The 69,354-nt window shown below is 48.0% G+C and overlaps 4 protein-coding genes across 12 annotated transcripts in view; 3 read left to right on the forward strand and 1 right to left on the reverse strand.

The window, feature by feature from the left end:
• Nucleotides 1-3,834: 3,834 nt before the first annotated feature.
• Nucleotides 3,835-26,926, forward strand: PAQR6 (progestin and adipoQ receptor family member 6). 3 transcript variants are annotated; one of them, XM_083592045.1, is made up of 8 exons: nt 3,835-4,108; nt 13,717-13,876; nt 14,996-15,123; nt 15,635-15,840; nt 15,975-16,101; nt 19,266-19,362; nt 19,911-20,055; nt 21,096-26,926. In XM_083592045.1, the coding sequence occupies exons 2-8, from the start codon at nt 13,826-13,828 to the stop codon at nt 21,365-21,367; spliced, it is 1,026 nt and encodes a 341-aa protein (XP_083448171.1). In that variant the 5' UTR covers nt 3,835-4,108; nt 13,717-13,825; the 3' UTR covers nt 21,368-26,926. The 3 variants fall into 3 exon arrangements, with proteins under 3 accessions (XP_083448171.1, XP_083448173.1, XP_083448172.1); XM_083592047.1 differs by lacking the exon at nt 3,835-4,108 and adding an exon at nt 4,178-4,354; XM_083592046.1 differs by lacking the exon at nt 3,835-4,108 and adding an exon at nt 5,174-5,635.
• A 4,018-nt stretch (nt 26,927-30,944) lies between these two features.
• LOC310750965 (intelectin-1-like) lies at nt 30,945-43,193 on the forward strand. The gene is made up of 8 exons (XM_083589398.1): nt 30,945-31,087; nt 32,980-33,052; nt 34,866-35,021; nt 36,092-36,339; nt 36,889-37,047; nt 38,254-38,374; nt 40,209-40,312; nt 42,768-43,193. The coding sequence occupies exons 1-8, from the start codon at nt 30,980-30,982 to the stop codon at nt 42,918-42,920; spliced, it is 1,122 nt and encodes a 373-aa protein (XP_083445524.1). The 5' UTR covers nt 30,945-30,979; the 3' UTR covers nt 42,921-43,193.
• Nucleotides 43,194-45,828: 2,635 nt separating this feature from the next.
• On the forward strand, nt 45,829-60,125 carry NUDT17 (nudix hydrolase 17). The gene is made up of 9 exons (XM_083589419.1): nt 45,829-45,939; nt 46,091-46,220; nt 54,530-54,652; nt 55,329-55,512; nt 56,908-56,933; nt 57,290-57,382; nt 58,069-58,167; nt 59,252-59,388; nt 59,534-60,125. Exons 1-9 carry the CDS (start codon nt 45,932-45,934, stop codon nt 59,694-59,696), a joined length of 963 nt encoding a protein of 320 aa, XP_083445545.1. The 5' UTR covers nt 45,829-45,931; the 3' UTR covers nt 59,697-60,125.
• Nucleotides 60,126-60,665: 540 nt separating this feature from the next.
• The window catches only part of PIAS3 (protein inhibitor of activated STAT 3), a 35,563-nt gene continuing 26,874 nt past the window's right edge, over nt 60,666-69,354 (reverse strand). For 4 of the 7 annotated variants that reach the window (XM_083589373.1, XM_083589370.1, XM_083589371.1 and 1 more), the window contains 4 exons: nt 68,624-68,754; nt 67,612-67,683; nt 66,904-66,941; nt 64,151-65,376 (listed from right to left, as the gene is read on the reverse strand). In XM_083589373.1, coding sequence (XP_083445499.1) covers nt 65,098-65,376; nt 66,904-66,941; nt 67,612-67,683; nt 68,624-68,754 — 520 coding nt within the window. In that variant the 3' untranslated portion in view covers nt 64,151-65,097. Of the gene's footprint in view, nt 65,377-66,903; nt 66,942-67,611; nt 67,684-68,623; nt 68,755-69,354 lie in introns of all 7 variants that reach the window. The other 3 variants (XM_083589376.1, XM_083589372.1, XM_083589375.1) reach the window with 1 other exon arrangement.

Raw genomic sequence — 69,354 nt, forward strand, 5'->3', positions numbered from 1 at the left:
GGCTTTAAAAGAGGATTGAACTTCATGGAGGAAAGGGCTATTGATGGCTCCCAGCCATAATGGTTATGCTGTGCCTCCACAGACAGAGGAAGCAGTGCTTCTGAATACCAGTTGCTAGAAGCCTGAGGAAGGGTGATGGCTCTTGTGCTTGGGTCCTGCTTGGGGGTTTCCCTTTGGGGTATCTGCGTGGCTACTTGAGAGGAGGATGCTAGACTAGGTGGGACATTGGCCTGACCCAGCAGGTTCTTATGTTCTTATGGCTTCCAACTCTTCCCTGTATTCTGGTTTGCTGGTGTCTCTCTTGAGCAGGCATCCCCAACCTTCAGCCCTCCAGATGTTTTGGACTACAATTCCCATCATCCCTGACCACTGGTTCTGTTAGCTAGGGATCATGGGAGTCGTAGGTGAAAACATCTGGAGGGCCGCAGGTTGGGGATGCCTGCTCTTGAGCCTTCATGTTGTCTGAGTTATAGGGGATGTGATGGGGGCAAAGGTGGGCGGGGGAACCCCTTGATTTCCTCCCACCTCTCCCTCTACAAAGAGAGTTGTTCTTTTTCCAGTTGATTCTGAAACGAACAGGGCATACCCAAGAGAGTTTGCCCACGCCCATCTTTAAAAAAGAGGTTCTCGTGAGTCCAGATCGCCCATCCATAGGAAGGCTGCTTGTGGCATCTGCCCGATTCTCTGATCTGGACTGGCCTCCTTGCCATCTGGGGATGGATCCTGCCCCAACCCTATAGTATAGGTTATAGTATAGTGAGGTTACAGGGAACCATGCAGAGGGCCTTCTCGGTAGTGGCGCCTGCCCTTTGGAATGCCCTCCCAGCAGATGTCAAGGCAATAAGCAACTATTTTACTTTTAAAAGACACCTGAAGGCGGCCCTGTTTTTAACGTCTGGTGCTGTATTGTTTTTAATATTCAGTTGGAAGCTGCCCAGAGTGGCTGGGGAAACCCAGCCAGATGGGCGGGGTATAAATAATAAATTGTTATTATATTGTTGTTGTTGTAGGGGTGGACAGGACTTTAAATCCCTGAAAATGTGGATGTGCAACAAAATTAAGTTTCCACCAAAGTGGAACTCCCAAAGTGGGGCTTAAAAACAAACCACTCCTCTAAGGCATGCTGTGTCCCTTTGCAAGATGCAACTTCCTCTTTAAGGCATGGGGGTGTGCCAAGTTACTGCATAGCTGTCAACTTACAGATTTGAAAATAAGGGACCAGCAGCCTTGAAAATAAGGGACCTGCAGCCTCACCTGTTCCAGGCACTCCAGTATGAGTCCTCCTGCAGTCTGGTCAAACTCATGCTGGTAGCTTCGAGAACACTGTCCAACCCACTTTGTAACCAGGGGTTCAACTGAATAGAATATGAATCACATGCACCACAAGGCCTATGCAGCCTCAACTTAAGATGGCTCCCCGGCCTGGCTTTGCACTGCAAAGTTTGCAGCAGCACGTGCAACAAAATGGCGTCCAGCATTCAAAAACCCCCTCAGCTTGCATTAACTAGCCACACACAAGGCATGCAAGCTCCACCCCCCAATCATTCTTAGACTTATTATTGGGTGAGCAACACAGCCAAGCAACACAGTTGGAGCCTCCCTCCGCCCTGGCCGGCAGGGAGGGAGGGAGAGGAGCTGCTTCCTTTGAATTTTAAGGGACATCATTTAAGGGACATCTATCAATAAGGGACAGCAGCGGGACATGGCGCTGGAATAAGGGACTGTCCCTTCAAATAAGGGACACTTGACAGCTATGAGTTACTGTGATGTCCAGATGGCCTTCTGCACTCTTGAGCATGTGCAGCCTGTGTTGCTTTTGAGGGGCAGATCATGCTTACTCGAAACATGTTTGAGTGTAACTGAAATGGACCTGCAACTTTAATTTGGGAAGTTTTAGCAGAGATTTGGGAAACTTCTCTAGCACTTAGGTTTGCTGAGCTCAACCAAGACCAGGTCTGGAGCCCGGTGGTGCTTCCAAGTTAGGCATGACTTGAACACTATTTCAGTGGGACTTGGCCCTAGCTAACACCTGCTAGATCATAGGGGTTTTTTGTGCCGTTGTGCTAATTCTTGCTGTGTACGTTACTCTGGCTTTGCAACCTCTTCAGTTGGCCCAACCTTGGCCAGCTTAATTCCCTCCAGATGTTTTGGACTACAACTCACATCAGTCTCAGCCAGCACTATGCCTGTCACTTGGAAGAAGGGGAATATGTCGGGTGGCTTCTCTCCCATAAGCTCTGCTGGTTGCACTTCAAGAACATGGGAGGAGCCTGGCTGCTGGGTCAACCCAATGGGATCTCATCTAGTCCAGAATCCTGTTCTCACAGTGGCCAACCAGGTGCCCCTTCTGGGAACCCCACAAGCAGGACCAGAGCCCTCCCTCCCTCATGTATTCAGAAGCATTTCCTGCCTTCAGCTGTGGAGGCAGAACTGAGCCGCCGCTAGTAGCCATCCTTAGCCTTCTCCCTGAACTTGCCTGATCCTCCTTTAAAGCCTTCTAGGCAGCTGACCATTACTGTGGCAGAGAGTTCCACAGGTTACGTGCTGTGTGAAGAATTCCTTTTATCCATCCTTAATTTTCCAACATTCTTATTCACTGGATGTCCTCGAACTGTGGTCATAAGAGGGGCAAAAATAATAATTATCAACCTTCTCCATGACATCCATTATTTTATAAACTTCTATCATGTTGCCTCTTCTTTGCCTTTTCTCTAAATTTAAAAGTCCCAACACTTGGGTCGCTTTTTCCCTCTTGCAAGATTTTGCTCCGAAGCTGGTCTGAAGCCTGCCTTTTTACAATGAGCTCTCTCAGCGCTGAGCTCCACATCTTGCTGCGATGCCCTTAAATCACTTACTTAGCCTCTGTGCCCACTGCAGAACGCCACAGCCGTCTCCCCAGTCAACTGACCCAGATCGCACAACAATAGCAGAAAGAGGCTTTTGTGTTACCTTTTTTGTCAAAAACATCTTCCAACCTCCTTCGAAGGGAGCTGGTTGTGAATTCTGGGTCAGGGCTACGTTCCACAGACATTTTGTTCAGTGTGCAGTTTTTTAAAAAGGGAATTCTTCTCCCGCCCCTTTAAAAATCCTTAATTGCCCCTATGGCAAAAATGTGAAGCCAGTCTCACCCTTCACCCTAAGTCCCTGAGATGGGTTGCAATATTAGAACACACATAAAAAATGGTTCAAAACAACTTGTTGGCATCCATGTGCCTCAATAGATAGAGTGCACCTCCAGGGGTGAAGTCAAACCTCTCCATTAGCAGCACCAAAATGAGGGTGCAAGCCTGGGCACTGTGCGTGGTGGTCCAGGACTGCCTAGATGACAGACCGCCCCCCCCAGCCTTGCCTATGTGGTCCAAAGGAAAGCAGAGCAGTACTCCCAGGTACCCCCACTGCACTGGCTAGGAGTAATAATAATAGTTGCTATTTTTAATTACAATTTCAGTTATTTAATATGAGACATTTTGGATTGGAGAGTTCCAGTCCTCAGTTAACGCCCGCCTTATTTCACTGGAAATTGTCTCTCAAAATTCAAAAATCTGGAAGCAGAAATTTTGGGTCACTTCAGAAAGTGCAAAAAGGCTCTCAGCTTGACACCTGGCTTTGCTCCGGCTGTGTAACTCTGGGACCTCCCGAAATGCGCTCCCCCCACCCAACCTAACCCCAAAAACGAATGTCCTCAAGGAACCTGCTGTGGCTCGCATCTCCCCCCACCCCTCCACACTCCAGCTGCAGATCCCCTGTTTAAAAAGACACGTTAGGTTTCTGCCTTGAAGGAGGGAGGAATAATGAGGGCTCTTTTATTGCATTTCTGGCTCCTGATGGTGGTGGCTTCTGCGAAGAGAGAGAGGCCCATTTCTTCCCCTTCCGCCCATAAACTCCAGCCAACGGGGAGGGCGGCCTGGCACTCCGCCACCAGAACTGGCAAGGAATGTAGCTTAGGGAAGAAGACGGCGGGGGGAGTAAAAACTAAGGGGGGAAAAACAGAAACACACTGAGCTCGCTTGGAGCCCGGGCTGCAGGCCCCGCAACTCAGACAAGATGGAGTGCTGGTAGCGGTGCATTGGGGGGGTCTGCCCCGCAGGGTCCGTCCTCTCTGGAGCAGGTAACTGCTTGCAAGCTGGCAGCCTCCTCGGCCTCCTTGCCTGCCTTTCATTCTTCTTGCCTGGGCGGTGGTTTCCTTCCTTCCTTCCTGCTGTGCCAGCTGTTGAGTTATTTTTTTAAAAAACTAACTTTTGAGCTTGCCTTGGTCAAAAGTTTTTCAGGATGCAGCTGAAAATCTTTCCGGGCGCATCGATGTGCCTGGTCCTCACAGCCTTGGCGCTCTGCACCCAGTGGATCTCAGCCTGAGGTTGGATGGCTGTCTATCAGGGATTTATTAGCTGTGATTGCAGGGGGTTGGGCTAGATGATCCTTGGGGTCCCTTTCTTCTCTACAATTCTATGATTCTGGCCTTAAGGTCTTGGCGTAGCCAGCCATTATCTCAGGAAGCGGGACTTTAGCAGGCAGAGTTGAGAAAAAGGAGGAGGAGATCAAGCCACCTGCTCTGCACCAGCCTGGTCCTGCGTCCATTCCTTAGCAGAGAGCCTCAGTTTACCCAGCTCTAAAATGGGCATAAATTTGAAGATGGTGTCAGTTTTTGGGAGGAGAGGGAGATTTTTTTTCTCTACAAATCAGTGCAGCTGTGCCCTGCTCAGGAGAGAGGAAACCTACATCCCCATAATGTCTTGCCCACAGCTGCTAAGCTTTCAATATCCCTTTTAGGTGGACTAATGAAATTAGAAATAGGACTTAACTGTGCCCTTTTTGACTGCTGGTACCGAATTTGGATTTCTCTGAGCTTTTTTGGTGCATTAGCTGTGTACCCCTGGTGTGCTTCCTCTAGCATTAAAATTTCAAAACTAGTGTGTGTTGTTCTGGTCATCCCATCAGATGGGATGGGGTTGGAGCAGTTCCCCTGCATGGAGAGTCTAAGGCTATTGGGGGCTTTTTAGATGGGGAGGGGGAAAGATAACTGGGGGTGGAGGAGTGGACGGCATGACAGAAATTTATAAATCAACGGTGTGATTGATCTCTGTGACTGATCCACAATTTCAGACAACTGCATAGTTAAATGTGATGTTAGCGGTGGGGGTTTTAAAAGTGAGGAGGGGGTGGACAACTCACGGGGGAGCAGATAACTGTTCATAGTTATCAGCCACGAGAGCCAGGGGTGGGGAAGTGACTAGGACCTGGAAGACCAGGGTTCAAATCCCCACTCAGCCACGAAGCTCAACGGGCGACCATGGACCAGCCACTATTCCTCTCGGCCTCACCTCGCAGGGTTGTTGTGGGGATTAAATTGAGAAAGGGAAGAAAAATATGGGCTACAAAGGCAATAAAAATGAATGATAGGGAAATGGAATCTCCATGTTCATCCCTGAAGGCCAGATGCTGAGGACAAATGATATGGGGTGGTACGTCATCCCTATGCCCTGCTTGGGAACTGCCAGAATCAGCCTTCACTCCTTATCTCATAAAGAAGAGGAAAGTGAGGGTTGGAGTCAAAAATCAGATTTTCTAGGCATGAGAAACCAGTGTGTATGGAGAACGCCAGTGCCATCACTCAGGAGGGACTTGGGGTCAACTCAAGGTAAGCATCTGATGGAAATATCCACATTGGATGTTTGTGGGTTTGTGTTCTGTTCTGCGCAGCCATTAGGCTTCCTTTGTCTTTCCTCAACATGGACTAGAAACTTGGGGTGGGGGGACGACTTGCTTCCAGCTCAGCATGGCAGCAATGAAAAGCACTGTGGTAAGCAAAACTGTTGACTTGCCTTTACTGTTGAAAAAGAGGTCCTTGTGTCTCCCACCCAAATGCCAGCTAGCAGCATCGGCGATCCCCAGGAGAAGCTGGGAGGGATTTGGGGCTGCGGACCAGCTGTTGAGGACCGCTGGGTATTTCATATACTTGTGCCTGTGTGTGTTTGTATGACATGAGAACATGGAATTTGTGACAGCTATAAAAGCAGATTTGCGCAGGGTGTTGGATTTAGGTGACCCTTGGATGATTGAAACCTGGGAGTGGGGGGGGGGTCGTAGGTGGCTTTAGGAGAGGATTAGACACATTTGTGGAGGAAAGGGCCAGTGCTTTTTTCCTGGGGGTGTGCAGGGGTACGCACACCCCTAAACGTTTTGTGAATCTTTGTACTTTTGTTCATTTACTGTACAGTGGTACCTCAGGTTACAAACACTTCAGGTTACTGACTCTGCTAACCTGGAAGCAGTACGTCGGGTTAAGAACTTTACCTCAGGATGACAATAAATCATGCGGCAGCAGCGGAGACTCCATTAGCTAAAGTGGTACCTCAGGTTAAGAAGTTTCAGGTTAAGAACGGACCTCCAGAACGAATTAAGTTCTTAACCTGAGGTACCACTGTAATTACTTCTAAATTTGCATCTAACACACACACACGAAGCCTCATACCCAGTGGACTTCTAAGAAACCAAATAGCTTCCTCTGCCATCTTGATTCAAAATGACATCCAGTTTTATCCAACCTTGCAACCTTGGCATTATCAACACAATGCTCTAACCAACTATCTTATGTTTCTGTTTAAATGACAGTACAGGTGGTACCTCGGGTTACAGACGCTTCAGGTTACAGACTCCGCTAACCCAGAAATAGTACCTCAGGTTAAGAACTTTGCTTCAGGATGAGAACAGAAATTGTGTGGTGGCAGTGGGAGGCCCCATTAGCTAAAGTGGTACCTCAGGTTAAGAACAGTTTCAGGTTAAGAATGGACCTCCAGAACGAATAAGGTTTGTAACCAGAGATACCACTGTATTTATTTTTCCCAATTTGAACTATAAAATGGTGATTTTCTTTAGTCAAAATGAGAGTACCCCTAAACATTTTTAAGGGGAAAAAAGCACTGGAGAGGGCTATCAACGGCTGCCAGCCACAGTGGCTGTGCTCTGCTTCCACAGTTGGAGGCAGAAATGCTTTTTGAAGCCTGGGAGCTGCAGGAGGGGAGAGGACTCTTGTACCTGGGTCCCGCTTGTGAGTTTCCTACAAGCATCTTGTTAGCTGCTGTGAGAAAAGGATGCTGCATTAGCTGGGCCATTGGCCTGATCCAGCAGGCTCTTCTTATGAATGCAGAATTTGGAGCCCGCAGCATCATTTGCAATGATTACCTTGGAGGAAGGGGATTTGTTTTGTTCTTCAAAGGAAGGCGGGTGGCTTCAATTAGCTAATGTCTGCTAAGTGCTTTTGAATATGGAAAATCTTTTAAGCGCTAAAAAAGCTTTTGCTGCCTGAGAAAGCCGGCTTTATTATATTTTTCAAGGTTGTTTTTTTTTAATTGCCAAATACCTCCTTAAAACCTTGCCTGTGGCAGATGTGTGTGTTGGGTAAATCCAGGAGAAAAATGAAGCTCATTGTTGGGTTTCAAAGCAACTGATGTTTTCCACAGGAGTGTTAGGGCTTGGGGATAATTTTGTTGGGGTTCTTTAAGTGCATGGCTCCATTGGATGTGATGTGTGGAGAGGGGAGGGGTCCTTGAGCAGTACTAGTGGGGACTATTTATTTAACAAAAATTATATACTTCTGGTTTGTAAAGCGGGGGGAATCAACAGTAGGTAAACAGAAATAAAGCACATGCCACTTCTACATGTCTGGCTGGGCTTTGCCTAAACCAGTGTTTCCCAAACTTGGGTCCCCAGCTGCTTTTGGACTATTTAGTAAGTTTAAATATTTTACTTACAAACTCCAAAGGTCACATTCATACGCTATTCCATGCAGCAACAATAAGAACACAGGTAGAAAGTTATTGGGTTGCAAAATACCAATAAATACTTCTGAGCATGTGGTCTGGGCTTGAAGCGGTCAAGCTCATACATGTTGCCTGGTGAGCTTCACATAGTACAAGAAAGTAAACAAAGGAAGCTTCACTTCCTTCTTCAATGGAGGTGAAGCGGTATGACCTGAGTCTAGGAATACAGTTCCATGGTCTTAACCCCTTCATGCATTAACTAGCCCTAAGCTTTCTAGTTATATTTGACTGCAATAACCCACAGCGAAGAGCTCCAAAAGGACCTCCCCAAAGTGGGTGAATGGTAAATGATGTTCACTGTGAAGTGATGCATGTTGTGGCAAAAATAATAATCTTAATTTCACCTATGCGCTCATGGGGTTTGAACTGATGGGGACTGACCAGGAACGAGACCTTGGGGTCATAGTGGACAGCTCAGTGAAGATGTTGACCCAATGTGCCGCGGCTGCAGAAAAGGCAGATTCCATGCTAGGGATCATTAGAAAAAGAACTGAAAGCAAAACTTGCCAGTATCATAATGCCGTTATAGAAATCTATGGTGTGACCGCATTTGGAATATTGTGTCCAGTTCTGGCCTCCTCACCTCAAAAAGGATCTTGTAAAGTTGGAAAAAGGTTCAGAAATGGCCAAGCAAAATGATTGAGGGGATGAAGCGACTCCCTTCTTGTGAGGAATGGTTGCAGCCTTTGGGACTTTGTAGTATAGAGAAAAGGCGAGCAGGAGGTGACATGGTAGAAGTTTATAGAATTATGCTTGGCATGGAGAAAGAGGATAGAAAAAAAGGTTTTCTCCCTCTCTCATAACAATAGAATTTGTGGAAATCCAATGAACTGGAACATTGGAAGATTCAGAACAGAGAAAATAGTTAAACTATGGAACTCCCTGCCACAGGAGGCAGCGACAGCTACCAGCTTGGATGGCTTTAAGAGAGGACTGGACAAATTCATGGCTGTCCTCCACAGTCAGAGGCAGGAGTGCTTCTGAATCCCAGTTGCTGGAAACCACAGGAAAGGAAAGTCCTCTTGTGCCCAAATCCTGCTAGACAGGCATCTAGTTGGCCACTGTGAGAACAGGATGCTGGACTACATGAGCCACTGCCCTGATCCAGCAGGGATCTCCTTATGTTCATTTTCCCTGCTGCTCCCAGCTCCCAAACCCATCACGCCTTCGAGACCGCGCTTCAAAAAAATATTGCTAGACCGATGGAAAGGGTGATTTTATCTCCCAAGAATTCAGCCTTGGCTTGGGTCTTTTTCAGCAAGAAGGGAGCCCAGTGCTGGTTGGCACACACTGGACAGAAAGCAGGAAGGGAGAGAGGCAGGGCCAGGGTGGAAGAGGAGGAGTGTTTGGGATGATGGGGTGACGGGGAAGCACAACTGGTGATTTTTATTGGATACAACATTTTGCCAAACTGGAAAAACGGATAATGAGATGTGGGGGAGGGAACCTCTTCTGACCTTTGAGCTTTGGGTGCCCTCCCATCTTTCCGGCGGGTTTTTCTTCAGAATCTTTTTTGTCTGGGTTGGTTACAAAGAAGTAATTAATCTTTTATTTCCATCCCTGCCGAAAGCCTTCATCGTTTTGCCTTGACTCCTCTGTGGTCAACCATGTGACTCAGAGGGCCTTCAGCTGTCAATGGTGGCCTTGTGCGAAGGAACAAAAGAGAACTTGATTTCTAGTTTGGGGGAAAACGGGGGGGGGGAGAGTTTCTTCCCCCACCCCTGTGAATGAAAGGTCTCCTTGGTTGAAAGGAAAAAGATTCTGGAGGGAGAACTGGGGGACAACTCCGTGTCCCACTCCTCTCCCCCCCTCTCATTGTCAAAATAGAGATGGTCAGCGCTTTACATGGACCAGAACTGTGGAACTCCTTGCCTCATGAGGTTGGTTGCGTCCTTCTCTTGCTGTTCTTTGCTGGCTCAAGCTTTAAAAAAAAAAAAAAACAACAACCAGCAGGCTTTTGTTTTAGCAGATGCCTATTGTTTTTCTGTCTGATTTTTCTGTTTTATCACTTGGTCCAATTTTTGAGGGAGGCCTGTAAGGGGATGGCAAGGGAGAGGGCCTTTTTAGGTGCCCCTCCCCATCTGTGGAATGCTTTCCCATAACCCTCCAACATTTCTCCGATGAAAATAGGGACGTCCCATTCCATAATGATAATTTTACTATTTATACCCCACACATCTTATTGGGTTGCCCCAGCAATCTGGGCAGCTTCCAAAATATATAAAAACACAATAGAACATTAAACCTTTTTTTTTTTAAAAAACACAACCTTCCCTATACAGGATTGCCTTCAGATGGCTCGGGGGTTGGATAACTCCATACCCTCCAACATTTCTCCGATGAAAATAGGGACGTCCTAAGGAAAAGCGGGACATTCTGGGATCCAGTCAGAAACTGGGACAGCTTCTCTAAATCAGGGACATCCCTGGAAAATAGGGACACTTGGAGGGTCTGCTCTCTGCTAGCAAGGTAAGCCTTGGGCCTTCACTGGCATTTTTTCAGAGCCAGATAAAAAACTTTCTCTCCCCCCTGCCAGATTTTTGGTAGACTCCAATGATGATGCTTTTAGGCAGAGCCACACATTGGAAAGTGCATGATTTCCCCCAGAGAATCCTGGGAACTGTAGTTCCCCTCACAGACCTACAATTCTTAGTACCCTCAACAAACTTCAGTTCCCATAATTATTTGGGATTTCAATGTATGCTGTGACTCTGTGTCCTATGCTGTTTGTGTGTGGCCAAACCTTCCTGCTGCTATTATGGCAGATGAAAAGAGTGATGTTTTGTATATATTTTTCTGAACTGCATGTGTGAATGTGTCAGCATTATAATGCATTTATGTTCATGTTTTTAAACACACTGTAAGTCACTAGGAGGCCTTTGTGCAACAACTCAAGTACTATGACTAAATAATCATCTGATGAGCCTATCTCTGTTTTATCACATCTTGTGGTTTTATGGTGTGTTCTTGCATGATGCATCTGGCTTCAGTTATTTATTTCCAATATTTCTCCGCCTCCCCATAACTCTGAGCTTCTCCAGGGGGGCACACACATGACAGAGTTTAAAACACAACACGGTATAAATGCATTTCCTGTCTAAATTGCGCCGCAGCAGAGTTAAAAGCAGTAAAACCAACCAATTCCATGCCGTTAGGGTGTCAAAATTGAAGCTCACACACAGAATTGGGCCTGGAAATGGTCCAGAAGCTGTTTTGTAGCTGGTGTGTTCGGACCAGGACATCCTGCCCCTGTCAACAACCCTGTTTTGGATGCTACCCCCTTCTGCACCCAATAGATCACTGCAGTCTGCCAGAGAGTCTCTCTTGCAAGTTCCAAACTTCTAGGGTGGCTACCCCTGTCCTGTGGAACAGCACCCCACACTTTCAGGAAACAGTCAAAGATATTGCTGTTCTGGCATATTTTCCCAGCTGGATAAATGGGTCTTTACCAGAAGTGTCCACCTGTTAGAGTTTTAGTCTTGCTATTGTTATCAGTTGGGGTGGGGAGGTAGGCTGTACGCTGAGACCCTGCTAACCCCTGGATCCAGCAAGAGTCAAAAATTAAGCCAAGTAGCTCCTGGGTGAGGCAATTGGCTGGATGATGGGTCATTAAAGGGAGCAAAAGGAAAGAGCTTCTGTGTGAGATGGCAAATCCCTCAACTCACAGAGGTTAGAAAGGCATAGCGAGAGTTGAAAGTTGGGGTGATGTGTGCTGGGGGGAAAGCAGCAAACTGGGAGGCAAAGCAATGTTTGGTTTTTGTTTGAATCCAAGGCAGTAGCTATGGGAGAAACAAGCTCCTTTTGGGGGGTGATAATACTGTGAACCCCTCCATTGTAGGCTCAGGTTGCATGTATGTGTAAATAAACTACCGTATTTTTCGCTCTATAAGACGCACCAGACCACAAGACGCACCTAGTTTTTGGAGGAGGAAAACAAGGGAAAAAATATTCTGAATCTCAGAAGCCAGAACAGCAAGAGGGATCGCTGCACAGTGAAAGCAGCAATCCCTCTTGCTGTTCTGGCTTCTGGTATAGCTGCGCAGCCTGCATTCGCTTCATAAGACGCACACACATTTCCCCTTACTTTTTAGGAGGGAAAAAGTGAGTCTTATAGAGCAAAAAATACGGTATATAGCATAAAGACACCACAGTCTCTGCTGTGCCTCATTACCAAAAGGAATCAACACGAAGCTGCCTGGAACCCCTGAAATCTTGCCCTGCCCAGAGATTGGGGTGGAGTGCAACACTGCAAATGTATTTGCTGGTTGTTGTTGGGGTTTTTTTTGTTTTTGTTTTTTGCATTAACTGTTTTAATTATTCTATGTGTAAATCATCTTGGGACAGTGGTTTAGAGAGTGTGCTGTAGTGCAGTTAAGAGTTATGAGAAATCTCCCACTCTGCCAAGCATCCCTTTCTTTGGATGGACAGAAAAATAGACGAAGGCTTTTCAGAGTGTGACCTTGGAGACCAGAGTTTGAATGCTCCGTCAACCACTGGGTGACCTCTGTTTCTGCATGTGTGTGATCTGCAGCGGTCGCACAATAAAGGAGAAACAGATCCAGTGCGACTTGAAAAGTTTTATGAAGCTTAGAAAATGATGAGTTAAGGACTCTGTTGTGGGGCATTGCGACCTAACACATGAACACACACTTCAGAAGCTTCTGGCCATTGTGCTGAATGGCAGACAAAGACTGACACACCCGGAAGCAAACCCTGACCAAAATATCTCTAGACAAATTGTTTGCAAGGGAGAGACATATATCAGTCTTCCTGTTCTGTGAATCAGGAAACCCTCAGAGAACCCTTCCATGACCTCGTAAACAACTATTCCCCTGGGTTCGCCTTTCTGGCGTTTGCTGGCTGGGGGGTCGTGTTGCTGGCCTGCCTTACTGGGCTGTTTTAGAGCTTGCAGCAAGATAATGCCTAAGAAGTAGTTTTGAAGCTCTCCCAGGTGCTGAATTGCCAGAAAATAGGAACAGCTGGAAGGCCTCTAGGTGCTCCCCTGGCAGAGTGGGTTTGGCAGTCCCTGGAGCTGGAAGGGAAGGGGGTCCCACAGCCTTCTGGAATCACCCCCCCCATTCTGAGGTGCATCAGGCTGCTGCCATTTTTGCATTCAGATTGACAGGTCTGGACACAATTCTCTGCCCCTTGATGGCAGCGGCACTTTATATAAGCTGTTCACCAGTGAAAGGGACTCCCTCGGAAGGCGGTGGACTCTGCTTCATTGGAGGTTTTTAAACAGAGGGTGGATGGCTACCTGTCAGGGATCCTTTAGCTGTGCAATGCAGGGGGTTGGACTGGATTACCCTTGGGGGTCCCTCCCAACCCTACAATTCTAATGATTCAATATCTGCTTCTGCTCCCTGTTTTATTTGTGACTGTTTATTAATTTTATGATGTCGATTTGTTTTGTTTTATTTATTGATTTATCAACAACTTCTTAATATACTTAAAAGACCACTGTAGACAGTTAAAATTATTGGCAGGGATACAAGGACACTTGTAATGTGAAATGAATTTTGGTACTATGATTATATAATAGATGAGTAATGGTAAAAGATGCAGGGGGGAAAAGAAAAAAAGGGTTTTTTAAAATGGAACCCGTGGAGGGAGGGGAGGAGGTCCGAAGGTTCAAAAGAACCTTTTTATTTTTATGTTGGGGAAGGTTAAAGTTATTGTGTATAAATATATGTTTTATTTATTTTTTGTTAAAGTTGATTGCGAGGTTATTGCTTGCCACCCTTAGAGCTAGGAGGACCTCAATAGTACAAACTCTGTAGCTCCATGTTTGGTGACAGCAACTCCTGGGTGAATTTTCACGTCTCTCTTTCTCTGTCTCTGTCTCTCCTGTATACGTATATCCCCCGGACCCATCCTCCTTTTTCCTTTGTCATTTTAGGACACAAATGTTGACCCCCTTCCCCATCCACTTGGCAAAATCTCTCCCCACAAGCAGAGTTGCCTTTAAAAACACATCTCCAAGAGAATCCCGTGCGCTGTGACTGGAAATGCTTACAATAAAGCTGCCTCAGATCTTCAGGGTCCACCAAGTACCTCGTGTGAGTAAATTATCCTTCCAGTGTTTACGATGTAGGGGCCATCTCCCCCCCCCAACCCAATCCCACTACGCATGGTTCTGTTCAGGAGGGTCTCTTAAAATCAACACACCTTGGCAGCTAACCAGTCAAGGAAACTGCACCGGTTGAATTTATACCACAGGGTGGTCCTCTGTTTGAAGGCTGGCTGTTCCAAGTCACGCTTAAAAGAGCATGAACTCTCTAATCATTTTCACGTTACATGCGAATGCAGCCTAACAAGTTGAAAGCCTCCTGTTTGGATCGTTTCTCTGCTCATAGACTCTGGGAATGGGATGGAAGGTTGTTATTGCCTGGGGGTGTTTTGTTAAAATTTGAAATAGGGAAGATGTAAAATGAGTGTCTCTGGGGCCAGTGGGGCCCATTTGGAATTTGGAGAGTGTGCCGTGGGCGCCAGCCACAAAATGGCTGCTCTGTGGGAGTGGCATAGCACAAAATGGCTGCCGTGGGGCCGTAGCATTATGGCTGCTACACATGAATGAGCAGAAAGAGAGACAGGAGGACAGCAACATGGTGTGGCTGTGCCCTCCTGTCAGCGGGGAGAAAGACTCCTACAGCAGTCACTGCCACCTTCACTCTTAGAGATAAGCTCTTTGTCCCTCTCCTCTCTTCAGAACGGAAAGGCGCCCAAGGAAATGTGAGCATATATAAGGGGACATGTTCAGTGCAGGGGAGGCTGAGCAAACAGAAGCAGTTGTAGATTTTTGAGGAGATATCTACTGAAACCTTTTGTGGGTGCCAAAGGGGGTCCTGGGGGGTCACACTGGTGCCTGGGGGTGCTGCATGGTGACCCTTGATGGTTTAACACAGGAACCTTTGACCTCCCAAATGCTGCTGAACTACAGCTCCCATCACCCCTCCACATTGACCATGCTTGCTAGGCCCGATGGGAGTTGTAGTTCAGCAACATCTGGAGGGCCAAAGGTTCCCTACCTCTGAACTGAAGTTAAGGAGAGCCTGTTGCCGCAGGTGGAGTTGTAGTGATGGGACACTTCAATAAAGCTTTTGATGCAGGCCTCACTTCTGCTAAATTTCTGTCTTGGCAACTCAAAAGTGTCTCATTGGGCAAATCCTGTCCTATAGATCTTCTGGGAAGATGGGATCATCTCTGGCTACCGTCACCCCAAAAGCTCTGCCTTGGATTGCGTCCTCAGCTCTTTTCAGCTGAACAACGAAACCATCAACATTTGGACACATTTTTTGCCAACGTGGTAAGTCTGCAGCGTCTTTCAGCCGCGTTCTGTGTAGAGTTACTTATCTCCTTGGCTTGGGGGGGGGGTGTCACATAACTCCATACCTTCCAACATTTCTCTGATGAAAATAGGGACATCCTAAGGAAAAGCAGGACATTCTGGGATCAAATCAGAAACCAGAACGGCTTTTGTAAATCCAGGACTGTCCCTGGAAAACAGGGACGCTTGGAGGGTCTGTAAATGACTTTGAAAAGCTGGTACCACAGGATCAAGTTCATCAATTTTGTTGAACCGATTAAATAGTTTCACTTGGATTTTGAATAAAGCATGCAGTTTAATTGTTCCTGTTTCGGATTTCATTGTGTTGTTACCTTCCTTACTGGGTTGTGCAAACTACTATTCTGAACAATGCTTTTTAGATAAGGTCACTGGGGATGTGTTTATGGAACCAAGGGGACTCTGGGCTGGAAAGGTTTGGGAACCGCTGTCCCGTTGTCCTTCTCCTGGATGCGTCTTTTGCCTCCTGTAGGTATTTTCTGTGGCGCTTCCTGATGCTCTCCTACAGCCTGGACTTCTGGCGCGACACCTACAGCTGGCCTTTCCTGGCCTACATGGTGCTGGTGTGCCTCTACCCCTTCACCTCCAGCTGTGCCCACACGTTCAGCACCATGTCCACCCATGCCAGGCACATCTGCTACTTCTTGGACTACGGAGCGCTCAGCCTCTACAGTTTGGGTGAGGCAGCCTTCAAGTCGCTGGTGGGAGGGAGTTCCGTAGGTTAACTGTGTGCTGCATTTAGAAGGACTCCCTTTAATCTGTCTTGAATTTTCCAACAGAGGTTGCGCAAGTTTCTTCTCTGTTTATTATAGGCTGCGCTATCACATACGGAGCCTACGCAATGCCTGACGTCTGGGTAGACGGCCCTTTGCACCACTGCTTTGTCCCCCTGGCGGCCCTGAATTCCTTTATCTGCACCAGCCTGTCTTGTTACTCCCGGTAAGTAAGGCCAGTGCTTTTATTTTATTTTTTTAAGGAAAAAGAAGGAGCCGTTCCTCACCATGAAGTTTGTACTGTTATTGCCACACTTTTAACATTTTTGGGGGTGGGGGTGGGGAGAAGGTGCTGTTATTGCATAGCCTTGGGTGCCCCCAAAGAAAAAAAAGCACTGGGTAAGGCTTTTGTGCCGTGCCAAGGTCAGAGCTGAAATGAAAACAGTGTATCTTGCACAGATGTGAAGTTGTGGCATATCAGATTTCAAAAAAGGCTGCATTTTGGAGCTCAGTTTATTTTAAAGATCTGGACATTGCCAGCAAGGCAACCATGGGCCAACTATGGCTCCAGATCCAGCGCTTTCTATAATTCAGAACCTTGTCAAAAATCAAACAGGGAGTGAGACTATGCAGTTGATGTTTGCTAGCAAATATGAGTTGAAAAGCGGCATTCTTTCCCCAAAACCACTTCAGCTCAAACCAAGAACTTTGTTAAATCATCCTCGCAGGATGTCTGTATATTCACCTGCCACCAGATCATTAAGTCACCTTCAGCCGCAAATAGTTTTGTATGTAGATTTAAAAACACAGAAGTTATCGGTTATATGACAGGAGGGATTTGTGGGCAGGTGGGGGACGGAGAAGAGAACAAGGGGAAATGTCCTGCCCTATCACCAACCATATACCTGGGATGGGGGGGGTCCCTTTGCTGTTAAAATGGCAAAAGAAAGAAAGAAAGAATGCAAAATAAATAAAAAATAAATCACCAGGCGAAAGAAGCCTGGGGCAAGGGTCCTTCACTAAGGTGGTCATTACAAGTCCATGGCCTCATATCTGAGCTGCAGAAGCGCAACCCACCCACCCTGATTTCAAGTGAGGGTGGAGTTCTGGGACTGAAAGTGCTGGGGTTAGCGTTCCTCCAGCGAGTCTGTGGCTGAGAGGGCCTTTTGGCTCACACAATTGCAGGGGGTTGGACTAGATGACCGCTGGGTTTCTTCCAAATCTACAATTCAGTGGCTCTATGACCGCTGAAGTCCCAGTGCATTTGGCAGCACTTATCCTGTGCAAGCGCACTGAGGTTTATGGAAGACTCCTACACACGTCTGCTCAGAAGTGAGCCCCATTGACTTCAATGGGGTTTACTTCTAGGTTAAGTGGCAGCCTAAGTCGTCCTGGCCCTGAGTTTGCTGCGTGGCTGCAGGCCTCCATTTTCTTAATCAATGCCTATCTTCAGAATGTAGATTAATAATAATAATAATAATAATAATAATAACAACAACAACAACAACTACACCTCTCAAGGAGCCCCAGGTAGCAAACAGATACACAATTTAAAAAACAAAGCCAAAGCTTTCTAAAACAGATCAAGATGTTCTTAAAGCAATTACAATATGAAACCATTACAAGCAATTACATTTGAAAACATCCTTCTGCCTGCTGATCTTGAGGTTGCTAGGAGCAGTATCTTTCAGCCACCAAGTGTCAAGGCAAACAGGAATGCTTTCACATTCCTCCTGCAAGTTAATATTTATTCATTCATTGTTTCTGAAGGCAGCCCTGTTTTGAGAAGCTTTTATTAATGTATGTATGTATGTATGTATGTATGTATGTATGTATGTTTTTATTTCCTTCCTTCCTTCCTTCCTTCCCACAGAACTCAAGGTGGCTTTCATGGTTCTCCCTCTCATTAAATCTCCACAACAACTACCCTGTGAGGTGGGCTAGGCTGAGAGTGAGTGACTGTCCCAAGACCACTCAATTAACTTCATGGCGGAGTGGGGGATTTGAACCCTGGTTTCCCAGATCCTGGTCCAACACTCCAGCCACTACGCCACACTGAGTGATGGAGACAGACACATCGTGCTGGGAAGGACATTCCGCACCTGGGGAACTCAGACGGGTAGCTGGGGGGGGGCAGGCGGGCACAGTGGCTTGGGTGCCTGCAGGCTCCACACTGACTGAAACGGCAGCGTGGGACTTGCTGGGACTCCTGTGGAGGCTCCGCGCAGCATGCTCTGCTCTGGTTTGCCCCGCCCCGTAGGCAGCTTGCTCCACCCCCATGGGCGGCTTGCCCTGCCCCCAGATGCAGGGTGCGTGTGCCGCCCTGGGCGCCTGAGCAGCTAGCTACGTCGCTGGGGGAACTACCACTGAAAAGTCCCCCGTCATGAGGTCAGTGCCAACTGGGCAGCTGCCCTCTTACAAATACCTAAGTACAGACACTCCTTTACCCTGGCCAGATTTAACGTTCTGCCCTCTGCCCTGCTGCTAGGCAGATACGAGGGCAAACCATATGAGTCACGTGTTTGCCCATGTGGCTCATCGGAAGTGGAAACAAGTCTGCATGTATTGCTGCACTGTAGTTACTACGAGGATCTACGCCTGACCTTTATTGCCCCAGTTCTACAAAAGCTTAAAAATGAACCAGAACTCCAACGTATGAGAGCCTTGGTAGAAGATAAGGTTCCTGAAATTACGATCAATGTTGCCAAATTCTGTGTAGCCGCTATTAGGCGCAGGAAACAAGAGCTTTCCAATGCCAATATGCAGGCGAAGGTAAATACTTAATTTTATTTATGCTGTCTAATTTGAAATTGCTGTTATGGCCTAATCTGTATTGAAATTGTCCTTTGTTTTTTCCGGTGTTATGCTTTGCTGACTAGCTGTACGAGTTAATCTGGTCTGTGACCGTTTAATAAAATTTGATTTGAAGGTTGTTGTAGATGAAGTGCCAGGGGGCTGTTTTAAGGCCCAATCTAGATGTTCCGTTTCAAGCCAGAGATTCAAAACTGCTGATAATAATAATAATAAATTATTTATACCCTGCCCATCTGGCTGGGTTTCCCCAGCCACTCTGGGAGGCTTCCAACAAAATATTAAAATACAGTGGTCTGTTAAACATTAAAAGCTTCCCTAAACAGGGCTGCCTTCAAATGTCTTCGAAATGTCAGATAATTGTTTATTTCCTTGACATCTGATGAGAGGGCGTTCCACAGGGCGGGCGCCACTACCGAGAAGGCCCTCTGCCTGGTTCCCAGTAACTTGGCTTCTCGCAGTGAGGGAACCGCCTGAAGCGCTACTCCACCCTACCCTGACTTTTTTTTCTCCATAGGCTGTTTTCACCACCTTTTAATTGGAACTTTCCCTCCCCCTCCCGTTGTTCTCCTGGTCTAGATTCCTGGAACTGGAGTGTCCTTCTTTGTGCAAGATCTTGAGGACTACAGCCTTCGCTTACCCTTTCCTCTTCGACAACATTCCATTGTTCTACAGGGTAGGATGGCGGTGGGGGCAATGTGACCCTAGGGGTGGGGTGCTCTGCTGGGAGAGGTTTGTCAATGGCTGCTAACCACAAGGGCTAGGCTCTGCCCTCCCAGTCAGAGGCAATAATGCATCTGAACATGCAGGTGCTGGAACCGCAGGTGGGGAGAGTGTGGCTCTTATGCTCAGCTCCTGTTTGCTGGGTTCCCTGGTTGGCCACTGTGAGAACAGGATGCTGGACTAGAAGGGCCATTGGCCTGATCCTGCAGGGCTGTTCTTACGTTCATATATTTTTTTACTTTGGCCTCTAAGGACTGAATGTGCAGTTTCCCCTACCTTCGCAATCGCATACCAATAATCCAGATTAGTCCCAATAGTTTTTGGGGTGAGCCTCCCCACACCCAAGTCTTGCTATGCCATGCAGATGCAAATTCTTGCCTTCATTTCTTTCCTCATAGTGCCACAGGAAGCAGGTGGCTTCACTCTTTGGCATGGTGTCACTGTTCCTCCCCTCCAGGGCCACCCTTCCTGGCTGACTCATGACACTTCCTTACCTTTCAGCTTTTGTTCTGCTTTGGTGAAGACTGCGCCTGGAATGACTCCGTCCCTGGTTACTTCTACCACCTTCTTTTCGCAGCCCTCACTGGCTTCCTCTTCGCTTCCCACCTGCCAGAGCGCCTGGCCCCTGGGCGCTTCGATTACATTGGTAAGAGAAGGGGGGGTGGGGTGGGCCAGGGTGGAGATAATTGAATCCCTGCAATGGGGTTGCTCTGTCCCAGCTCCTGCCAACCTAGCAGTTCGAAAGCATGCCAGTGCAAATAGATAAATAGGTACCACTGCAGCAGGAAGATAAATGACATTTCCGTGCGCTCTGGTTTTTGTCACAGTGTCTGGTTGTGCCAGAAGCGGTTTAGTCCTGCTGGCCACATGACTCGGAAAGCTGTCTGTGGACAAACACCGGTTCCCTCGGCCTGAAAGCGAGATGAGCGCCGCAACCCCATAGTCACCTTTGACTGGACTTAACTGTCCAGGGGTCCTTTACCTTTACCTTAATCAAGTCCAAAGTCAGAAGCAGGAAATGTTTCTGAATACCACTTGCCAGAAACCACAGGAGGAGAGTGTGCTCTTGGGCTTGATCGATAAAGGCATCTGGTTGGCCACTGTGAGAACAGACTGGATGGGCCATTGGCTTTATCCAGCCCCGGCTCTTCTTCCTCCCCAAGGAGGACCTTAAGGTCCACAAATGACAACATTTTGGAGGTCCCAGGTCGCAAAGTGGTTAGATTGGTCTCAACTAGGACAGGGCCTTTTCAGTACTGGCCCCAATTTGGTGCAACAAGAGACTAGGGCACTGCGGGACTTGATATCTTTCCACAGGGCCTGCAAGACAGAGCTGTTCCGCCTGGCCTTTGGTTTGGACTCAGTTTGACCCTTATGTCTCTCTCCCCTTATGGTCTTGATTTATTGGCTACTTTTAAAATGAGACTGCATTTTAAATTGCATTTTAACCTGTATTTCCCCCCCCCCCACTATTATGTTTTTACTGTGATTTTATTGGTGTTAGCCGCCCTGAGCCTGGCTCTGGCCGGGGAGGGCAAGGTATAAATAAAATTATTATTATTATTATTATTATTATTATTATTATTATTATTATTATTATTATTATGTTACAACCATTTTCTCTCTCTTGAGCTTCTCTTATCGCCCCATCTCTTCTCTCTCCCACCTCCCTTCCTCCCGCCACAGGACACAGCCACCAGCTCTTCCACATCTGTGCTGTCGTGGGCACCCATTTCCAACTGGAATCTGTTTTATGGGACTTGCATTCGCGCCGGGCCTGGCTGAGCGCTCATGCCCCGGCGGCCACCTTCACCCAGACTTTTGCCATCCTCGGAGCTGCCCTCCTGGGCAACCTCGCACTCGTGGCTGCCTTCACCATGGCCCTCCTCCGGTCCTCCGGCACGACACTGATTCTGCAGAGCAACGTCCCCGAGGTGGAGCGGCCCAAGGAGCAGTGATGGAGCCCTCTCTGGCGGTGCTCTGTGGCTTTGGTTTCTCTGAGGGACCTTCGTTCCACCTCCCTCGGGCGGCAACTCCTTTGGGAGCCCCTGGGGTGAGCGTTTTCTCCACTGTCGCACTTTATACCTCAGTGTTCTGTGTTCCGGAGGAATGTGGCGCCTGCGTCAGAAGGGGGGGGGGGACCCTTTGAATGTTCCTCCTAGGTTTGAGCACTTTAAACATTTGGTTGGGACTCGACTGTTCGTGGGTGTGCAGCACAGAGACCCACAACTGAATGCCTCCCCCCACAGTATGTCAGAGAAGTGGACTTGGGTTTCTGCCGGGACGGCCATTGCTGGCTCTCTCTCCTCCTACACAGAGCCTGATTTCCACTTTCCATTCAGCTCTGCTTCCAGGGGTGCTAAATTCTAAATATCTGGGCACCGCGTCCTTTCTCTTCATATGTTCTCCTCAGGAGAGTTGCTGTTGCACTGAGAGTCCCGCTCATGGGCTTCCTGTTGTGGGCATCTGGTCAGCCATTTTGAGAACAGGATGCTGGGCTAGAATGGGCCTTCAGCCTGATCCAGCTCCAGGCATATCCTCTGATGTTCTTACATAACTCTTGTCTCCAACGATGGCAAGCAGATACCTCCAGGGAGAGGGTGAAGGCACCCTGTATTCTGAGGGAGGCTTCCTCTGAACATGGAGCCTAGACCTGCTCTGTATCCATTTTTCTCTCCCCCTTTTAAACCACCCACACTTCACCACACCTTGGGGCAACAAATTCCATCCATTAATCCTGCATCGTACAAGGAAGGCCCTCCTTTCTATTTGTCGACCGCCAACCCATTTTTCTTGAGGGACTTCCCTCACGCTTCTTGCATTCTGTCTCAGATTCTCCAGCTGTGGCTGGGACACAGACTAGATGAGAAGATCCCTTCCGATTCTACGATCCTGTGATTCTCATGTGACACAAGAGGGTGGAGGCATCCCCTGTGGGCCAAAACCCCAGAAAGAGAGGACTCTCTCCACACTTGGCGCAAGAGAATAGCACCGCCCACAAAAGAACTAAGCGTGTGTGCCTTTCTTTTGGATTGCACAGCTTATTTGTTGCACGAAAACCCAAATGGCATCTCTCCCCACCCCAAGTTGCACTCATTAATTGTTAACCAATTATTGGGAAGTTCCCCAATAATGAAGAGAGGAGATTCTGAGTGAGTGCAACTACCATAGTTGGGTGCCATTGTGAGGGTTTTTTTACGCAAGAAGGCCCCAGCCTAAATCCGTTTGCTGTAAGAAAGGAGAGCAACAGCAGGATGAGAATTCTCTGTGCCTCCTGTAAGCAAGATTAGACAAAGAACGGGCTCAGATTGCAAAAGATGGTTGGATGCTGGGATGATCCATAAAGGTGCACAACTGCGATGGATTAAGCCGGCGGTTCCCAAACATTTTTGGTCCATTCCCCCTTGGTTCCATAAACTCATCCCCCGATGGCCCCCCTCATTAAAAACATCCTTCGGAATAGCAGTTTGCACAGCCCACGAAGGAAGTTCATAACACAATAAAAATCAAAGCAGCAGCAGCTATTAATTGCATATTTATTCAAAATCCAGTTGAAACTATTTATGTAGTTCATTTAATTCAACAACAACAAAATCATCATCATCATCATTTAATTTATATCCCGCCCAGCCATTCTGGGCGGCTTACAGCATATATAATCAAACAGAATAATCAAACAGAATATACTATACAGGCAACAAACAAACCAATAAATCAATAGAAACCAATAATAACAACAATAATAGCAACTATAGTAAACAGTTTACAGTTATACCCAAATTAAAATAACTGCCAACCCCAACTAAACATTTCCAGTGAGACCAGCTTTTCACAGTCTTATAGTCATTTACACCTCCAGCACCCTCTTCCACTCGCTTGTTTCTTAGCCCCCCAAGTAATCCCCCTACCCACAAAGGGGGTGTACCATCCACTTTGGGAACCATTGTCCAAGGCACCTGTTTTGCAACTAGTGGGTTGGGATGACCTACAGACTTAGTTGGGTTGCACTAGCAAAACAGCAAGCAGGCAGAAGATTGAGGGGAAAGCTGCAATATACAAATACTTTTAAAAATACTAATAATTAAGAAGTGGGGTCTCCCAATGTATGTCTGGGCTAAAAATGGGTTCTGGGTCTGAGAAGGTTGGAGACTGCTGAACTCAAAGTATTGTGGACTCTCCATCGCTAGAGATCTTCAAGCGCAAGTTGAGGAAATATTTGGCTGAGTGGCGTTGACATGGACCTGATTCACGAGGCAAGATGGGTAGCTGGATGAGGCCAAGAGCCACTTCCGTTCCTGTCTTTCCAGGCTGCCCATCAGTAGGGATGAAAGATGGAGATGTTGCCAAGACCAGCAGAATCTGAAGGCCACAGTGCTTAGCTTGTGGCTGGTCTAGGATCACGACTAGAGGAAAGTAGTCTCTGCAAACTCATTCCTTTCACTACAGAAACCCCAAGATGTCCCATATTTTGTACGAGGAATGAGATCCAAACCAAGGAAACCCCAGACTTGCAAATCTGAGGATGTAGAATTGCAGATCCTTAGCTGTCCTAGCAAGCTTATAAGGAACACAACCCTGGTGGGACATTGTGTCTGGACATTCCCAGACCTGATAGGAAATTCTGTCCAGATGTTCCCAGAAAAATGAAAGTCCAAAGGATGTAGTGGGCGATATACTTTTGAGCGTTTGAGGCTGTTTTTAGTGTGTTCTTGAAGAGGGTGGAGCCTGGAGAAGGCCGGTGGCTCATTAGCTGATGGTGCTAATTGTTTGACTGTTAATTATCAGAGCCGGATTGGCTGAGAGGCATGAGGGTCCTGATAATGGAGATGGAGTTTTAATACGGTTTCCTGGAGGTGTTTTTACGAAGGATCTAGCGTTGGAGCATATAGTTGTGGTATCCAATATGGAAAGTGGGGCCCTGTCTTCACTTAGCTTGTTCCTTGCATTACGCCCAGTTCAACCAACCTGGGCGATGGACATTTGCAGGCTGAACTTGAGTGACCGTGAACTGGATTTTCTAGATTGATCAGAATCAGCATTTGTGGCTTTGGGCTGGTAGTGGTAGAAATTGTCCAAAGCCTTCCATTATCTACTTTGCTGCTAACTAACAACTACCGTATTTTTCGCTCCATAAGACGCACCAGACCATAAGACGCACCTAGTTTTTAGAGGAGGAAAACAAGAAGAAAAAAAATATTCTGAATTCCAGAAGCCAGAACAGCAAGAGGGATTGCCGCTTTTGCTGCGATCCCTCTTGCTGTTCTGGCTTCTGGGATAGCTGCGCAGCCTGCATTCACTCCATAAGACGCACACACATTTCCCCTTTTTAGGAGGGAAAAAGTGCGTCTTATAGAGCGAAAAATACGGTAAGTAGCATGCAAACTCAACAAGCACAGTTTTTGTGGATCGCAGCAGGCAGGGGTGAAAGCCACAGGAATAGAGAGAATTGCTTTTGTGTTCAGGTCCTGTTTGCCAATTTCCCCACAAGCATCTGGTTGGCCACTGTGAGAACAGGATGCTGCACTGAAGGAGCCTGGACTAGATGATCCTTGGGGTCCCTTCCGACTCTACAATTCTATGATTCTATGGCTAGATGGGCCTGATCCAGCAAGCTCTTGTTATGCTCTTATGTTGCCTTAACAGCAATGCCACTGCTAATGGTGTAGAGCAGTTCTGTGGTTGGGAGAGAAGCCAGGCAGAGGAAGAGATCTCTTTCTAGAACTCTCTGTGCCTCCTTGAGTGATAAGCAGAGAGCAACTCTTTAATTGTGATAAGTGAGGCCTTCTCTTTTATTCTGTAAAACAAACTACCCAAATCAGACAGAGATAAGAGCGCAACCCTGCTCCTCTGGGTTTTAGGACCTCGGAAAGAAAGTTCATTGAACCCTTGTAAGTTCAATGGCAACCAAAAAAGGCCAGTAACAGATTACTCTTGGTCACCTCTCTTTCCCAGCAGCGGCAGAGCAAGCCAATCGGACGCCTGGGGTGAGCCGGGGCAGGATGCTCCGTGGGGCCTCCAGAGTCTGTCTGCCTCTTCCCACTCAGCCGCCCTACAGCTGGGGGGGAGGCAGCGGGCGGACCATTTGGGGCAGCACGGAGCCTGCAGGTGCCCAAGCAACCACATCACTCCCAGGAGAGATGCGTTGCTTGGGCGTGCTGCCGGCTCCGTGGTGAATGCCACCCAGGATACCGCCCCCACCTTACCCCCTTCCTCCGCCCCAGCTTCCCAGAGATGTCCAGTTACTACTTGCTTGAATATTGCATTAAGGAATGATCAAAACAGGCTCCAGCCCTTACGAGGAGCACCAGATTGAGACCTTTAGAGGCCCTGAGCACTGAAAAGGTGCTGCCACTACGTAATTCAAAATAAAAATGGCATGGGGGAGGACTATATAACTCTTGGGGTCCCTTCTAACTCTACAATTCTTCTGGTTGTTTTGTGTGCGTGAGAGTGCTTTGCTGGTGCCTGATTGTGCCTACACTGTTTACTAGGGAGCTGAGGTCAGTGGGCCTTACTTCTGAGTAAACATGCAGAGCTTTGCGCTGTTAATGTCTCAGTAGGAGGGGGAGGCCCAGGAACAACTGGACTAAAAGGGCTCTACTTTTGGGCAGCCACACTCACCCTTTTTAAAAAAGAACAGTTCTGTTTATGTTTACAACATTAGTCATTGTTCTTGCTTTCTGTTTTTCACAAAGCTTTTCATAGACACTGCTGCTTTGGTGGGTTAACATTTAAATGTCCCCCACCTTCTTTTTGTATTAACATTAAAAACACATATATGTTTGCTTTGGAGGGGGTGGTCTGTTGTACTGGGCAGAGTGCAAGTAGGGAGGGAAAGCTTAATTATTATTATTTGTTCTTGAAGAGGCTTCAAATTGCTCTTCTGGGTGTTCTTTTCTGCTCCTAGACTGTGTCTGAGGGCTGCCATTCCTGTGCCTTTAGATGCATGCAATGGACAGAAATTCACCAGGTGCATCACCTGTTGGATTTCAGCCTGCTGTGCAAGGGAAAAGTGCCTGAGGGTTGCCACCCTTATTCCTGGCAAAGTTCCTGTGCCTTAGATGCATGCAGCAGACAGAAATTCTGCCAGTCATGAAAGAGGAGAGGTGGGGAGAAATAGCAATTTTTTAAAAAATGTTTCCTTTGAGGATAGGAGATGTCCCGAAACCTTAGTCTTCGCTGACATGTGCCTTTTACTGTGTTTTGAATGTGTTTTGAAATATTTTATTGACCTCTCCTTTTTCACGTAACCTTAACAAATCTGTGCTTGCTGCTAGGAAAATCCTGAATTCCGCAGAAACGAGAGATGCCAAAATTACATATTTATTCCCTGTCCAAGAGAAACCACTTTTTATGGAAAAGCTGTATAAAATGTTTTGCTACCTTAACTGAATGATGCTGTCTCTTGGTTTTCTGTTTTGTTTTTTTTAAATAATAATAATAATACCTGTATTTGAAATAAAACAGCTTTAATTCAAAACTGGAATGACAGAACAATAAACTCTGAAACCAACAATGCCCTGCTTGTCTGCTGTTCTGTGATTAAGATATTTAGGTGCTTCCAAGATGGAGCATAATACTACAAACAAGTAAATCAGATATTACAAACAGATGACAACTGGTTTGGTTTTTTAACAGACTGGCTTTCCCCTAGAAAGGGTAAATACAAATTAAAATAGCGGGGGGGGGGGGGTGTCAGCTGGCATTTTGATGCCAACATTGCAGATCCTACTGTTCCCACCAATGCTGCATGCACCTCAATTTCCAAGCAGTGATACCTGTGTGTGCAGCAAAAAATAGGGGGGGGGGAAGGCTTTAATAGTGTCCCTGAAAATCTGCCTGAATCAATCTAGTTCTCGGAAAACCGAGGAGGTTTTTTCAAATACAACTATACCTTGTATTCTCAGACACAGAGCTCTTGGCCTTCTTTTAACACCATGTTTGGAAAACTGAGGTGCTGAAGGGCACCAAGAGGTCTCAGCTGTCACAGGGGGGGACTATTTAAACTCTTCCAATGTTCAAAAACAAACAAAACAAAACAAAACAAAACAAAACAAAACAAAACTCCCATTGTACTAGGCGCATTTTGCATCAGGGGATTTCATTGGCGCGAGCAGTTTCTGGGCTCTGGGTGCAGTACTGAGCCTAAGATTTCAGATTAAAACTGCAGAATAGAAGGGAAGGAGGACCTTTTTCTGCCTCCCCTCTTCCAACTACTTTCTGAAGACTGGAGAAGAGACCCTCTTAAGAATACTAGGGGGGTGGGCAGGGGAATGACTAGACCATGTGAATAACGAACATAACATTTTAGCCGCAGTTCGTTCATTTTCATCTTTGCATTCTTGTTATAAAAAAGCGCACCTAGACATTCTGTGGTTGTGCCCATAACCTAGGCTTAAGGTGCCATTTAGCTCCTAGCTTTCATATCTCAGTTTCTAACACTGAACTCTTCCATCTATGATCTATTATCCACGAACACTTGTACATAAAAGGGGTTCTGTCTAGCTCTGGAGCTTGTTGGTTCCAGAGTTTTGAATGCTATTGGGCTTGACATGGGGCTGGCTAACCACCCCGTTCAGGGGCCTGATCTGCCCACCCCCCACCCCAAGCAAACGTCACACTGCTTTCAAAATAAAGCAAGACACAGCCTGTCTCCTTTTTAAGGTGGAACGGAAATATCCTAACAGGGACCCCATGGGGATGCAAATGTATACAGGCATTTCTTTCCCACCCTTTTCACCAAGGAGCTCAAGGTGACATACATGGTTCTCCTCCCCACACTGATTTAATCCCCACAACAACCCTGTGAGGTAGGTTAGGCTGAGAGGCAGCAACTGAGCTTCATGGTCAAGTGGGCATTCGAACCCTTGTCTCCCAGGTACTAGTCTGACTCTTAAGCACTAAAGGTAAAAAAGGAAAAGGACCCCTGGACAGTTAAGTCCAGTCAAAGGCGACTCTGGGGTTGCGGCGCTCATCTCGCTTTCAGGCCAAGGGAGCCAGCGTTTGTCCCCAGACAGCTTTCTGGGTCATGTGACCAGCATGACTAAACCGCTTCTGGTGCAATAGAATGCTGTGACGGAAACCAGAGCGCACGGAAACCCCGTTTACCTTCCCTCCGCAGCGGTACCTATTTATCTACTTGCACTGGTGTGCTTTTGAACTGCTAGGTAAGCAGGAGCTGGGACGGAGCAACAGGAGCTCACCCCGTTGTGCGGATTCGAACCACCAACCTTCTGATCAGCAAGCCCAAGAGGCTCAGTGGTTTAGATCACAGTGCCACCCACTACACCTAACTGGCTTACAACAGCTCTGGGGCAAGTGACATTGAAGCTGAGTCCAAAAGGGGTTGCAGGTACCATGGATGGGCAGGGCCTGCGAGGCACTTGAAAGCCCCATCAGCTGGTTGTCGGGCCTTCAAAGCACAGCAGAGGGCTCTCTGCAAACATCCATCTGCTTAGTTTGGCTGCAGTCTTCATGATTAGTTCAGGACTCCCATGCAAAGGAAGTTGCCTGCACATGTGATATTTTAAATGTACCAGATGCTCTTTGCATAATCCATCAAACCACATGACACTCAGAACAACCTATTCATTAAAATCTAGTCAAGGCTGGCTTTTGTGAACCTGTCACTTCATGCCTTTTACACAACCACCAATGCTCTCAGTAACTACCCTTCAACATACCCAGAAAGGGGTTGTATTTTTTGTGGGTTTTTTGCACCCTTTATTACCTTGATTTATGAACTCTTCTATTTTAGAACCAGGATCTGATCAGGAATTCTATCTTTAAATAAATAAATGAGTATTTGACTTGGGTCCCCCCCCCCGCAGAAAAGCACTGTAATATATATTTTAGTGATCCAATATGCAAATACTTTTTCTCCTAACCTAACCAAAGGTTTTATCTTGTTTGGATTTCATTTTCCTCATTATCCTGGCACTGTTTCCATGTTGCACAATATGCAAATACATTTACGTCTGCAGAGGACTCCCCCCCCCTTTTGCCACAGCAATGTTGTTCATTGAATGTGCGCATGGGGCTACAGCAGAGCTCTCCGAACTTTTCATGTTGGCAACACACTTTTTAGACATGCATCAATTTCACGACACAGTAATTCAGTTTTACTAGCAAACCGGAGGTTAAGCTAACCCCTTGTAAGAGATACAGACGCATACATAAACTACATTGGCAAAATGTACGGGGACACAGTTACACACCACAACTGGCACACAGCAAGCAGAGTTTGGAAAGCTCTGGGATATCAGGTCCCTGACATTTCCACACTTAATGTAAAGCTGTAGATAAAAGAGTACAGGCCACTAAGTGATGGAAGTAGGAAATGCAGGGGATAATATTGCGCCCAAACCCAGCCTGCTGCAGGTCTGTTTCACACTGAATAGAGTTGCAATATAGCTACTGGAACAAGTTACTGGACAGATAGCTGGATGCCTGGGCCATTTGTACCTCATTGTCAGCTAGCTCCTTGGCACTCAAACAGTGTGGCTGCTGGCTCACCCCAAGAACAACTGTCTCTGGATTAGGTGTTCTTGGTGGGCATAGGCACCAACCCCCAGGGGCTGAGGCAGTTTCAGCCCTCCCCCACTCCATGTATTTTTTTGAGCCCCTCAATTGTGCCAGGCCACCTCAATCTTCTGGAGAAGTTGTAGCCTCTGCTGGTGGGGATTTTCTTATAGTGAAAGAGGGAAGACTGCAGGGGTTAAGTAGTTTTGCACAATCCTGTTTTAGAGCGGCAGGTTCCAAGCTTTTCTGAGCTTCCACCCCACTGCATAGATTTATACCCAGTGGCCCCCCTACCCTAACTCTATAAAAAGAAAAAAAAAATTTTTCCTTCCAGTAGCACCTTAAAGACCAACTAAGTTAGTTCTTGGTATGAGCTTTCGTGTGCATGCACACTTCTTCAGATACGAAAGCTCATACCAAGAACTAACTTAGTTGGTCTTTAAGGTGCTACTGGAAGGAAAAAAATTTTTTTGTTTTGACTATGGCAGACCAACACGGCTACCTATCTGTAACTGGATCTATAAAAAGAGTTAGCGGTTTGGAAAACCCACTAAGAAAGTTTAATTCAACAAAATTAATGAACTTGATTTAGTGAGACCAGCCTTTCAGAATCTGAGAGTCGTTTACACCTCCAGCACCACCCCGGCTAGCAAAAAACCCTAAACCTCTTAGTAGTGTGTGTAGGAAGATACTTGGGTCAGCTTCTGCTTTATAATGTCTGACAAAGTTCCCCCAAAGACAGGGCTACAGCTGAACACATAGCAGGAGGCCAGTGATATCCTTTTGGAGGTTTCTAGGTGCAATTTTAATTTCAGTGATATGCGACTCTGGAATGCAAGGCATCCAGTAACTTTCACTTCTGTACCTTCTGTTGCAAAAAGTCTTGACTTCCCACCCAACTAGAAAGCCAGGCTTGCAGGGGATGCCCCATGTCTGAAAATGAAGTCTTTTCCCGGAAACATTGCTGAAACCGTGAAACCCTTCACCTGCTGCTTGGCAAACTCACCTTGCTCTTTGTACAAACAATTCTGGAGTCTGATAGTTCCTTGATGTTATCCCCCTGGCTGTTGACTTTTGTCAGCAAGCTGCTAATAAAAGGCAGAACAGAGGCGACGTCTGCGCATCAGAAGACCAGAACGTCGACATCTCCTAACCAGGTGAGCCGGCAATTTTCCTTCAAAGCACAATAGTGTGATAGAATATGAAGGGAACAAGTCACACTCCCTTTGAACACAGAGAACCCACCACTGTAGAGCAGTAGGATTCAGCGGTCGCTGTGTTGATATCAGTTTTGGACAAACTTGAAGACCCAAAGGGAGGCAAGAGGGTTGTGGTGTATCAGTGACTGGTCTCTTTGCATTGCACATTGCGGCAAATAGCAGCTGCGGGTGGGTGATGTTCCTGGCTGCTGGTAACAAGAATAACAGTGGTGGTCCTGGTTGGTGGGGTGGGGTGTTACTACTACTAGGTTGTTATCAGTGCTTCCGACTGGTACTGTTGCACGATACCCCAACCTTCAAGTGGTGCAAGATCCCGTGGGTTACAGGGAATGAGGCACAGCAGAGACTACGGTGTCTTTAGGATATATGGTTTATGTACAACCTGAGCCTACAATGGAGGGAATCACAGCATCAGCACCACCGAAGGGGCTTGTTTCTCCCATAGCTGCAGCCTGGATTCAAGCAGAAATCAAACATTGTGATCTCTCTCTCTCTGCCTTTTCCAGCCAGCAACTTTCCCCAGCCTTCTTATCACACATCACAGCCAGCTCTCAGCTCTGGCTTTTGTCCTTCTAGCTAGGAGGAGCTGAAGGAGGGTCCCCACCCATTTGCCTCTGGCAAAGGGCCCCTCTCCTTTCCTGCAGGTTATCAGGTAACGCTGCGTCTGGCCCCAGGCTAGGATCCGCACCTGTGGGCAGAATATTCAGAGCAGAAGTCCTTTGGTCTTGCAGTTATGGCTGTGATCCTGGAAGAGCGGACATTCAACGCTGCTCAACTTCAGTCATGGAAAACTTCAGATGGTCTCAAATGCAGGAGCCAGATTACTGATTTGGGTTCCCATTAGATCTTATATATCCCATTGTTTCAAAACAGCAGCACTGGTTGCCTGTTCATTCCCGGACCCAAGTCAAGGTGCTCATGTTAGCACTCAAAGCCCTAAAGGACTCGGCCCCAAATATCTGAAAGACTGTCTCCTTCCCTGCAGACGCTCCAGGAGGTGGTGTGGTTAAGATCAGCGGGGGGGGGGGGGGGTTCCTCTTGGTAGTTCCTTTGCCCTCAGATGCTCAGGGGGGCGGGTGGCCCAAGGAGAGAGGGCTTTCTCTGTGGTGGCCCCTAAGTTGTGGAAGTCCCTGCAAAAGCGCATCTGGCACCTTCATCCTACAGCTTTCGGAGGATGCTGAAGACGCACCACTTTGCCCTGGCTTTTGACGCTTGAGGGATATATTATTAGGACCCACCTTATTTTTATGGTTGTAAACTGTTTTTTAATTGTTTTTAATATTGTTTTTAATGCTGTAACCCACCATGGGACCTTAGGGTGAAGGAAGGGGAATGAATGAATGAATGAATGTTGGTGTGGATGGGCCGTGGATAGTTCAGTCGGTAGAGCAGGAGACTCTTGATCTCAGGGTTGTGAGTTCAAGGCCCACGGTGGGCAAAAGATTCCTCATTGCAGGGGGTTGGACTAGATGACCCTCTTGGTCCCTTCCAACTCTACAATTCTAAAGCAAGTGATGAATCATGTTGATTGTGGGGCACTGGATTAAGAGAGACAAATTGTTCAGTCCTTTGATTAAGACCACTGCTTTTTTTTTCTGGGGGGATGCATAACTTTAAACATTTTGTGAATCTTTGTACTTTTGTCCATTTACTGTATTTCTTTTTTCCGATTTGAACTATAAAATGGTGATTTTCTTGAGTCAAAATGAGAGTACCCCTAAACATTTTTAATCTTTTTTTGGGGGGGAAGCACTGATTAAGGCTCACCAGTTCCTAGGGGTGAGCCACCCCTGTCATTGACTCACCAGCCCTCTCATTTTCACCCACAGAAAGAGCCCACCATGAAGCGATTTGCTCTCCTCCTTTTACTCTTGGCTGACCTCCCAAAGGGGGACCTGTGTGGTAAGTATATGCTGGTGCCTGGGGCGGGGGGGAGAGACTGTGCCAGGATGTTGTGCTTTTCTTTGGTCTTTTTTTGGGGGGGCAAGGGGCCTTTCCATACACATTTGGCAAATCTTGGGGCAAACTCTTGGAACCGTTGTGTTGGAAGGGCACCTCCAAAGGACATCTAGCCAAGCCCCCTGCCAATGAAGGAGATGCACGCCTGCAGCACCCAGTGATAAGTACCTATCCAGCCTCCGCTTAAAAGCCGCTAGTGATTGAAGAGTCTCTCACCTTCCAGGACTCTGTGTTCCACGGCTGAACACCTTGTGCCATCAGGAAGTTCTCCCTGCTATTGAGTGAATATCCTATTTCTCATAAATCCAAACTGCTGGTTTCAGCCCTCGCCTCCGGAGGAACATAAATCAGATCTGCTCTCTGTGAGGGCCCTTCAGATGTTTGAAGGCGGTGATTGTATCTTAAGAACACAACAAACATCTCCTGGTCAGGCGGCCAACCACCCATCTAGTCCAGCATCCTGTTCTCACAGGGGCCAAACAATTGCCGGTGGGAAGCCTGCAATCAGGATCCGAATGCAAGAGCCCCCTCCCCTCCTGTGGCTTCCAGCAACTGCTAGTAGCTATTGATAGTCTCTTCCTCCTCCTCCATGAATTTGCCCAATCCTCTTTAAAAACCATCCAAGCTGGTGGCCACCACTGCCCCCTGTGGTAGGGAGTTCCATAGTTTAACTATGTACTACGTGAAGAAGCCCTTTTGTTTTTCCATCCTGACTCTTCCAATATTCCATTTCATTAGATGTCCCCCGGGTTCTAGTGTCAGGAGAGCGGGGGTGTGTGTGTGTGTGTGTGTGTCTCAGCCTTTGGTCTCTTCTCCAGATTGAACAAAGCTTCTTAAACCTTTTCTCACAGGATTGGTTTCCCAGGCCCTTGACTGCCCCCATTTCCAGTTTGTTCATATCCCTTCCTGACAACCAGAACTGGAAACAGTATTCAGGTGAAATCTGACCAAAGTAGAACCAGTGCTGTTGGGTTTTGGTTTTTTTTTAAGGGTACTCACGGGTACACAGTACTGGCACCTCTTTTTTGTTGTTAAAAAGTGTGGCACTTACTATAACAACTTCATGGTGAGTAAGGTAAAGGTAAAGGGACTCCTGACCGTTAGGTCCAGTCACGGACGACTCTGGGATTGCGGCGTTCATCTTGCTTTATTGGCCGAGGGAATACAGCTTCCAGGTCATGTGGCCAGCATGACTAAGCCACTTCTGGCGAACCAGAGCAGCGCATGGAAACGCCATTTACCTTCCCGCCGGAGCGGTACCTATTTATCAACTTGCACTTTGTGCTTTCGAACTGCTAGGTGGGCAGGAGCAGGGACCGAGCAACAGGAGCTTCCTCCTGTCGTGGGGATTCAAACTGCCAACCTTCTGACCTATTTTTTCCAGGAAAAAAAGTACTGACCATTACTTCTCACATTCTGGACACTATACTTCTTTTGATACAACCTAGAATTGCACTGGCCCATTTTGCTGCCATACTACACTGCTGGCTCATGTTTTGCTTATCCATTAAAAACCTGGGTGCCTTTTCCTAGGTTCTGCTGTCAAGCCAAGTTGTCACCCTTCCTGTATTTTGTCCCTGTGAGTCTGCCTACGTAAGCGCATTGATCTCTGTTGAAATTCATGTTGTTAGTTCTGGCCCAGTTCCCCGTCCTGCCAAGGTCACCCTGGATCCTGCTTCCGTCTTCCAACCTGGGCAACTCCCTCTCCATATGTCTGGGTAACTCAGCCTGTTCACACCTATTGTCCTGCACGCAGATAGCAGCTGCTGCCTCAGCTCCGCAAAGCAAGATGTCCTCGGTCTGCTGCAGAAGTGGGAAGAGGCGTCATCTTGCAGCACAAGCAATCCACACGGTCTTCACAAGCTTCCAAGGAGCTGCAAAGAAATCAAGAGCTCCTCGCCAGGGTGCACAGGTGAGGAAATAAGCAGCTGTTCCGTGGACTACAACTCCCATCATCCCTAGCTAGCAAAGACCTGTGGTCAGGGATGATGGGAATTGTAGTCCGTAAACAGACCCAAGTTTGGGAAACACTGATCTAAAGGTGGCCAAGTCTTCTTAAGACCACCCAATTGCTTGATCCTGTATTGATCCTGAAGGAGTTAAGACAGTTACGATTAAATGGGCGCAAGATTTTGGTCACAATATTGAATTAGAGATGTGGGAAAGATTATGGACAAAAACAATTAAATTCACTGCATGTACGGCATTAAAAGAAAATTTAATGAAGATGATGTATAGGTGGTATTTGACGCCGACTAGTTAAAATGTATAGAATTTAAGATAAGGTATGTTGGAAATGTAAGGAGAAGGAAGGGAATTTCTTTCATATGTGGTGGACGTGTCCTAAGTTTAAAGCCTACTGGGGTATGATATATAATGAACTGAAAAAGATTTTCAAAAATACCTTTAGTAAAAAACCAGAGGCTTTCTTATTAGGGATAATAGGTGAAGAAATTCCCAAAAAAGACATAAATATATTTATGTATGCTACCACGGCAGCAAGGATACTTTTAGCCCAGAAATGGAAGCAGCAAGAACTTCCAATGTTGGAAGAATGGCAGACAAAGATGATTGAATAGGTTAAGCTGGCGAGACTGACGGGGAAAATCTGAAACCAGTGCAACTGTTTGAAGAGGACTGGAATAAATTTGTATAATATATGAAGGAACATTGCAAACATTTGCAAGATTGATTTAAAATATTTTGTAAGGTTATGATTTGATACCTGTTTATAAATATTAGAAGTAAGTATTTTAAGTATGGAGATAAGGTAAATAGGGTGATGATTTAGAAATGCGAAGATAAAAGTGATTACATATGGAAGTCAGGGAGGGGGACGGGAGGAAGTCAAAGCTCAATTTGAGCAAAGATATATGTGATGAAGAAATTTTATTTGGTTGTTATAAAGGAAAAAAGAAAATTTAATAAACATTATATTAAGGGAGCAGGAAAGATCCTGTCTTGATGCTGTCTTTTGAGCAGATGGGTTGTATTTCCTGGCCACGGAAGACGGAGAGATCTACCAGACCTTCTGTGACATGACCACCAACGGAGGAGGCTGGACTCTGGTGGCGAGCGTCCACGAAAACAACATGTATGGGAAATGCACCGTGGGGGACCGCTGGTCCAGCCAGCAAGGCAGTAATGCCAACTACGCTACAGGAGATGGAAACTGGTCCAACAACTCCACCTTTGGGTCAGCTATAGCCTCAACCAGTGATGACTACAAGGTGAGACTGTCTTTGTAGTGGCGCAGTAGGTGAACGATACCCTTTGTCTGCCTCTTCAGAAGTCCACTGCTACTGAGTTCAGCAGAGCTTGGCCCCAGCAGTAATGTAAAACATGCGAAAGGTTAAAATAACAAGAGATGGAAACAAATTAAAATCCGCGTCAACTTTCTAAACATCTGGGGAGGGTTGTCTAAACTGGAGGCTCCGAGGAAAGGTACAATGACAGCACCGGCTGATATCAAGAGGCAGGGAGTTCCAAAGTTTCGCCATATTAAATGACTGAGTTCTTACAAATGTGGGTCTTATGCGGCACCTGTGTCAGAATGGCAATTATGCCAATTGAAGGTACATGGGGAAATGTTTCAAAGACATCCCCCTAAAAGGCAAAAACAGGGACAAAAATAGACCGCCACAAATAGGAACTTGCAAGGGGGAAATACAGAGGAAATGGCTCTTTCTCGACAGTGTCTCCTGTTACTGTAAAAGATTTACATTTAAAAACCAAACCCCCCTCCCCCTCTAACACCCCTGATTTCTCTTTCTTTCCAGAATCCTGGCTATTATGATCTTGAAGCAGCAGACATGGCCATATGGCACGTCCCCAACAACACCCCCATGAAGAAATGGCGCAAGTCTTCGCTCCTGAGATACCGCACCGAAACCGGGTTCTTGTCTGAGCTTGGAGGGAACCTTCTCAGGCTGTACCAGGTAAGCAAGTGGTGACTCCGCATTTCTGCTGGCTGACTTGGCAGGAGACCTCCCCCCCTTTTTTAGTAATGGGGATCCAGGAAGCTCCCTCAGAACCGTCTACACTGACAGACAGCAATGGCACTCCAGGATTTTAGACAGGAGTGTCCCTCTAACCCCTCCTGGGGAGGCCACCAGCAGGGATTGAACCTGCGACCTTCTGCTTGCAAGGCAGACCCTCTGCCACTGAGCTATGAGGGCCCTTCCCCAGGCCTCCAGGTTTCCCTAGGAAAGCCCTGCTGTGGCAGAGACCCCAGATCAGGGCCCCATCTAGGCCAGTGTCCTGGGGCCTCCAGCAAGCCCACAAGCAGGGCAGGAAGGCACCCTCTGGTCACATACTGGGGTCTCACAGACCCTCCAAGTGCCCCCATTTTCCAGGGACAGTCCCAGATTTACAGAAGCCATCCTAATTTCTGATTTGGTCCTGGAATGTTCTCGCTTTTGCTTAAAAGGTAAAGGTAAAGGGACCCCTGACCATTAGGTCCAGTCGTGGCCGACTCTGGGGTTGCGGTGCTCATCTCGCTTTACTGGCCGAGGGAGCCGGCGTACAGCTTCCGGGTCATGTGGCCAACATGACTAAGCAGCTTCTGGCGAACCAGAGCAGCGCACGGAAACGCCGTTTACCTTCCTGCCGGAGCGGTACCTATTTATCTACTTGCACTTTGACATGCTTTCGAACTGCTAGGTTGGCAGGAGCAGGGACCGAGCAACAGGAGCTCACCCCATTGCAGGGATTTGAAATTCCAGCCTTCTGATCGGCAAGTCCTAGGCTCTGTGGTTTAACCCACAGCGCCACCCGCGTCCCATCGCTTTTGCTTAGGACGTCCTTGTTTTCATCAGAGAAACATTGGAGGATATGGAATAGGGTGTCCCTAATTTCATCCAAGTCTGGGATGAGGCTGGGTGGGAGATTTGGGGGGTCTCTCTGAGGCAGAGAAGACAGAAAAAGTGGGAGCAGCTCCACCCTAGAAGGGGCCCAATTCACCCGCTGTCTTTTTGTACTGGGGCTCCCGTCCCCTTGGCCTGTGTCACGTCCCTGTGCTGAGAAGTAATTAGATGTTCTGGATCTCCTTTCCTCCCTTATGGATCTTTTCTGGCTGAGCATGAGGAACGCCACAAGCCCAAAGCGAGCCTCAGGTCCCTTCCTGCTTCTGCTTCTCTTTTCAGAAATACCCAGTGACCTATGGGATTGGCACCTGCCAGATCAACAACGGCCCAGCCATCCCCGTCACCTACGATGCAGGGAGTGCCCAGAATACCTCGGACTACTATTCTCCAAATGGGCGAAGTAAGTCTTGCTTCCTTTGACTAGACTATGGCTGAGCATAAATAAGAAATTGGGGGGGGGCAGATGAGGGCTCTGGTGAGGTCTCTCCTCGACCTGCTGCTCAACTCACTCAGGTGCCTAACTTGACTGCCTGCCTATTTGCCAAGATGCTTTGTTGCAAGGCCTGAGACACATTTATTGAAAAACTGGGTTCCCTCGCATGTTCACCTTACCTGGCTTATTTTTTAAAAAATACCGTATTTTTCGCTCTATAGGACACACTTTTTCCCCTCCAAAAATGAAGGGGAAATGTGTGTGCGTCCTATGGAGCGAATGCAGGCTGCGCACCTCGGGCTTCAGGCAGCTATCCGCAAGCCTTCGGAGCCCGGCGGGAGTTCCACGGCTAAAAACGAAGCCAAGACAGCGAGCGGGATCCATCCCGCTCGCTGTCTTGGCTTCTGCCAAAGCCGCGCGCAGCCTCTCCCGGATGGAGAGGTTGCGTGCGGCTAAAGAGGAAGCCAAGACAGCCAGCAGGATGGATCCCGCTCGCTGTCTTGGCTTATTTGCTCTTTGGGGCTGGGGGGGGGGGAATAAGTTTTCCCCCTTTATTTTCCCCCTCCCTAAAATCTAGGTGCGCCCTATGGTCCGGTGCGCCCTATAGAGCGAAAAATACGGTAAATAACAAATTATGTATATCTGCAACAAGGGTTTAGGATGCGGCAGTGCAACCGAGGCTCAAGTTACGCAGTTATGTGTGGCACGGAGAAAGCAAATAGAGAAGTTTTTGTCCCTCTCTTGTTTAGCACTAGAACTCATGCACATCCCATGAAGCTGAATGTTGGAAGATTCAGGACAGACCAAAAAACGAGGGCTTCTTCAGGAAGTGCATAGATAAATTATTATAGAATTTACTCCAACTTGGATGGCTTTAAAAGAGGATTAGACAAATTCATTGGGGGGGTATTGGTTTGTGGTTTTGTTGTTGCTTCTATCATGTGTTTTGTGCTTTCATATTGTATTTTTATGTCGTGAACCACTCTGAGTTCTGCTGATGAAGGGCGGTACACAGATTTTAATAGTAGTAATACTAGATGGCTGTCCTCTGTCTCAGAGGCAGTAATGCTTCTAAATAGCAGTTCTTGGAAACCACAGGAGGAGAGAGGGGTTCTTCTGCTCTGGTCCTGCTTTTGGACTTCCCAGAAGGGGCATCTGGTTGGGCCCTGTGAGAACAGGATGCTGGGCCATAGCTGTCAACTGTCCCTTATTTGGCGGGAAACTCCCTTATCCCAGCGCCGTGTCCCGCTGCTGTCCCTTATTGATGATGTCCCTTAAATTTCCCGGGTTTCAAAGGAAGCAGCTCATCTCCCTCCCTCCCTGCTGGCCAGGGAAGAGGGGGACGCCAAGTGTGTTGCTTGGCTGCGTTGCTCACCCAATAAGGAGTCTAAGAACGACTGGGGGGTGGAGCTTGCATGCCTTGTGCCAATCAAATCGGCCACGTTGCCTGGGGACTCGCCTTTGCTCAGCCCTTCCCAGCGGAGAGGCGACGGTGGTTTTCCTTTGCTGGGTTGCTGCGAGGGGAACCACCGCTTGAGGCTTTGTTTGGCTGCTGGCTGGGCTTTCTGCCTTTGGCTCGGAGGGGCTCAGAAGTTGAACATACCTGTGCCCGGAAAATCCCTTATTTTGGCTGCTGGTCCCTTATTTTCAAATCTGTAAGTTGACAGCTATGTGCTGGGCTAGGTGGGCTCCTGGCTTGATCCAGCTGGCCTTTCTGATGTCCTTACGCCCAGCTGCTGGCCAAGGTTTTCCACCAGAGGGACTAAAGACACTTCTGCTATTTCTCCTTTCTTTTTCTCAGCCGAATTTGTCGCTGGCTTTGTGCAGTTCCGAGTGTTTAATCACGAGAAAGCCGCCATGGCTCTGTGCCCTGGTGTTAAAGTCACGGGATGCAACACAGAACACGTGAGTCTCCTCACCAGCCTTGAATCCACAGCGAGATGCCCTCTTGTCTCTTCTTGGCTTCTGCTAGTTTCCCCTCCCAACAGCCACTTTTAAAGGATTTGAGTAGTCTCTGCATGCCCTCCACTTTTAACTTAGGGTGCTGAGGGTTTCCTGTATCTCCTGAAGTTCCTTTTGCCAGCTGGGGCCCTCCTCTTCCACGAAACCCTCAACTCTTGCTTGCCTTCTGTTATAAAACTGCTCCTTTTCCCTTATGGGGTACCCAAGAGTCCATATAGAGTCCTAAAGCGAGCTACCTATCGGCAGGAGAAAATAACAGAGGCCAACCAGAGAATATTGAGAAGCAAAGCAGCTAGTAAGCCTGATCTTTATTAAACTGTTGCAACAGGGTTCTCCCCCACACACAGGAGGGAGGAGGAACGCAGAACAATGATGTGCAAGCCCTTATACAGTGGTACCTCAGGTTACATACGCTTCAGGTTACAGACTCTGCTAACTCAGAAATAGTGCTTCAGGTTAAGAACTTTGCTTCAGGATAAGAACAGAAATCATGCTCCGGCGGCGCGGTGGCAGCGGGATGCCCCATTAGCTAAAGTGGTGCTTCAGGTTAAGAACAGTTTCAGGTTAAGAACGGACCTCCGGAACGAATTAAGTACTTAACCCGAGGTACCACTGTATAGAATTTTGAAATTGCCACCCTGTAGTTCAAGACGCGGGTGACGCTGTGGTCTAAACCACTGAGCCTAGGGCTTGCAGATCGGAAGGTTGGCGGTTCGAATCCCCGCGACGGGGGTCCCAGCTCCTGCCAACCTAGCAGTTCAAAAGCACATCAAAGTGCAAGTAGATAAATAGATAAATGTTGTGTTCCAAAAGCAAGGAAGGATTGGACTCTGATTAATAAAATACACACGAGGCTTGCCCAGCAAGACTCTGGGAGGAAGTGCCAATAATAATTTGTGCACCCCTTGGCCCAGGTCTTTTTATTCACAAAAGAACTTTTTACACAGTGTTCGTAAGAACCAATCAGATTTCCTCTGAGCATTTCAAAAACCCCAGGTGGGACAAAGTCAGATCAGAAGAAATCCTTTTAACTACAAAGAAACTATTTCCTACTTGAGCATGCATACGTGGTTAAGCTAAATAAACAGGAACCGAGGACGACCCTGGAGGTCATAAACCGATAGGAAAGAAAGACGCATTTACCATCTCTGTGTAAACTCTGTTCCTGGCCCTTAAGATCTATTTAAAGATTAACAAAACTATAACAAAAGCTACATCAAAGCTACCTTCTATCTTTATGGCTCAGGATGCCTGGTGAACAACTTATAGAATGCTTATACTTGCCTGTCAGGCGTAGAGAAAGAAAATGGCGGAGGTGCAGAGGCTTGTGGGATTCGATCAAAATTACTGTCAATGACTCAAACCCAGTCAAGCAATGTTTTCATTGTGACACAATAGCTTGTTCCATTTTTCATAATTCCTCATAGCCATCCCACCTGACCCCCACATACCGCTCCGGTGGGGAGGTAAACAGCGTTTCCGTGCGCTGCTCTGGTTTTGCCAGAAGCGGCTTAGTCATGCTGGCCACATGACCCAGAAAAACTGACTGTGGACAAATATCGGCTCCCTCGGCCAGTAAAGCGAGATGAGCGCTGCAACCCCAGAGTTGTTCGCGACTGGACTTAACTGTCGGGGTCCTTTACCTTTTAGATCAAGACCACCCCACAATACATCATACATACATCACAGAAGGGGTAGTCTACAGCAGAATCCTGTCTGGCAGGAAACCTGTTAATGGGTTTACCTGGACAGCTTGGCCATTCTTTTGTCAGGATACTTACGGTAATTCCTGAGTCCAGGTCACAGGCTCACCCTATTCATACCCAAATGTGCCCTTAAGGCAGGATTTGTGAGCACAGAGACAATGGCGAGGCTTTTCCCACTTCCATCCAAACTGCGGATGAATATTTGAGGTCACTGAAAGAGTCAAAATGGCTTTAGGATTGTTTTCCTCTACTGTTTCAGACATGTGTTTATATATTTATGTATGTGTTTGCCTGGTACATTTATTTTATATCTTAGACCTTATAATTCTCATAACACCTTCCTTGTTATAAACAAACTGGGGGTGACCAAAGACTGGGCAGTCAGTGCATTTAGTAATGCAGCTCAAAAGTGCCACCACCTTGGGTAGTTTTTGCTGTTGCAAAAAATATCCCATTGCTGGCTGGCTGACAGTGGCCTGATCACACTCTGATCCTTAAGTCCATCTCTCAGCAGAGTTCACAAGACTAGGTGTATTTTGTATTTGCCCCCCGAGTTTCTTTTTCTCCTGTGCTGCTGAGCTCTGCAATCCATCAAGCGCATTTCAAATTGCGACCCCATCCTCTCCGTAGGGCTTGCATCCCCTCCCAATTTGTCCCACCTCTCTCCCGTTGTTCTTTCTTCCCTTTCCTAGCATTGCATTGGGGGAGGAGGGTTCTTCCCAGAAGCCAGCCCTCGGCAGTGCGGCGACTTTGCCAGCTTTGACTGGGACGGATATGGAACTCACAAAGGCTGGAGCTCTTCCAAAGAGATAACGGAGTCTTCCGTGCTGATCTTTTACCACTGATTCCAGCAGAGGCCAGTGCTGCAGAAACAGATGCGTCAGAGCCACAATTCTGAAGATGAGAAACTTCTATTTGGGGGTGCAGTGGGGTTGGGGAACCTGGAGCCTTCTGGGGGCTGTTGACCAGCATGGCCAGTGATCAGGAATGCTGAGAGCTGCTGCACTCCAACCCCTAAAATATTTTTTATTCATTTTCAATAAAAAGCAAACCAGTTATTATCAAATCAAATTCCCAACCCGGAATACAATAAATAAAAAAAGTGTAAAAGCACCGCATTGAGGTAGTCCCTGTGGAGTTTGTTCTCTGTGTGACCTAAGGAGATGCATTCCTTTGGAGGGGGCTTCCGGGTGAACATCACCTAACCTAAGAACATAAGAACAGCTTGGCTGCTGGATCATGGGTGGCCCATCTAGTCCAGTCTCCTGTTCTCACAATAGCCAACCAGATGCATCAGTGGGAAACCCACAGGCAATTCTCTTTTAAAGCCATCAAGGTGGCGAGCACCCCTGCCTCCTGTGGGAGGGAGTTCCATAGTTCAACATTGTGCTGTGTGAAGGACTTCCTTTTCTCTGTCCTGAATCTTCCAGCATTCAGCTGCATTGGATGTCCACGAGTTCTAGTGTTACAAGAGAGGGAGAGGAACTTTTATCCATCCACTGTCTCCATGCCATGAATAACTTTAGACACTTCCATCACGTTGCTTCTTACTTACCTTTTCTCTAAACTAAAAAGTCCTACACGCTTTTCTTCATATCAACCCCTGGATATTCACACAGGAATTTTATCTGCTGATCCCAGCTAGACTTAGTGAAGAGTGTAAGAATCACAATATTATTATTATTATTATTATTATTATTATTATTATTAATCATCATTATTATTATTAATGTTGCACTTCTGACACTAGTGCTGCATGTAGCCCAAACTCTGAGTAGCCAGAGACTCCAGGTGTGCCTGCAGTCACCTAAGGTCCAGTTTCCCTAGAATGAAACCAAATAGAGACCATGATATCTTTGGGATATATAGTTTTATTTACAGTACACATATACAATATATAACCTGCTCTCAGCATTAACACCTCAACAGATCTTTCTTCCATGTTAGGGTTCCAGGGAGCCCCAAGCCACAGCTTGGGGTCCAGGAGAGAGCAAGACAGTATCTCTGTCTCTTCACATTCCAGCATCAACCCAACTCACACACAATTCCCCACTTTGTCCTATTGGTCTCCATATTAGGGTGACGGTGGCATCCAGCCAGGTGGAGTGGGAAAAGCCCACTCATTTGTCTCTATGGCAACAGAGCTCACTTGGTTAAGATGCAAATGACAAGTACCGTACTTAACTTTCCTGACAAAGATACTCATAGATAGAGGATCACAGAGGCCCAGGGTATCATTCAGATTGACCCCTCTCACTCTAGCTAAATGAGGGGTGTGTATTTGGGTTAAATGTGGATCCTGGGTCTGAAATGGTGGGAGGTGACTGGCCCCCACTGGCAGCAGCTCTCCAGAGTCTCAGGGAGGGAGTCTCTTGCAGCCCTACCTGGCAATGTCAGAATTTGAACCTGGTGCCTTCTGCAATGCAAGGGGGAAGCACCACCACTGAGCTACGCCTCTTCCCCTAAACTTGGGAGATATGAGTTCTCTACTGTATTTAAAAGGATGGGATATGTTCTCGCTAGAAACGTTGCTTAAAGGGGAACCGCCTGGGAGAAGCTTAAGCTTCTCAAAGTGGAATGAAAGTGGAAGAGAGATGTTTCAACCAGCTGCCAGACAGAATGGCAGGAGCCTCAAAGTTCCGAAGAAGCGTCAAGACGCAGGAGGCGCAGGATTGGCCCAGGGCGCAAGTGGGTGGGTTGTCAGGGTAACAGTGACCCACCCTCCTTTGTGACGTCTTATTTTTCTGCTCAGGGTGGGAGTTAGAAGCGAGGTAGTTGGTATGGGAGAGAATAGAAGAGGCTCTTGCTTTTGATGTTTACATTATATATATATATATATATATATATATATATATATATATATATATATATAATATTTATACATTTGCTTGCTTTTAAAATGCCCTGTTCTTCATTTCCAACGTGCTAAGAAAGATATTCTGCATCTCTCAAGGTGCCTCCAGGCTAATGCATCAACACCCCCACCTGCCACCAAGATCTGTTCCCCCGCCCTTGCACTTTTAAGAGCATAAGGCGAGCCTGTTGAGTCAGGCTAAGTGGCCCACCTGGTCCAGCATCCTATTCTCACAGAGGCCAACCAGGTGCCTTGTTGAGAAACCCTAATCCTCTTTTAGGTACGCGGGTGGTGCTGTGGGTTAAACCACAGAGCCTAGGACTTGCCAATCAGAAGGTCGGCGGTTCGAATCCCTGCGACGGGGTGAGCTCCCGTTGCTCGGTCCCTGCTCCTGCCCACCTAGCAGTTCAAAAGCAAGTCGAAGTGCAAGTAGATAAACAGGTACCGCTCCGGCGGGAAGGTAAACGGCATTTCCGTGCACTGCTCTGGTTCACCAGAAGCAGCTTAGTCATGCTGGCCACATGACCTGGAAGCTGTACGCAGGCTCCCTCGGCCAGTAAAGCGAGATGAGCGCTGCAAACCCAGAGTCGGCCACCACTGGACCTAATGGTCAGGGGTCCCTTTACCTAATCCTCTTTTAAAGCCAGCCACGTTGGTGGCTTTCACTGCCAACTGCGGGAGGGAGTTCCACAGTTTAACCAGGCGTTGCATAGTGTTTTTCCTTCGCGAGGGCAACTGTCCAGCTCCTTGCATGGGGCTGTTGGGAAATGTTTATACCTACAGTTGTTCCATTGCAAAGAGAATCATCGAAGGAGCGCGCTTCAAAGCAGCCGCAAGAGGGCTCTCTCTAGCTTTGCCGGCGACGCCTTTTGCAAAGGTTGCAACCCCTCCCAGCAGAAATTGCATTTCCTCCCGCAGCAGCTTCCTGGGGCTGCCCTTAGCCGGGAGTCGGCTTCACTTCCTGCCTGAAACTTACAAGCCCCTAAAACAAGGGATCGTGCAATGCACAGGTTGCAGCAGCCTTTGCAAGGGGGGAAAAACGGGTCTCCGGTTCCTTTGCAACCTCTGCGTACAAATGCAACGCCCGGACGCCGCAGAGCCTTTTGCAGCGTAGAGGCAGCATGTTTCAGTTGCTCATGATAGTGAATTTCCTCCAAGCAGCCAGGCTGAAAAGCCTCTGAAAAGCCTCGCTCCGATGCTGGCTAGGAGGGCGAACATGAAGAGCATCACGAGGGTGGTGGTTTACCTGTCCAAAGAGAACAGCTGCCCGCAGCGCGCCAGGTTCCAGCAGGTAGCGACGAAAACTGTGTGTGGGTCTGTCACTTGCTGTCCTCTGTTGGGATTTTGTGGAAGGATCCGGGTGATTTGCAGGTGGATGAGGTCCCGCATCCACACCAGGCATTTAAAGCAGTGGATCCTGGGGTGATCCCTAAAGGCCACGGCAATGGATTAAGCCAGGGGTTGTCCAACATCTGCGTGGCCTCTTGGTTCCATAAACTCGCCCCCCGTGCCCCCTACCCTATAAAAAGAACAAATCAGAATTGCACTTTGCAGGACTCCCTAAAGAAAATAATAGCACAAGAAAATTCAACACAGTGACAAGTATTTCCACTGGTTCAAAATTTAGTTCAACAAATCGATTAACTTGATCCAACAACAGCAGCTTTTTATTATTATCATTATTTGAATTTATATATCACCCTATACCCCAAGGTCTCAGAGTGGTTCGCAGAAAAGATCAACATAAAAACCACAATATATATATATATATATATATATATATATATATATATAATCAAAATAAGAACAACAACCCAATAACACCCCCCTCACAAAGCCCTTTCTGTCCCTGGGGCAGGAGAGGGGGTTGCGGTCTAGCCCCTCCCCCCCTTCGGCGCGGGGGCTGTCGTAGCCCCCGCGAGAGGTGAGGGAATCCCTGGGCGTGCTCGCAACCCTGGCCTCCTATCGGAGGGCCGGGGGGAGGCGGGGCTTAAGCTAATTTAAGCCGGGCACGCCCAGGGTCCACCCTCTTCTCCCCTGAGCAGCGACCACCCCCACCTTCCTACCACCATTTTGGGGGAGGCCCAAACCACAGGGCGTCATTGTTTTGACGCCACATGCTGAAGCCTGAGGGGCCATTTTGAGATAGGGCAGAGTGCACTGGCCGCCATTTTGAGAAACCACGTGTGAGGACAGGGGCAGCCATTTTGTGTAAGGGCAAGGGCCTGGCAATTACTTTTGATCGTTAAATTAATTCTCGCCTTCCTATTTCTCAGAACTTGTAGATATTTTCATTGGGCATTGCAGCTTCATTGGATGTAGCTGGTTGTTGTAGGGCTGCACATTTATTTTCAATTGAGGAGCGTTTGTAAGCTTTTCTTCCAGCGTTTTCACGCAAACTCCTGGTGAACATCGCCATCTAGCGGCGGCAGTGATATTAGCAGCTTTATTGGAAGTGTTATTTTTATGCCTTTAATTTGCCTGCAGCCTGTAATTGTTTGCTTATCAGGTTGCTTATTTGCCTAGTTATTTTGTTCCTTTGTTCACCTAATTCTAAGTTAATTTTTTTACTTTAATTCGGCAGCAGTCTGTAATTGTGTGCTTATCAGGTCGCTTATTTGCCTAGTTATTTTGTTCCTTATATTACTTAATTCCTAGTTATTTTATTCCTTATCAGGTTGCTTATTTGCCTAGTTATTTTGTTCCTTTAATTACTTAATTCCTAGTTATTTTACCCTGTGGTTGTGTACCTATCAGGTTTGCTTATTTGCCCAGTAGTGCTAGATAGTATATTGGCTTTAGCAGATTAAATACTAGCTAAGCTTTGTTACCTCCTGGAAGTTAAGCTCCTGTTTCCCTCAATAATAGAGAGTCCCCCTGGTGGTGCAGCAATAAAACTGCTAGCACATTTGCAAAGCTAAGCAGGGTCCGATGTGGTCTCAAATTGGATGGGAGACCAGGTGCTGAAAAGTTAAACAGAAGATTACTAGATAAAGGTGGAATATATTTCATTTTACTGTTTTACTACAAAGTATAATACCTGCACTTTTAGTCTCATACATTGAGATTGACTGGTAGGAGGAGTAGCTCAGGCAAGTAAAACACATAGTTATTTCTGTGATTTACATTTATAAGTGGGACTTAATTAATACTTTCGCAGGCAACCGTTTAGCAATCATTCAAACTGGGTGCTATTTGCCTGAATTTCTCTGAGTGTCTCAACAGCGGGGCCAGTGGTGGTTATCAGCACTCTGGTCACAGCTAGCCCGTCCCAAGGTGGTAGTGCAACCAGGGGGGGAATTGCTGAACAGTGCGGTGTAGATAATTTTGAACTACATTTCACCACAATAGGTAATTCGGAAATAAATAAATAAATTAAATAAATAAATAAATAAAATAAAATATACAGATCCTAAATTTTGCTAGTCCAAGCCTTGGTGCTGTGTGGCAATACTGAACAAGAATCACGCATAGTTCATTATGGCTTCCGACGGAAACCAGCAGTCTACCACTGGCAGCAGCCTGCCGGCCCCCTCCACAAGTAACGATGGTGCGCAAACGGCAGTTATAACTTGTGACCCACAAACGTTAAACCAGTTCTTCAGGGTGTTCGAAACCCTTTACAGACAGTGTAGACCCGGGTCAGCGGCGCTGCCAGCGCTGGAGCCAACGCAGGACGTAATTCCTGATACTCCACCCCCCATCCAGGGCCTGCCTGGTTCCTCGGCTGCACCGTCGGCTATGGCCCAACAGGGTTCATCAGTGGCTGCCGCCCAGGCGCCTGCCCCGGCAGCGGGTGCTCAGCCAGACGCCGCAGCTAGTGGGCGTCCCGGAGCGCGGGCGCAATCTGCCCGCTCCGGAAAAACCACGCAGGCTGCCAGTAAGGGCAAGGCCCCAGCAAAGGGCAAAGGTAAGGGGAAGGCACCCAAGAAAGGGAGCGGCGGTAAAACCATCTCTCAAGCTATAGGTACACCAAGTGTCTTTCAGGAGCAGCAGGTGCACAGTTCCACCGAGGACAGCGCGGGTTCTGGCTCCGAAGGGGTAACAGTGGAGAATCAGCCTTCTTGCTCAGCGACCGACGCCTCTTCTAGCACGCCACAGGGGGGTAAGAGGAAGGCCAAAAAGAGGCACACGTCGGCTAGGAAGAAGAGGAGCAGGCATTCGGATACCGAGGAGGAGGAATCAGGTACGTCCTCATCAGACTCGGATTCTGAGGGGCCTATGGATGGTTATTGGGGAATTGGGGAGTCGAATCATGGGATCCCCCTATGGGCCCATGAAAGGAGAGCCAATTCCCACCGTAAGGTTTTTAACGGGGTGCTGTATTGGAAGGATGGGGCATTGGTGGAGGATGTTAAGGTTGCCACCAATCAACCCACGGACTTCATTTTGGGGAACCACTTGTCACATAGGAAGAGGAATAAAATCCTCAACGGGGATTACGTGGATATTTTCACTCTACTCCCTCCAACAAAAATTACAGGTAAAGGTGAGAAGAGACGATCTTATGGTAGAAGGAGGTATAGAACGCCCAGGGCGGAACGCACATTCGATAACTGGTTAGACGGGTACCAGGTTTTTATGGGTGTAGTGTGTGCAGCTTATCCCCACCGCGCCATGGATTTAGTGGCTTACCAGGCTCATGTGAGGCGGGCGCGTGCGCTAGCAGGCGAAAATGCTGCTTTGACGTACGACGAGAACTTCCGAAGGAATGCTTCTCTCCACCCCACCACGCGATGGGACCTTACAGATCCTAACTACTGGGGAGAGGATGTAAACCCCTACATCGAGAAGAAAAGTCAGGAGGCGGCGAAAGTGGGTAAGATTGAGCCAAAGAAACGTCGGCAATGCTGGGAATTTAACAGGGGCGTATGCTCTCGCCTCTTCTGTAAGTATCTGCACGAATGCGAGCAATGCTGGGGTAATCACCCCGCTTCTGCGTGCTTCAAGAATAAGCAACAGCCCTTTCGGGGGGGCAGGGGGTACTTCCATAACAATCCCAGAGGTGCCCCCGGTGCATCCCGTCAAGGTCCCGGCAATCGCCAGTAACACTGACTTAGGTTTGGCATTCACCCCCGTTCGCCTTCAGCCACTCAAAGACCTTTTGGAACAGTATCCTGATAAGGCCGCGGCAAAATACCTGTGGGAGGGGTTTTCTTCGGGATTTAGGATCCCGGTGGCCACTCCACCAAGCTCCAGGGAGGCGGGCAACCAAAAATCTGTGAGGGAACGGCCCGACATAGCCAGAAAGAAGATAGAGAAAGAAATCACGGCTGGCAGGGTGGCTGGTCCCTTTCCCGAACCGCCTTTCCAGGGGCTTCACCTCTCCCCGCTGGGCATTGTGCCAAAAAAGGCCCCAGGGGAATTCCGCATGATCCACAACCTCTCTTATCCTAGGGGGGGTTCGGTAAATGATGGGATTCCTCAGGAGCTTTGCACAGTGAAATACGCTTCATTTGATCAGGCCGTGAGGATGATCCGTCGATTTGGTCAGGGTGCTTTCCTTGCAAAATGCGATATAGAGTCTGCCTTCCGCCTCCTTCCGGTTCATCCGGAGGACTTCAAATGGTTGGGATTTAAATTTGACGGCGCGTATTTCATTGACAAAGCTATGCCCATGGGCTGCTCTGTTGCATGCGCGGCCTTCGAGTCTTTCAGCACGTTCCTTGACTGGGCACTGCGTAACAGAACGGGGTCGTCTGGCGTCTCGCATTACCTGGATGATTTTATTTTGGCCGCGGATAATAAGCCACGTTGCTCATCTCTGCTAGATGCTTTTACATCCCTAGCCGGCGAACTAGGGGTACCCCTAGCCGCCGAGAAGACAGAGGGTCCGGCCACATCCCTAGTCTATTTGGGCATCGAATTGGACACCATAGCCCAAACTTCTCGCTTACCCGTTGAAAAATTGGTGGCGCTCAGAACAACCATACAGCAGCTCTTGCCCCTAAAGAAAGTAACATTGAGACAGGTCCAATCCCTGCTGGGGCATTTAAATTTCGCCTGCAGGGTGGTTGCCCCAGGGCGGCCATTTTGCGGGCGTCTGGCGCGACTGGCGGCGGGCCTCAAAGCACCCCAACACAGGGTGCGGCTATCCAAACAGGTGAAGGCTGACCTAGGGGTTTGGTTACAATTCTTGGAAAAGTACAATGGGATATCATTATGGCAGGATACCCTGCTTCTCAGTGCCGACTTTCAAGTTCAATCTGACGCAGCCGGGTCCTTGGGTTTTGGGGTTTACTTCCGCGGCCAGTGGTGTGCTAAACGGTGGCCCACAGATTGGCAAAATCAACCCATTACCAGGGACCTTACCTTCCTGGAGTTCTTCCCGATTGTTGTGGCTGTACATCTGTGGGCGGATCAGTTTCGGAATCACAGGGTTTGCTTTAACACTGACAACCAAGCAGTTGTAGCGGTTCTCTCAAGGCAGTCTGCGCGGTCCACCAGGGTGGGTGACCTTTTGCGGGCCTTTGTCCTGCTGTGTCTGGAACATAACATTTATTTCTCGGCCAAATTTGTGCCTGGCATTAATAATGATATCGCGGATGCTCTATCTCGTTTCCAGATGGAGCGCTTCCGCTCGCTAGCGCCAGAAGCGGACCAATCATCGATGCCTTTCCCGGAGCATCTCTGGAGGATTGGGAGCGAGATATAATGAAGGGAGTATTCGGTGCAGTGGCCCCGTCCACAATGAGGTCGTATAAGAAGGCGTGGGTGGAATTTTTAAAATTTCGGGCGCGCACCCCTGGCCCAAGTAAACACTCCATTCCCTCAACCAGGGAGGTGCTCCGCTACTTGGCACACTTGAGGGCGTTAGGCCGGGCCCCTAAGACACTCAACATTCACTCAGCGGGGATCTCGTACTTCTGTAAAACATTTTTTGAAAAGGACCCATGTGCAGCCTTCATCGTGCGCAAAGCCTTGCAGGGATGGCGCAGGCAGCAACCCCCTGGCGCGGACAGTAGGCGACCCGTAACTTACGAGATACTTTGTAAGATCCACAAGGCCCTTCGTCAAATTTGCTGGTCAAAATACGAAGCGCGTTTATTCTCTGCAGCGTTTTCCATTGCTTTCTTTGGCGCACTACGCGTAGGCGAGGTAGTGTGCGAAGGGGAAGCCACCCAGCCTCAGAGGGGAATTTTGTTGGGCGACCTGACCCTCTCTAGTACCGATCTCGTGGTGCGGGTCCGAAACTCCAAGACAGATCAGCAAAGCAAGGGGGCCCTGCTTCGGCTCCAGGCGGTATATGGCAGGGGCCCTTGTCCGGTTCGGGACACGCGGCGTTTTCTTTACTTAAGGCCTGTCGGCCAGGGTCCGCTTCTGATACATGCGGACGGATCTCGCCTTACTAGGCACCAATTCACCAGGGTTATGCGGTCGGCGCTGTCGACGTGTGGTTTTCCAGCGTCTGAATTTGCTGCACACTCCTTCCGTATTGGTGCAGCCACCTCTGCAGTACATATGGGGCTCCCCACGGAGAGAATCAAGGAAATGGGGAGGTGGAAATCTAACGCGTACAAAACATACGTGAGAAACAATTTGTGACTGTGTGTTGCACCCCTGACCTCCACCCGCCTTTTCTTCGCTTTTCAGAGCCCTCGAGACTGCGCATTTGGTTGGTCGGCCACAGCATCGTGCACTGGGCCAAGTTTCATGCCTTGCGAACTGGACTGGGCGGCAACCTGAGTTTACATCCCAGGGTGGAGCTGGTTTGGATAGCGCGTAGAGGGATGCGCTGGAGCGAATTCAAACCGGTGGTGATGGCCAGGGCTGCGGCTGAGGGGCCGCCAGACGCCCTTGTGATTCAATTGGGGGAAAATGATCTCGCATATCGCAAGGCGATTGATCTGAGGTGGCACATTTTTGACGACCTGACAGAGTTGGTCATTGCATACCCACATGTTACAATAATGTGGTCCTCATTGCTGGAGAGGAGGACATGGAGAGATTGCGGGAGCCCAGTCGGAGTCAACAAGGCGAGAAAGGTTTTAGAACGAGCGGTGGAACGTAGAGTGGCGGATCTGGGCGGGTTTGTCATCAGACACCCGAGCATCCAGTTCAGCAATGAGGCCCTCTACAGGAAGGATGGCGTGCATCTGTCTGATGCGGGGAACGAAATTTGGTTGGGTGACATCATCGCAGGAATTAGGTCTTGGGTTCAGGGGTTTCCATAGACGAGCATAGGAGTTGGTTGCAGGGTTGAAGGTATTGGCGGCGAGCTTTGCTCGAGTGGCGGTTAGGCATTGGCTGGGGTTCTATGGTTAGTCGAATGGTTGGGGGGGAAGGAACGCCATCACCTTCCCCAGGTAATGGGGTAGTCCGGTACAGGACTCCGAGGGGCGTTGTCTTGTCCGAAACCTGTCTAGGTAAGGGCCCCCGGCACGCCCAAGCGGTGACACCCGCGGGGGCCCTAGTTGGCGTACTCCAGCAGGGGCTTCCCCACGGTTTTGTGTTAACCCTTCCCGGACTACATGCCGGGTAGCAGATAGGAGCCAATGCCTAAGGCCAATACCTTCAATTCTTTAATCAATAAAGTTGTGGCCATTTCAAGCCCAATTAAATCTTAAACGCTGTGTCCTGTGTCTTTCTTTCCGGGGGGAGGGGTTTTGACACGCAAAGCCCTTTCTGTCCCTGGGGCAGGAGAGGGGGTTGCGGTCTAGCCCCTCCCCCCCTTCGGCGCGGGGGCTGTCGTAGCCCCCGCGAGAGGTGAGGGAATCCCTGGGCGTGCTCGCAACCCTGGCCTCCTATCGGAGGGCCGGGGGGAGGCGGGGCTTAAGCTAATTTAAGCCGGGCACGCCCAGGGTCCACCCTCTTCTCCCCTGAGCAGCCGAGAGGTTTTCCCATCCCGCCCACCCTTTGAGGCGTAGGCAGTCGTAGGTAGGCATGACCTTGCTATGGACTCCGGTTGGTCGCCGCAAGGGGCCTGGTAGGAATTTTTTCCAAGTTGGCAATCTTCGGCCAGTTGGTTTTTTCGCCTACCTCATAGCAAACGTCACAACTTTCCTTGTATTGGCGGTTAGGCATTGGCTGGGGTTCTATGGTTAGTCGAATGGTTGGGGGGGAAGGAACGCCATCACCTTCCCCAGGTAATGGGGTAGTCCGGTACAGGACTCCGAGGGGCGTTGTCTTGTCCGAAACCTGTCTAGGTAAGGGCCCCCGGCACGCCCAAGCGGTGACACCCGCGGGGGCCCTAGTTGGCGTACTCCAGCAGGGGCTTCCCCACGGTTTTGTGTTAACCCTTCCCGGACTACATGCCGGGTAGCAGATAGGAGCCAATGCCTAAGGCCAATACCTTCAATTCTTTAATCAATAAAGTTGTGGCCATTTCAAGCCCAATTAAATCTTAAACGCTGTGTCCTGTGTCTTTCTTTCCGGGGGGAGGGGTTTTGACACGCAAAAAGAGCCACTTTTCAAAAGGGTATAGGATGTCAATCAGGTGAACCAAAGGCCTTTTAAAAGTTTAATAGTAATTTACACCCCCGGAACTGCAGCATTACCTACAGTCTTAATTGGACACCGCCCCCACCCTAAAAAATCTTGTATACAGTATTATGAAATGGTTACTAGGGTTTTGTTTTGTTTTTTGTCTGCTTCTCCCAGAGCATCGTTGGCCACTTTTGCACAGGCGACGAAGACAGCTGGATGGTGAACTGCGCTTTGGACCAGCGCCGGTTCCTGATTTCTGACAGGGAGTTTGCTGGCTCCAACAGGGTCCTCTTGCAGGTTGGTGGGGGAGATGGATGGGGTTTCCAGAACTGAAACACTCTTTAAAATGTTCAGTTCTGCTTCTTTTTTTTTAAAGACGCCTTCTTCCATTTATTCTCACCCAAGTTGCTAACTGTGACCCTCTTTCTTTCTTTCTTTCTTTTTTTGAAGGAGAGAATAAAAATATAAAACCAAAACATTTGTTAAATTACCTTCTTATTGTTGCCTATCTATTGATTGCCCGAAGATGGAAAACTTTGTCTCAAATCAACACCTCCCTATGGTGGAGTAACATATGGAAAATAGCATTACACCTATTTTTGCAAAAAAAATATAAATAAATTACAGTTGTCTCTTCCACACGTCTCTAGAAATTTGTGATAAGTAACATCCAATTGGTTGCGGGGGGGACGGGGACATTGATGTAATTTAGAGCCTTCTATTCTTGGTACTCCTTGTGTCTCTGGTGGTTCCAGTTATAGGTTTATGTTTCTGTATACCTGGCAAATCATCTCTGATTCCCTCATTTCTTATGCTGCTGCTCTCCACTTACCTGTCACAGGTATCTAAGGATAACCAGCTTTTATCGTTCTTCTTGCAAATGTAGCATCCCATGCTAACCTTTGTTCGGTTCTGTTTATTTGTTTGTCTCACGAAGAAAGGAAAAGATAAAAAAAGAAACCTTCTTCCACAGAGACCGCCTTTCTGCCCCATCAAACACCTGACGGAGGCGCAAGCTTCTTCCCTCCCTGTGGAGACCCAGGAGCGAGGGGTGGATGTGGGTGTGGCCATCCTCCTGCAGTCAGCCAATCAGAAAGTGTTGCTGACAAGGCGGTCCAAGACTCTGAGCAGCTTCCCCAACATTTGGGTCCCTCCAGGTGAGATTTGGAGGTGAGGCAGGGGAAGGGAATGTGTTTTTGACACACAGAGAAATTAGAAGTGGAGAAGGGATGGGGAAAGCTGCTATGCTCCAAAGGCAGGAGAATACACAGTCATCCTACAGCCAGACCCTACAGGTGGTCCACAGGAAGGTTGAGAACACCTGTATTCCCCCTGCAGTTTGTATCCCCACCCCACCCCAGGTAACTGGGATTGAGGCTCTTTAGACTAAGCCTGTATGCTTGAACAGGCCAGCCAAGGACCTTACCTGGGATGCCTGATTTTCATAATAAAGTGCTTTGAGGGTTTTTTTTCCTTCTTCTTAAAACCAGCAGTATATAAATTTTACGAAATAAATAAAAGAAATAATACCACATTGGCTTTGAGTTGGATCCAGGGGCTGAAGGATTTTTTAAATTCCCCCCACCTAAAAAAAAAAAGTACCTGCTTTTTTGTGAAACAAAAGTTTATTAAGTGGAGACCTCCCCCCCCCCCCGCACACAATTTTTCAGTCGGCCTGGGGGGGGGTGTGGCAGAGGAGAAGCTTGACAACACCCTCCCAAAGTTACAAATAACTTTGCAATTATCATTTATTTAAAACATTTAAAATGCAGTTCCAGAGTGGGTTATGATCTAAAACAAGGGCTAGGAACAAGGGGGTCAGGTGAAGCACCCTGGACCCTGGGAACTAAAGTCCACCCAACATCCAGATTACAAGCTGAGCGCAAGTGTGGTATTAGCTTTTTTATTATTTTTAAAGCAAGCTCCTAGTCCTCAAGACAGGAAAGAGAGGCTTAGAGGCAATACTGGTAGAATGTCAGGGCAGGTCAACGCCTTTGCAGAATCAACTGCAGCATTCAGAGTGTACTCCTTCAGTAATCCTTACAAAGAGCCCTGTAGGGTAAGGTAAAGGTAAAGGGACCCCTGACCATTAGGTCTAGTCTTGGCCGCCTCTGGGGTTGTGGTGTTCATCTCACTTTATTGGCCGAGGGAGCTGGCGTGCAGCTTCCGGGTCATGTGGCCAGCATGACTGAGCCGCTTCTGGCGAACCAGAGCAGCGCACAGAAACACTGTTTACCTTCCCATCAGAGCGGTACCTATTTATCTACTTGCACTTTGACGTGCTTTTGAACTGCTAGGTGGGCAGGAGCAGGGGTAGTATTATCTTTATCCCCATCGTGCATGCCGGTGGGGCAGGTAGGCCAAAAGAGAAATTGTTTGCGTACGTCCTGTGGAAAGCTGCCCCCCGCAACGTTTCAGCCCCTTTCCTTTGTGTCCAAGAGCTGAGCCGGCAGCTCCAAGAATGAAACGCTGAGCAGGGGGCTTAGAGGGGATTGAGCCTGTCAGAAATAAATTGGCATGGTGGGAACCTGGATCTTTCTTTTCCTTTGCAGGTGGCCACATCGAACAGGACGAACAGGTAACGAAACAGCTTGCTGTGCTCTGGAAGGAGAGGAAGTACAGAGGCAACCTGTGTCAGGGGAAACCAGGCTAGGAGGAAATAAGTTTATTTATACCAGGGAGGGTCAATGTGGTTCCTTCTGCATGTTGCTGGACTACGCCACCCATCAGCCTGGCCAAGGAGTCAGGGGCTGATGGGAGTTGTAGTCCAGCAGCATCTTCATGTTGGCTACCTGCAGTTTATACAGAGATTTCTGTCCCATCCTTCTTGTACCTCATTGTGGCTTCTATCAATCTGAATTTGTGTTTCTCCTTTTAAAAAAAAAGGGGGGAGTTTCAGGATCTGCTCCAAACCTGCTTTTTCTGCTCCTGTAGTTGCTGGACGCTGGGCTGAGGGAACTGGGGGAAGAGACGGGCCTGTGGCTTGAGGACGGGGAGTTTTCCTGGCGCCCACTGGCCCTGTGGGAGGTAAGAGTCACTCAAGCACCCCAGAAGATCTGAGGTGAATTATGGGGTGCCCAGAAGAGCTGGGAAGGACTGGGGTTCAAAGGCCAGTCCGCATGAGGCAGGGGCAGCCATGTTATAGTTGTGCATGACTTTGTCCTCTTCATATCTAAAATGCACAAGTGTGAATTATTTGCGCACTATTAGTTGTGCAGAGTCACCCATGAGAGACTCTTTGGTTTAGCAATCTGGTTAAGGCTGAGGAGACACCAGTTCTGATTCCCGCTTGGATGCAGTTTGCCAGGTGACCTTGTCATCATCTCTCAATCCTGGCCTACCTCACAGGGTTGTGTTGAGGATAGAATTGGGGTGGGGAAGAGCCATGCCACCCTAGAGTTATGAAACACGGCAATACTTGAGCCCGATTGCTCTGTTTACCTCAGAATTGTCTATATTGACTGGCAGCAGTGGCTGTTTGTGGTTTTCGATGGGATCTTCCCAGCCCTAACTGGAGATGCCATTGGGGTTTGAACTTGGAACATTCTGCATGCCAAGCAACTGCTCTGCCCCTTGAGATAGGGCCCTCCCCCCAGTGTTCAAAGCAGTTCACTTCCAGCCTGCTCCTTACAACACCCCTGTGAGGAGGAGTCGGTCTTCTCGCACAGCCTAGGGATTTCCTCACAGGTGCTGCCTTCTCTCACCCACTGCAGTCTGTGTACCCTCCCATGCTGAGCAGAGGCCTGCCAAAGCGTCACCATGTCGTTGTCTACCTCCTTTTGCTTTCCCGCGAGAGTCACCAGCAGCTCCAGGTGAGGTGGTTGGTGCTGTTCAGGGTCACGGGAAGCCTAACCGGGTGTCCAAGCGACCCCCCCAGAAGAGAAGATCAGAAGCACACACACACACCCTCCTGGTTTTAAACTATGCACAGCATCCATATGTCAAGAATGCTCAAGTTGTGATTGCAGGGGGTTGGAATAGATGATCCTTGGTGTCCCTTCCAACTCTACAATTCTGATTCGCTCTTATGGGGAAGCTCTGGTGACTCAGTGGTTTCTTGGAACTCTAGATCAGGAAAGGAGGCCTTTTTCCATCCGAGGGCTGAATTCCCTGATGGACAGCCTGCCTAGTTCCTAGAGTGGTTTAACAATCTATCTCTCCACAGTGAACTCTGGGAGCTGCAGCTCTAGGAGGGCATTAAGGGGGTCTCCTAGGAACTCTCAGCACCCTTCACAAACTACAGCTCCCAGAATTCTTTGGGGCAATTTAAAGTGGCATCCTAGGACTTTAAATGTATGTGGCCTCTTCCTCTTACATCCAACCAGCCTTTTAACTGGGAATGGCAAACCCCAGATATTTCATGGGCAAAGATGGGGGGCATGCTTTTGTACTGGTGATAACCTTGTTTACACACCCAGCTTTGCCTACTTAAAATGATCATAACAGGTTTTTTTAAAAAGAAAATGGAAATTTATTAGAATATTTCATCTCAGAGTAAACAACAGAGCGTCTTGTGGCAAAAGCTGAGAAGGATGGGGAAGCTTTTATGATCAGTGGGCCAGATATCCTGACCCCTGGCAGGCAATATTTCACAGGTGGGTGGGGCATTACCTGCCAATCGCCCTAGGTCATAGTGACATCAGGTGATGCCGCACTCTAGTGAAGCCCTGATTGTCGGGATTTCAAAGCACGGTGTGGGGCTGTTTGAAAGCCCTTTTGCAAGGAGACATAGAGTTCTTTCAAGCCTCTGAAAACCTGTTTGCAAAAGGGCTTTTAAACAGCCCCACACTGCTCTTTGAATCTCCAGTTTTCTTTTAAAATAATATTCCACCATACTCGACATGCCTAGAGCAGTTCTGGTTGCTTGGTTGTGCTTACTTTTGTGTCACATTTCAGGTGAGACTGAAGCCCAATGAAGCAGAAGTGAGCGCTTACGCCTGGCTGGACGAGCCGATCTTGGCATCCATTGCTGCTACGCAGAATGAGATTGGGGCCACCAGTGCGATGGCAGGCGATCTCCCACCAGCTGTCAGGTATGTGGATGGTTAGGCGATGCGGAAAACTGGGGTGGGGGGGGAAGCACCCCACTCTCCTTCAGCACCTAGGTCAAAAGTGTGCTGGCAACCCCTTGGGCAATGTTTTGGGCTAACTGGGCATCTTCTTTGCCTCCCTGAACAGCATCACCAAACTGCAGCACGGCTCAGCCAAGACAGTGGCCATCCCCACCACAATGTTTCTCAGCTCCGCTCCGCTACAGGGGGAAGACGTGGAAAGGGTGAGCACCGGGACAAAGTTTGCCCTGAGGCTCTGGCTGGACACTTTAGCAGTGCAAGCAGAGTGAAAGGATCAAAACTGAGAAGGAAGAGAAAGAAAGAGGTGACAAGCCACATGGGGCATGATCTGGACTCAGTCACTGGATTTAATCCTAGTTTTATGCTGGCGGCAGTTTGCTCTCTTGATACCACTAAGGTTAATCAGGCTTCCCTTTTTTGGGTGGGGGGGAGGACTGATCTCATGGGGAAATTGTATTTTCACATTTTATTGTTCAGTGACCAAGGAGCAACAAGAGTTTCACTTCTTGCCTGGACTTTCACAGATGTAGGCACACTCCACATTAACAGGGGCAGGAAAGCAAATGAGGGTTTTTAAAAGGTTGGGTGTGGTTTTTTTTTTAGTAGAATATGTCATTGTAGATACTTAAAAGAGGCAGTCCACTGGACAGCAGGGAAGAAATAAACAAATGCAAACGATAGGGCGCATCTGAATTTCACACCATGAGTTCCAGAATTTTATTTCATGTGCTTGTCTGGTTCCTGTTCAAAGGACTAGCACACATCAGTTCCCTTCACATTCAAGATGACAGAAAATAACCCGTGGAAGTGGGGTGGATTTGAAGCCCCGTCTTCTTGCTCAAAAGTCTTACAACTTGTTCACTGTGCCAACATGGCCCATGTCTAGCAACCACTGACGTGCTTTTTAGGAAGGGGCAACACATCTTTTGTAATCAATTATGGCTATTCTTATTTTTAAAATATTGATTTGTTTTAAAAACCCCAACAAAAATAAAAGAATGGGTGATGCATGGCTCCACTTTGCTGCTCTGCTCAGCAGATCGGCAGCCGTATCCTGTACCAGCCGCGGCTTCCAGCCTGCCTGCCAACTCTACAATTCAAGGGTCGCCCCGGGTGCAGCACATTGCAGTAGTCCAGTCAGGACTGCCAACCAGGCTTTCTTGGTCCAGAGACAGCCATAGCAGGTGAACCAGCTGAGGCTGGAAATTGGCACTAATGAAGTTAGAACTCCACAACAGTTCTTTTGCCAAGAATTTATTTTATCTAAAAGGTACTTTGCATATACACAATGGCTCCAAGCTGATAAAACAAAGAGATTCAATGGACAGAAAAAAGGAGACCCAAAAGTGTGAAGCGAAGTATTCCTCTTTTTTGCTATTGGGGTGCAGATGAAATGTTTTATGAAGTTAGTGAGATGAAGCAGACACATTGTTTTAAAGCAGTTGATAATGGCAATGAAAGAAAAACCAGAACCCCTGACCTTTCTTTGTCCCCAAATGCTCATTGTTAATGTACAAAACATTTATGCCTGTAGAGCTTGGCGGTTCTTCATGTGGCTGCCTGGTCTTAACCCCCACTTGATAAACAGCCACAAGGCTGCATGCCGGGGGGGGGGGTAGGAACCTTGGGGGACAGCTGCCCCAAGTTCCAAGAAAGTGTCTTCCTGAAGGCTCCCCACACCCATCCTTGAAAGACAAATCAGGTCATTGCAAATAGATGCATGTGTTGTTGGAAGAGAAATTTGCAGTATCGCTTACCAAGATTTCATGCCTCGAAGGAGCTGGAATGTTGGCAATGCTCAGGAGGAATGGGGAAAAGGTGTACCAAGCATGGAGATTTGAGGTTGGAAGATAAGACTGCAGCTGTAATATAGGGCAGGAACTCCCTCCCCGCCCCCAGCTCTTTATTTCTGGCTTCAAACTTTGCTCAAATAATAGCCTCACATCACGACACTTCCCCTCCAAAGGACTAGAGACTTGAGTTTTTGTATAAACAGAAGTGGAGTTTTCAGGAGACGAATGCCTAGGGCTGGGTGACAGGAGTCGGCACGTTTTGCAGTCTAGCGTTATAGATTTATGTCAGCTAGAAATGTGGCGCCCCACCCACCCTGAAGGTGTAAATCTCAGCATTTGACCGTTCAAAGCAGATGCCTTGAAAAACAACCCCCTAGATGGAAATGACTAGGGGACACCCAAGTCACACACCTAATGGCACATAACGAAGAACATAACAAAGGCCTGCTGGATGAGGCCAGTGGCCCATCTAGTCCAGCATCCTGTTCTCAGTGGTGGCCACCCGGATGCCCATGGGAAACCTGGAAAGCAGGATTTGAGCACACAAGTGCCCTCTCCCACCCTGTGGTTTCCAGCACCTGACATTCCTGGAGGCAGCGTAGAGCAGCTACTGATAGCCCTCTCCTCCATGAATCTGCCTAATCTTTTAAAGCCATGGAGGTTGGTGGCCATTGCTGCTTCCTGTAGGAGGGAGTTCCACCGTTTCAACTCTTCATTACCTTTCAGATTCAAAATATCCCCCCACTTCTACAGCCGCAGGTCACCAATGCAGATTAATACTGCTTGCCCACCAAAGGATGCTCTGAAGAAATGGTGTAGTGTATTTGCATCCATTCAAGCATCCTCTAAAATGTTAGTGAAATGATATATTGGGGTGGGGTGAGGTGAGGAAGCTAATCTGCGTTAAAGCAAAGGTTGGATAACCTCCAAGGCACCAACCCTTACGCTGTAGTCTGGCAGACATAAGCGCTGCTGAAACGTAAGACATTCCCTACAGTGGGAACTTCCAACAAACTCTAATTTGGATCGCTGTGAAGTACCGTATTTTTTGCTCTATAAGACTCACTTTTCCCCTCCTAAAAAGTAAGGGGAAATGTGCGTGCGTCTTATGGAGCGAATGCAGGCTGCGCAGCTATCACAGAAGCCGGAACAGCAAGAGGGATTGCTGCTTTTACTGCGCAGCAATCCCTCTTGCTGTTCTGGCTTCTGAGATTCAGAATATTTTTTTTCTTGTTTTCCTCCTCCAAAAACTAGGTGCGTCTTGTGGTCTGGTGCGTCTTATAGAGCGAAACATATGGTATGCGGATTTTATGTGTTGCTACTTGGAAGTGAAGCGGTTTGAGGCGGCTTTGGCCCAATGATGCTAGGAAGTTTTCGGGTTGCTTAATTTTGACTTCCACCTCACTTTGCCAGCTGATCCTTTTGGCTGAATCCTTTTGGTGGGGTTGGGGGTTGGGTTTGTGCCTTCTGCATGTAATGGAAGGCCTCTACGACTCAACTATGGTCCCAACGCAGGGAGCGAATGTCTCCTATTTAAGGTTACCTTCAGGAACCTTAAATAAGCTTCCAAGGAAGCCCAGGATTCATCAAAACCTCTTTCTTGTTCCAAACTCAGATTTAAAACAAAACTTGAAAGGACTTATCGAAGCAAAGTTCTCCGCGGAGTGGGAGATCTGGGTAATGGGCTATGCCAAACGGAATTAACAGCTCTGATCAAAATGAGTTGGAACATTTCCTGCCCTGAAATTGGGCATTTCTGGCTTTTTGATCTGCACACCGTGGAGTCTTTGTCGAGTGATTAAAAAAAATAAAGTTGAAAAGAGGCAAAAGCTTCCTCATAAGGCTGTCACTGCTTTGCTGCATCTGGCTTAGTGCTCCTGTTGCTTTCAAGCAGGGAGAGATTTTATTATTTAAATTCTAAACTGCCTTTCAGGGCAGAACCACTCCGCTCAAGGCTTGTTCTTCTTGTTGAAAGCAACAGGATTCGTTAGAAAAGGAAAAAGTGCTTAGCTTTCCAGAACACTGTCTGTCTTTCTCACCGCATCGTCTGGCTTGGAAAAGGCGAGACGGGCAGGTGCAGGAAGTGGAAAATGCAGAAGTAGCGGCTACGAAATTAAAACACACACACACACACACACAAAACAATTATACACTTAAATACATAAATAAAATTTGTGCAATGGACGATGCGCTGCCCCCACCTGGGCAGGGAGGGAAGTGCAACCTTCATTTCGTCCTCGGAAGAGAGGGTGGGGGGGAAACACAGAAAAGATCTTTGGAGTTTCTTATGTACAAAAACTGAAAATATAGATTATAATAATTATATATATCTATATATATCTCTATATATATCTTTTCGTTCTCTGTACAAGATTGGCAGGAAATATTTTAAGAGGAGTGGGGACGGGAACCCTAGATCTACAGCTTTAGAAAAATACACTGTGGTAACAACAGTCTTGAGGATGGGCAGGTCCGCAGTGGATGTTGGTGATGGAGGAGAGGAGGACAGAGACATAGGGGCGCAAATCACGGGACTTTTAAGGGCATGCTGGTTTCGGAAGCGTCCCCTGGGGCTGCATCATTAGCGTAAGTCCAACCGTCAAGGAAGCACAGCTAAGGAGGTACCTATGACAAAGAGTCAAGACAGTGTTGCCTGCGATGGGTCAGGTTTTGTGGGCGTTGGGGGGGGTACACAGACCCAGAAGTCACAGCCCATTGCTCTGTAGAGGGCACAAGCTCTCCACCCACCCGTGGCTCCCATCAAGTGTGCACGCAGCCCAGGGGAAGAGGAGAAAACAGTCACGGAAGTCCCCAATGCGGGAAAGTCAGCAGGAAAGTGGAATCACGGTTCCCCAGTCCTTTTGAGTCCTTGAGCTGCTCCAAAGCTCATCCTGGGCTTCTACTTCATCTTCATTATGAGTAAGTCTCTCGAGTACAATAATCTTGAACAGTTTGGGCACATGGAGGACCTTTGAGAAATCTGTTTTATTTGTGGCAAAACTCTCTCAGCTGGAACCGGCCACTCCTCACTTTGGAAGTGAGTTTCCTGTTACGCCCTCACTGGATGAGTCTGTTAAAAATCTGCTTGGGTGGGGGGTGGCTTTGGTTTTGGCAATTTAGGACACTGCTTTCAAGTCTCACGTTAGCCCTTCATCGGGCACATACAGTATGTCCTTCCCTGACAAAGAATTCTATCAGACTTCCACTTTTTTGTTTTTTAATGCCAGTCTGAAGTGGTCCAATATAACCTGCCTGGGATCTCTGGTCATTTGTTGCAGAGCTGGCGATGTGCTGAGTATGAGCTGACCCAAACACTGAATTTATTCGTGCTTACGATAAAGTTACCTTGATTTCACTGGCATTCTGCATTCACCGAGGATTCTGCATTCAAATCCTGGACAGAAGAAACCCAGGTTTAATGCTCAAAAAAAAAAAAAAGTGGAATTCTGCAACTCGGATTATATGTTGATGAGTCTTCGTTTTGCATAAATAATCCTGCTTCCGTTAAGCCGTGGGGACCTGGAACTCGACCCTCCCATGACTGAAATTAAATCTTTTCCCCCAGTTCTTCAGGGCTTTCTGGACTCCACCAGCTCAAAACTCCCAAGCAGCTCCAAGGCCAAACAAAAAAGCGAGATTCTTTGGGCCCCCCAAACTGTCCCGAGCCAATTCCATCATTTTTCAAACCTTGAGCGGAATTGCAGAATGAAAAAAAGAGCCCTGAAGGAAAACAAGAGAAAGATCTTTGCCCGATTTGTCTCTGTAAGAAACAGGCTTGACGGAATTCTGTCTTTTCCTTGTTTCACTCCAGTGGGGGAACGACGATTCCACCTCCTGCCCTCCTGTAGGGAAAGGGTATCTTCCACGCTGCAAGCTTTTAGTCTAGAGAGATGATATCTGGCCGGCACCCCGGCAAGATGGGGCTGCCCCCCACGGTGCCACTGCGCACGTGGCTTTCCCGCAAGGCCGTGGTGGGCGAAGAGACAACACTGTTCATGCGGCTGCTGCTGCTGGTGGGGGAGCCCACGGTGCCATGGGACCCCACCACCACAGGGGCCAGGGGGTTCATAAAATGGGGTGAGGTGCCACGATACTGGAAGAAGTGGCTCAGGGTGTCTTGCTCATCCAGGGAGGTGATCACGGAAGGGCTGTAATGCTGTCAGGGAAGGAGACAATCAGTTATTTGATGCAAAACCAACAACAACAACGAGTTAAAAGGCATTAACCAAGGCTGTGAGCCGGCATGATCCATTATGTCAGAGGAGAGGGGTGGGAAAACTTCAGGGAAAACACTTAAAAACAAAACCCCTAGAACTCCTATGATCTTGTCTGCTGCCAAATAGACATGGACGTCAAATTAAAGGAAGTCTGATGTAAGAGCTTGACCCACGGAAACGAACAAACCCCCAAGTCTGGCACAAAGACAAATAAACCAGAGCTTATTTCTCCAAAGTTTGGTTTCTTGCCTGGTGTCTCTGCAGCCTGGCAAGGGTGTAGAGTGCCCCAAAACTTCCTAGGTGAAGAAGAGCCCTGGGTTCCTGCACAATCGCAAGCCACAGTTAACAAAGAGCCAAGGTCTGTAAGCATCAACAAAACTGTGGATTGCGGGCAGTGAAACAAAAGTACAATTAATCTGCTAGGCTGGGTTCAGACAATCAAACCAACCAACCACAGTTTCATACGATGGTTTAATAAGCTGTGGCTGGCATTATGAGCAAAGGATATCCCCATGAAAAGGGTAAGAGGAACTGTCAATTTACCAAGTCCGGCCAGACAGGCTCCCTGCTTCCCCCACCCAAATCCAGCAGGCGGCAACAGCTTTAAGAAGTCCCAGGAAAATCAAAACTCCTTTCTCTGAAAGGGGCAGATAAAGGAGATGATTCATGAGTTGCAGAGTCTTGCAGTTCATGAGGATTTCCTCGGAGTGGGAAGCAGGTGAGGCAACTACCACTAAGACCAATAAACGTGTCTCTCACAAACATTTTTTGCTCGGGGACAGTTTGGAAAGGAGGAGGTGGGCAAAGTCCAGCGGAGAAAGAGAAACTGCCCCCTCCCTACCCCTGCTTCAAAATCCAACTTTGTTCTCATCAGGTTAAGTTCCCTCGAAGTTTCTCAGATTGTTACTGGCAATCTCGGGAGCTGAGCTCACTAGATCAAAGCAGAATATTTTGCAAGACAAGAGTGACTCTTTTGCAAAGGTTTTTATAGGAGCTCATTGCACAACCTGAACTGCTAGCTCAAAAACAGCCTCTCAGCAAAGCCTTCAGCACAACAACTCAGCTCTAAGGTCCCAGAAATATCACCCCAGACAAACGCAATTTGCTTTCCACAGAGCCAAGGGCTGTTAAGGTGTTCTTATTTCTCAGAACAGTTCTAGGAATTCACACGGTGAATGCACCTTGAAAGGAAGGTGCTTGGGGGGGGGGCAGCAGCCTGCCATCCACTGTGAAAACAGACAGAGTGAAGCAAGGAGGTAGGAATTTGCAAGAGGCAGGGAAAAGACTGATTTCCCCCAGCCTGTGTTTGCTGGGTTAGCTCAGTGGCAAGAGAAAGGCTAGGTGTGCTCAAGGGTGAAGGGTGGAGAGAAAGCTCACTGGGTGGCTATGTTGCTGAATACATGGAGAAATGAAGACTGGGGAAGGGAGGATGGGCAGATGAAGGAAAAGGGAGGGGGGGAACATACCTGATTTTCACTTTGAAGGAAGGAAAACAAATCCAGACCTAGAAAAATGAAAAGGTGAAAAAATAATCTTAATGGTAAAATGAACATATTGGAGAAGAGGAAGGGATTACTAAAAAAAAATATTGTAAAGTTGGGAGGGGTGTAGGAAAAGATATTTTGGTCATGGCAGGAGGGCCGGTCTCCATGGACACCGCAAAGGCCTCAGTGTCCTGGGAAGGCCTGAGGAGCACTCCTGAGATGGGTGACCCACCTGCCTCCATGCCCCCCCACTGCCTGCAGTGGCAGAGGGGTCCTCCTGTGAGCAACATCCCCGCTGCAAGGAGAAAACGCTGCCCCCTCCCTGCCACACAGCTGAGGAAAAGGGATGTTGCAACACACCCAGCCAAAAAACTGGCATTGTCGTTTCGGCTGCAGCAGTATTGCTTGGCCTGGGGGGCACAGGGCACTGGGATTCGCTTGGTATGGAGGCACCTAGTTTGGGGGCAGCCGGGAGAGAGACCAGTGGAGGGGGAGCTTCCTGGCTTTGTGGCTGGTGTGCAGAGAGGGAGCTGTGCCACACAGCGGCTGGCCCATGACATGCCAACATGCCTGACATTTGAAATGCAAGACCTTCCTCTCTGGGCCAGGTTTGGGTGGGTATTGAGCTGGCAGCTTTAGCAACCACAGTTACATCAGAATTTCCTGTCTGTCTGTCTTCAGAGCCTTCACCTTTTTTTACTTTTCGGACTCTGCCTTCTCTCCTCTCCTCTCTTGCACTGCCAAATCCCCAGGCCACAATTCCTTTGGACACAAACATACAAGCATCACGACAGGAATGAGGCTTATCAGTCAGGAGGGGCAGGGAGCATCTGGCGGGATGGGGAGCGGCTCACTTTATACCAGGCGAGAGTGAGACTGTGTATTCTGCCAACTAACCAAGAATGGCACATTGACACACACCAGATCCTGGGGGCTTTGCACAGCGTATGGCATCTCTGCCAACTCTTAACATTTCTAGTTCTCAAGGTTTCGAAAATGTGCCAGGAAGGATGTGGGATGGGCTTAAGGAGAAAATTAAAAAATGTTTGCAAATAAGCTTACTCTGCTTATATCCACGCAGGTCACAAATATGTTTTCTAGGGTGTATTTTGGCATGGACAATCCCAAGCAAGCCGTACGTTCTAACAGAGTTCATGCCTCTCAATCCCGCTCCATCCCACCACACCCTGAAAGCCAGGAGTAAGGTCGATTTGCCTCCCTGCCTGGTTCTGACCAGCAACCCTCAGCTCTCTTTCTCCGCAGGGCTCTGTGTCCACAGCTGCATCCTTCAGAGGTATACACTGGGATTGTGTAAGAAGCATTATATTGGCTGTGGTTCTTCACAGCCTCTCTCATTTCTGAGGCTGTCCCTAGGCGCATTTGCATTCCAATAAAGGCCTCTCTCTTCACTTGGAGCCTGCATCCTTTTCTGTGAGGTATACTTCAGACCATTTAAATTTATCCAACATGGGTAGAGGGCACTGGGGAACAGTTTATGGAACCAGGGGGGGCGATATCCCAAAAAAGTTTGAGAACCACTGGTCTAAGCCTTCACAGTGCAGAGAGTCCCGTGACAACACTGCTTGGTTCTGGCGTGGTTGTTTTTAAGCAGGAGAATTAAGTTACCCTGCTCCTATGGGGATACAAAACAGAGCAACAACTAAACGCAAGCTTTGGCTCTGAGTGATGCAGCCCAAATTACCTTGGATGTCCGAGGGGACCTGGTAAGGGTGGTAGTCGGGGATCGGAAGGCTGGAGAGGTAGTCGCTCCCCACAGTGGCCATCGGGGGGCTGCGCAACACCGAGGAGGGCTGGTGGTCAGGGCTTAATACTCTGAAATGAAACAGAAAGACTAGGCTTGGAGAAGGAAAATAAAGGGGGAGCACATGGCGGACAGGTATCAAATCATATGCATAGTGTACTGACAGAAGTCTTTCTCCCCCTCTTGTAATACTAGAACCCAACAGGGTCATCCAATGAAGCTGAATGTGGGAAGACTCAGGACAGACAAAACAAAATCCTTCTTCACGCAGCACATGACCTAAAACTATAGAACTTGCTCCAGCAGGAGGCAGTGAGGGCGACCAACCTGGATAACTTTGGGGGGGGGGGGTAGGCGAATCCAATAAAGCTATTGATGGCTACTGGTGACGACGGCTACACTGCCTCCACGGCTGGAGCAGCAATGCTTCCACATACCACTTGCTAGAAACCACAGGAGGGAACACGGCTCTTGTGTTTGGGTCCTGCTTGCGGCTTTCCCACTGACCTCTGTTTGGTCCCTGTGAGAAAAGGATGCTGGGCAAGATGACCCCCCCCCCTTTGACCTGATCCAGCAGGGCTCTCCCCATTGTTCTCTGCTCTTCCCCATTCTGATTAACCCGCTTAATCTGGACCTGGAGCATTCCGCACAAGAGAGTGGGTTCGATGAAA

Source organism: Podarcis filfolensis (assembly GCF_964270895.1).
Source record: "Podarcis filfolensis genome assembly, chromosome: 16".
In the NCBI taxonomy this organism is placed as follows: domain Eukaryota; kingdom Metazoa; phylum Chordata; class Lepidosauria; order Squamata; family Lacertidae; genus Podarcis; species Podarcis filfolensis.

Bases quoted from the DNA above. Each gene is read 5' to 3' on its own strand.
- PAQR6 (XM_083592045.1), top strand. From the start codon at position 13,826: ATGCTTACAATAAAGCTGCCTCAGATCTTCAGGGTCCACCAAGTACCT. The intron at 13,877-14,995 runs GTGAGTAAATTA...CCTGTCCTATAG, and splicing joins GGGTCCACCAAGTACCTCGT to ATCTTCTGGGAAGATGGGAT. The intron at 20,056-21,095 runs GTAAGAGAAGGG...CTCCCGCCACAG, and splicing joins TGGGCGCTTCGATTACATTG to GACACAGCCACCAGCTCTTC.
- NUDT17 (XM_083589419.1), top strand. The intron at 46,221-54,529 runs GTAGCGACGAAA...TGCTTCTCCCAG, and splicing joins AGCGCGCCAGGTTCCAGCAG to AGCATCGTTGGCCACTTTTG. The intron at 57,383-58,068 runs GTAAGAGTCACT...CACCCACTGCAG, and splicing joins GCCCACTGGCCCTGTGGGAG to TCTGTGTACCCTCCCATGCT.
- LOC310750965 (XM_083589398.1), top strand. From the start codon at position 30,980: ATGTTATCCCCCTGGCTGTTGACTTTTGTCAGCAAGCTGCTAATAAAA. The intron at 31,088-32,979 runs GTGAGCCGGCAA...TTTCACCCACAG, and splicing joins CGTCGACATCTCCTAACCAG to AAAGAGCCCACCATGAAGCG. The intron at 37,048-38,253 runs GTAAGCAAGTGG...TTCTCTTTTCAG, and splicing joins ACCTTCTCAGGCTGTACCAG to AAATACCCAGTGACCTATGG.